This window comes from Chrysoperla carnea, chromosome 2 (assembly GCF_905475395.1).
Source record: "Chrysoperla carnea chromosome 2, inChrCarn1.1, whole genome shotgun sequence".
NCBI classification, from domain to species: Eukaryota; Metazoa; Arthropoda; class Insecta; order Neuroptera; family Chrysopidae; genus Chrysoperla; species Chrysoperla carnea.
This window is the reverse complement of record NC_058338.1, coordinates 52,199,520-52,271,608: the sequence shown is the minus strand read 5'-3', so window position 1 is coordinate 52,271,608 and position 72,089 is coordinate 52,199,520. Positions and strand designations below refer to the sequence as shown.

At 28.9% G+C, this 72,089-nt stretch overlaps 1 protein-coding gene across 1 annotated transcript; it reads right to left on the bottom strand.

Annotated features, from left to right (window-relative positions):
• Positions 1–49,238: 49,238 nt before the first annotated feature.
• Positions 49,239–51,974, bottom strand: LOC123292757 (UDP-glycosyltransferase UGT4-like). Its single transcript, XM_044873470.1, has 4 exons — positions 51,074–51,974; positions 50,792–51,014; positions 50,251–50,721; positions 49,239–49,309 (listed from the first exon to the last, which is right to left on the bottom strand). The coding sequence occupies exons 1-4, from the start codon at positions 51,920–51,922 to the stop codon at positions 49,239–49,241; spliced, it is 1,614 nt and encodes a 537-aa protein (XP_044729405.1). The 5' UTR covers positions 51,923–51,974.
• Between the last annotated feature and the right edge of the window lie 20,115 nt (positions 51,975–72,089).

Genomic DNA, 72,089 nt, shown 5'->3' with positions numbered 1-72,089 from the left:
TTCATACTTTTTAGTCAGTTTAGGTATTACCTTATGTACGAAAGATAAGCATAACCGTACCTTATGTACGTCTTAAAAAAAGATACACACATTAGTCCATTTAAAAAAAAATACTGAACCGATTTTTATGAAAAAATTACGAGACCGCCTGGACAGTATAACCTTTCAGATAATAAATACAACTGGGGACCAGTTTTATTCGAAAAATCGGTCTACAATTGGGTTTTTGATTACAAAATAATCATCAATTTTTGTATTTTATTTCAATTTTTTTAATAATTTTGAACTTCACCAAGACAAGTTTTTTAAAAGTTATGTATAATGAAATGTAAGTTACAATTCACAGATTACAAACGTTATCGAGGCATATAGAATTTTGCGTGGCATAGAAATGTTAAAATACAAAAGCCTTTGTATAAATATATACATACATAAATTATTACGTCACACAATGATTTACAAAATTTTGTCTGCGGGCGTTTTCGTTTCTCTATTGAAGAGTTGTTTAAAACTTTAATTTACTGAAAATTTTCCATTTTGATAAAAAAAATTTTGTTCAACAACAAAAATTTTCTTGTTTTTGGGCTCACGGTTTACATACAACCCAAAAAAAAAAAGATTTTGGAAAATAGAAAAAAATTCTAAAGTTAATTCTAATTTTATGACACTTGGTATATGGTAGGTTATTGTACATGCACTTATTTATATTTGTTAATTATTTATTTATATAAAACGAGATTTTCTTGCCCATGGCTTGTACAAATAGATTTTTTTTTATTTGAAATATTTACATCTACAAAATATGTAACATTATAATTTTAATACCATATACTAGGCGAGTACGATTCATTTTTCTCCGTCAGAAAATTGAAATGGCTGGTTTATTTCCTATCAAAAACAAACCAAAACTGTATACGATGGTGGCAAAATTGTAAAAGCTTCCAGTATAAAAATTATGTTTTAGCCGCATTTTTCATTCTTTTGACGTGTTCCGCTCCTTATATAAAAACAAATCTTTTTAATTTAGGCTAGATTTGGTTATATGGACTGTCCACGAAGGACACACTTAGGCTATAGTGCCCATTGTGGTACCATATATGTGGTACCACCTTTCCGCTGATAATTTCACTTATCAGCTCGTCAATTTCAGAGGCTGAGTGCACCCCCTTTATGCATGTACCATGCACTACACCAGCCCATCACAACTATTAAATGAATTATGTTGCGACGGCGATAATCGAACCCGTTACCCTAAGCATACCGCGAACGGAATTGGTTACGACTTAACCAACTGAGCTTATAGGGCGACTTTTTACTTTAAGTGTATATAAATTCCATTAGTAAATAATGTAAAAGTATTATCACAATATCATTATTTATAGAATATATTTCCATAAATAAAGTAACGGTATTGTTTGAATCAAGGTATCCAATAAACCAGTGCATTTATGGAAATCAAAATTACTTTAATGAGAATCTGAATATAAAAAATCCGTTTGACCATTTACATCTACTCAACAACATCACCATCCAACATGCTAAATTAATTGTAATTTTCAATTTGTATAAAATAAATTTTAAAATAAATCGTGATTTCTTAAATCCAAGTACGCCAGTGGCTAGTCGCGAGTATTCTTAGCCCAAAATAAAGCCGATTTATTACCTACAAAAATTCGGTACAGAAATTCTAATTCAACACGACTAAAACAAAAAAAAAAGAGCTAAATTAAACAAATACAAAATAGTGATATGTAAACACTTTAATAAATCTACTACAAATATATTATATGGATAGCTAAATTACGTATCTGTGGGCGCTTCTGCAACAGCACTAGATGAGATAAATATACCATACATATAGATATTTATTTACTGCATTTTAAAATACGAATTGTTTTATAAATTTTTTAAAACCCATTGTTTTTGTTGTTTTTGTATTGCATTGTATTGTATTCTACTAATGGGAAAAAATATTACTGTAGTAGCACCTGGAGTTTGTTAGGAAAATAGTAAATATAGCATCTATCTTTTGTATATGTATACAACCCATCTGTCTATGCAACACTCCTTACAAACTTACTGCATTCTGCATTCTGGTAGGTGGATGGACTTGCAAACACAATTATAAATGAATATAGAGCAAATAGTAGTTTAGAAATTAACTATCACTTTACAATGATATGTTTACATTTTTATGTTATTTATTATTTTTAATAATTAATTACCTATGGATTTTTGTTTTATTTTAATGTAGCATTGTCTTATAGAGGGTGATCTGAGATATAACAGTAGGACTTCAAATGATAGATAGCTTTAAAATAGTGACAATTTCTACATACGCTTGTAGCCAGGAAGGCTTCTTTTTCTAAGATAGAGAGTTTTAAGAAAAATTGGAAAATTTGGCACGCATTTTCCCAAGTCAAGAACATGCATAGAATGATTTTATTTGTAATATGCGATCTTTTTCTATAACGGGGTGATAATACACTCATATTTCTACCGCTGTTTTCGAACCATAAGCGTTAAGTCATTGTTAATCTTTATCAAACTTATATGGTGCATTCTGATATTGTATCATGAAACATTGTACCATGTCCCATATTTCACACGTTTTAATCCATTTTTGTTTTTTATTTTAAGTGTATTGTGTTGAGAAATAACAGTGCTATAAACAGATTGCAAACTTTTTGCACAAATTTGCAACTTACCGATAACAAGCACATATTTATAAAATATTTTCCAATTAGAGATTTTAAACTTTAACAACGCAAAGCAGCAAAATCGATGAAGTTTAGAGCAAATTTTACAGAAACATTGGAGCGATAAGCAAGGCACTTAAAATTTAAACTTTACTTTTTTATAATTTCATATTTTGAGGTAAGTGAATACATGCAGATTAAAGTCCATCCATATTGACCTGATCCACAAATCCATATTGATGATAACCCATTTTTCAACGACATGTGCAACAGCAAATCTCTTCATTTGGTGCCATGTATTTGCCAATAATATAATAGATGGCTCTGAGCTTTTCATAAACAAACAATGTCATCAATAACAGACACATACCATTCATGTGCTCGTATAATTGAAAATTGAACAAAGAGAGAATTATTTAAATAAATTGGCAACAAAATTTTATTTTTTCACTTCGAGCATACATTATCTTCTCTAGATGCTTTGTTAAGTTTCTTTTTTTTTTTTAAATAGTTTCATCTTTTACAAATTTTATCTATTATATATATTTCGAGTGTGTAAATGTAAGTGACTGTACTCCTACTAAACGGGCGGACCGATTTTGATGAAATATTTTGTGTGTGAAAATTAAATTTTTTTAATTGGTGGGAGCGCATATAAGTCATATTAACCATATATATCACATTATATTACAACATACTATGTACTACGTATTCTTAATAGTATTGAGGTATTATTTATCATTATTCAGGTATTTTGAATAGTGGGCTATGTGGGATAGATTTAGTTGGATGGGCTTAGCGGGCAAGCTAAGCTTAGCATAGGTATTAATGAATTGGAGTTACGTCTCCACAGGACAACGTCTGTCGGTTCCGCGAGTATATATATTTTCCTGTTAAAAAACCATAATATGAGTCAATATAATAAACTATGCAAATTACTTACAAAAATAAAAATTGTATTAAATTAAATTATCGATTAAAGCAAAAATGTGATATTATAATGTGTTTTAGTGTTTGAAACCAACACACGACACATAGCACATAGTGTGAATGTTATTTATTTAAATGATAATGCCCCCATCATTGGTTGCGGCATATGTGTTGTGACTTTTAAAACATTACAATTAAAAATGTAAATATATTCCACATACCGTTTGGTTTGCTGCTGCTAGTATAGTAAAACGAACGTTCCATTTACGTGAGAGGTGAGAGAAATGTACAGGGTACAGTGTTGTACCAAAAATAATCCTGTAGTTTTTTGTACAGGTACAGCTATCTATGAGCTAGCAGACACAGCAACTACAAGGTATAAAATGCATGGCATTTAATACAATGCTGGTGTGGTATAGTTAGGTCCGTAGCTATGGCGTTATTTACAATATTGTAAATAACGCCGAAGTTATGGTTCTTACTTGCTTCTACTGTTTATTAAATTCATAAATACTAGACTTATTAAGACCGTTATCTCCCAACGGTAATAATACGAATTTTTTATTTTCAACACCATTTAACTCCGTCTATTAATATTATTTTTCTGGGATCAAATTCTTCTCGGATCTGTAGGTAATAATATGAACCTAAAAATATCATCACATGATCTTAAAATTTTTGAAAATTCTACACGTTGTACAAAAAAGTTAGAGTAGTTTGTACTACTTTTCTTAAGCATTTTATACAATTTTTGTAAATTACGTTAATCTAGGTGTAAAAATTACTAACTAATTTTAATGAAAGATATATATGAATAAACAAACACAATAGGACATGCAACGGACTGATAAGATATAGTTTCTTGTTGAGCTTAAAAATTGTTTCTCTCGAAAAACTAATATTTAATTAAACAAAGAATTAAGCAAATTTAGAAATAAAAATATTTTCTAATCGATAAAGAAACAGTAAAAAAGGGGATATGGCCGAACATTATACGACTTGAAGAAAGTAGTTTGTTTGTCTATGGTGTATCATACTTTGTGCATTAATTGGCATGCCTATGGAAGTTAAGCTTGGATGCGCTTTCAATTGTCATTATTTGAACTTTTTATTTTTGAACTGTTTATTTGGGTTTCCATTTTGCATAAAAATAAGAATATTAAAAGTGGTACTTGTACCGCCTGGAGCTAAGAGATTGAGTTGACTGTGGAGTTTTGTATTTTAAAATATATTTTTTATGCCATCCATAAACTTTAAGTAAAGAGATAACTCAATTAACCCCAAATAAATCCGATATGCAGTTGAAATTGTTCTCAGAGCACTGAGAGAAATGCATGCCTTTAAGTAAAATTTGTAGGGTAAAATTTAATGTTTTGATCATATACGCGCGAAATGTTTTTCTAAGATATGTTAGTATACAGTTATTGGTGTATTATGAACTCGTACCATGTAGTTTTCATCTATAGCTTATACAAGGTATACTAAGTTTAGTCCCAAGTTTGATGCTACCAACAAAATTTGTATAGGTTTTCATAAAATCACCTAAGGCTATTTTCGGTTGTTCGTCCATCAATCTGCCAGCCTATCAACACGATAACTCAAAAACGAACGAGACATATCTAGCTGAAATTTTTACAGCATACTAACGACAAAAAAGTGAGTTCGAGTTCGTAAATGAGAAACATAGGTCAATTGGGTCTTGGGTCCGTAAGACCCATCTTGTAAACCGTTAGAGATGGAATATCACTGTTTACTCGCGAGGGCGCAAATTGTATAGTATGTATTATATGGGAATATATAGCAGTTATGTATGTGTGACATGTATGTATGTGTGATGTGATAGTCATCAACACTGTCTGTACATGGTATTTCAACAATTTACTCAGTCAATTGTTTTATTTCACTTGTTATCTGACAAAAGTTAAATATCAATTATCTGCAAAAAAAGTGAATAGTGATATTGATGCTAAAAAACGACTCATAATAAGAACTTATTTGTATGAACTTAATAAACGTAAATTGTGGTCTGAGGTACGACAATCTTCCACATATTTATATATTTGCATAAAAACAAAACAATAATTTTAGGTAGTATTATCCCGCATAATGTTATTTACATCGATATTATGATAAGCTTTTAGGTGTTTTTCGACAAAATGTGTGTGAAAAATTGGCATATGTAAATATGTGAAAAAATTATTTTCAGTTTAATTAATACAGTGTTTGATAGAAGCGTCGTTTCAATAACAGAAAAAAAAATAAAAATCAAAACCCGACTGAAATTAAATAATGCGCTTAAAAGACTGAAACAAGATTGAGAATAAATATCCGCATTAAGTAACAGGCCGAATCCATTAATTTGATTTCGGTTTATAATGTGTGTTTGGGTCCCACCTGCAACTGCACATTCATTGCATAAAATATTCAAATTTAATTTAATTTATATTTTCAGAAATGTATGCAATGCTTTTTCGGCGAAGAAAAACTCCTTCCTCAATACACGCAAGTATCGAGAGTACAAGTATAGAAATCGATTGGAATTTGATTATTTGAGTACCAAGCCGTTGGTCTCACTTTGTACATATTTCTGACCTGTTTTGGGTTATGTAGCTATGTGCGCGATTCCTTTTTCTAAGGCAATTTGAACTATGATACGCTTGTTTTGAAAATGGCCGCGTAAGTTCCACAGAAATATAATAAAGTCATTTGATTTTTCCAGTATGAATTATGAATTCTCCTCTAAATACTTGTTAATATGGAATTTAAACTTTTTGTACCTACTTCTACCACTAGCTCTTAGTGGCCAACTAGTGACAACCACTAGTAACCAACACTAGGACCAACTATTGTTGCAAATTTCAGGGAAATATTCTAACAAAATTTATACCATATGTAATACTACATGTAAAAAATAAAAATAATTTTTAATGTACCATGTTTTTATAACGGACTAAAAAGTATTTAATAATAAATAGCTATTAAAATACTTGTAAGAAGCGAAACGAAAAACATGAGGCGGGGCGCATGCAGCAGATATACACTCTTAATTATGGTATGTATTGCAGTCGCCCCATGTTTTTCGTTTCCCAGCTATCGTTTAAAAGCTATTGAGTAATTTAATAGCTTTTTATTATTTTATACTTTTTAGTCCGTTATAAAAACATGGTACATTAAAATTTATTTTTATTTTTATTTGTTTTCTGCTTTTAAGGTGTGAATTTGTTTTATCTGTGTTTCTGCAATGTGAATGCATTGCTATCCACTTCTGAGCTATGGTCCAAATTTTAAGTCTCTAGCTCATCGGGAAGTAAGTTTAAAATCTATTAAAAAATTCCACCAGGGCATAAAAAGCGGGCTAATACGAAAATGTTAAAATATGCAAAATAACACTCATGTTTTATTAAGTACTGAAATCTTTCTGTTTCTGTTTGTTTTAATGTTAAAATTAACATGGCAACTTATTCTTTATCAACAGCATTAGCTACGCAACGCTCATAGTACCACCTTTACCTTGCATAATTCGTAATACACATATAACAAACTACTCTTTGCTAATATCAATATAATTAGCTGGGTTTGGTACTAATAATCTTTGATGTTTAACAATAGTAATAATTAACTGTAAACAGTCCATTGTCGGTGTTGTAATTAATTACATATTATAGATATATTGTTTGCTTTATACTCACTGCGTTATATAATGTAGATAGATTTACTATTACGTTATAGATTGAATAAACCTTTATTGTATTACATTATCATTATACAGCTATTGAATGTAAACAACGAAATCAATCGATACCGATTTAATATTATTTATACTTTATTTCATGTCAATTTCAGATTTCGTTGTGTATATGTCTAGATCCATTATGCAAAACAGCCGATCAACGTTCATCTGGATGGCTTTTTTGCGCTACGTTTTACAAAAGTGCCTTTCAAGTTAAGGCGTAAAGCAGAAAAGGCGTAAAGCACATTAAGCCACTTAATGCAGGGCAACCATATTGAATTTAAAAATGTGTAAATAATAATTACTCATTTGAACTATTAATAAATATGGCTGTTTGCCTATGTAATGTATCGATTAATTTTTCGAGTTTTTCAATTTTCCAAAATTTTTTTTTTACATGATATTTTTCTGTTTTATTTTAGTATTATTTTGCATTTACATAATGGAGATGAGTAGCATGAGGCTGCAAAATTTTTAACTCGCATATAGTCTGTTATTTCGGCCATGTCTTTCACTGGATCGAACTAGCACTGGTTTGGTGGTTTCTTGGGCCATGCGTTAAGCCCATGATTTAACCTGGGCAAACTAGATCCCATTAAAGGCAGAGTTAATATCTTGGTATTTCAACCGCCGAGGTAACAGAAGCGGCAAAAACCTTTTTCTTAAATGACCGATAATAAAATATCATTTAAAAATTTTCTACACTGTAAGAAATGTTTAGTGGGTATCACTGTGTCAGTATCTAACGGAGTAGAACTGACTTACTTGCGCTTGATATGCAGTTTAAGTAAGGGTACACCGCTTTTCCTGGATAGCAATGCAATTTGATTTAGAATTTGCTTTTAGTACCTTAAAAGCCTTTAATAAAGCGAACCATAAGAATTTTAAAATTTGCTGCAAAATTCTTGCTTAGGAATAGTAATTTACATAATATATCTAGTACTTCCTATTAATATATTACATAAAATGTGTCGGATATATGAATTTTAAAACAATAATAGCTATTTTGGCATGTACATGATAAATTTCCGAGATTATAGAAATATCAATTTCAAAATCGTATACACACATATTGAAATCATCAATTGATTTCCGATATTTAACTCAAAAAAAAAAACACACAACTGTAATGTATATTTGAATAAAAAATATTTTCATTTTGTCAAGTGTCAGCAAATAAATTCTATGCTGTATATACTGTCAATATAATTTTCATAGTAAATATTATTAACATGAAAATGTTATTCCTGTTGTGTACTAGATAATGTTGTCACGTATATTTGAAAATTTGTATGTGACTTTCCTATTTCTGGTGCTATAAAACTCAGTCACTTGTATATTCATATACATATAGTTTAGTATGATATAGCGATCAAACATTGAAAAGTATTCCATGATAACTTATTTGAATTATTGAATTCTGAATAAAATACTACACTTTTAGAAATAATACATTTCTCCACAGATTAAACTTCCAATCTTTGCATTTCAAGGCTAATAAATTAAGTCTCGCTTGGTCAACTCTCCAAAGTAACTCTCGGGTGGCGATTAAAACCTTAATTATCTATATAACCAAAGTTACATTTAATAAAAATGTAAAAAAAACTTTATTTTGGTATTAATTTTGGTTTGACGTTAGAAATAGTCTTTTCAAACATAAGAAAATTATTTTTTAAGCATCTAAAAAAATATAAAATCTCAATTACTGATGTTTTCTAGATTTATGATTTACAATGATATATAACAACTAGTTACCGCTATTCACGGCTTTCTCATTGGTGATTCCAATTTTTTTCAGAATTATGATTAAGACTGATTATATGTATAGTATATTATACACAAGCTTGACCCATGGTACCTTTACCCTCTTAATATATACACACATCGAAAAAAAAATTCCACTTCTTCACCCTCTTACACCCTTGTTTTCTTTATATTTTCCTTATATATTTATTCGATCTTATTTTCTAACAAGGTCTTTGCTCTTGAAAAGTGTTAATGATAATTGAATCCAACAAAGCAATTATATGAATAATTGAAAATCATTTTAAATAAATAAAAACGAATAATTTCTTTAATATTGAGCTATTCGCCCATTTGACGCGCACATACTTAATGCAAATTTAAGACTTATATGGTTTTCTCATTGATGCCATTGTCAAAACTGGACGAAATAAAATGGGACTACACGGAAAGCACCAGATTTCAAATAAAAAAGAATCATCAGTTCAAAGGTTCATCCAGTCGAAAGTTTTGAGGTAACAAACATTATCTCGAAACATACTCGAATTGAGAACCGTCTCCTTTTTTGAAGTCGGTTAAAATACAGTCGAATTGAGAACCTACTCCTTTTTTGAAGTCGGTTAAAAAAAACTCACACAAATGGCTATAAAATCCAGTGACAGGCTTCTTCTAAACAAATTCAATCTCAGGTATGGGAATACAATGAAAATTTTATGAGCTTATGAATAGCTTTTAATTTTTTTAAATTTAAATATCAGTGACTTCGTGTAGACTTACCTTAAAAAATCACTCTGAAATTGATTAGTGAATCTTTTAAGCTGTTTTTCAGTATGCTCGCACTTATTCAAAACCTTATACTATTTATAATTTTACGAAGATCATTTCATATGTACCAGTACCAATTTATACTAGATTTTATTAGAATAGATTTTATAAAGTGCAATATTTATAATATGAATGACACATGCATTCAATGGAGTATCTATCTATTAACTGTAGTGTTAACTAATGAATATATACAGACAGTTTTCAAAATATTCATGTTTCTGTAGTGGTAACGGAAATATCGAGAAATAATATCAAATTAAAATAAGATGGTGCCTGATTTGCTCTAAACTAAATTAGAAATTGATACATTCGAGTAAATTTGACACTTATTAAAAAACTTTCAACTTAGTTGGTAAACTAGCTGTAATCTGACGGCTTCGTTGAAAAGTTTTAGTTATTATGACGCAAAATTTCGGTCCCAAAACTAGAGAAAATTCCACAATAACATAAGATCAAAATCTTTGGCTAAATTCCAGCCTCAACTACATAAAAATAATTTTTTACTTCTCTCATAATTTTCCATTTCAGAATTCATAAAACTTTTAGTAAAAACGATTTTAAAAGTATCTAAAAGGTTAAATGTAGATAATTGCAAAAAAAAAAACTTTTTTTATACTGAGTTTTTCGATGATTATTTTTAATCTTAAAGCATTTAATTACTTTTTAGCTTTTACATACTTTTGAAATGAATTTTTCTAAATTATATTTGGTTTTTGTTATCCTAATTTTTACCTAACTTAAAGTTTTGAAACCAAATTTTCGACCAAAATATACCAAAAGAAGGAGGCTGGCAGCTTGATACTTCTAATCTACTACCTTCTCTCATTGCCGATGGCTAGTTAATTAGCCATATTTAGAAATGATATTGCTTTATTTATTCTTATCCTGCATTTTACGTGATCTTTGTAGCCCGGGTACCTCAAATTTTTACAAAGACTTTTATGATTCTATGTTAAAATATCTCAAGGGAATAATTTTATTTTTACATGTTGAATAAAAGCTTTAAAAAGTATTTTATACCGACATTTATATTGAAAACTAAAATTTGATGACGTGAAGGGAAGAAACAAGCACATTTGTTTTATAAATCTCAAAAAATTAAACTTACTTACTGGTTTCTAATTTTTAAACAACTGTAGTAAAAAAGCCAAAAAGACATAAATTTATTAATGTATCCTAACGTAGGCTCCAGAAATATTTCCTTAGGCGTTAATGATAGGAAAAACTGAGGATCGCCTTAAGGCTGATCGACATAAAGGCAATATTTGAATACAAATCTGAATTTTTGATACGTTATTTATTGCTAACTCATACGTAAAAAAATTTATTCAACAAATCTGACAGAGGGTTTTTGTATAATTAAATATTGAAAAACGCACTTTTAATATGAAATCTATTTTAAATCTCAACTAAAAACATATATTTTAAAAATCTCTCTGAACCGTCTATAAACACAAAAAACTTTTTTTTATAAATCAGTTTTCGTATATTAAGTTTTAAAAACTGAGATGGATAGAATTATAATTTAAAAAAGAATATATTTACAATGAACAGCAGGCAACAGTCAGCTAGCGATATCGATTAGAGAGATTCAGCATTAGTAAATAAGAAAGTAAGCAAGAGGGTAAATTACAGTCGTATCCGATTTATCTTAAAAGTGGTCGATTTCACATTTTAGCTTTACAAAACTATAAAATGACTTACAATGTAAACATGCTGTATACAGACTGTCTTGCCTGTATTTATGAGTAGTATTCTATAACAACTATTAGTTTGCTGTATCATCATTTCTATTTTTGATGTCTACAATCAATGATATCGATAAAATAAACAAAATTAGAACAACCTCATTGATATTATTAAGTGATATTTATTTTATTTCAATAGTGTTGTTAACATGTTTTAAGTACAATGAAAAGCACCTCAATGTGTAATATGTTTTATAATTTTTTATTTACAAATATAGATATCAACACGTATAAGTTAGACGATTTGCATTTTGCATTTACGCTCCAGAGTAATTCAATTGTTCATTTTCAAAATTTGGACGTGGATTTATTGCATCAACAGAAGTAAAAAATGCATAAGTATATTGTGGCCAAAATTCAATTCTTCAATATAAAGTGTGCTATGAAAAACTGTTCTTAAATTTTTCGTTTTCGAGATACAGTGTGATAAGATACAGAGGATTGAAATACCTTTCTTTAAATATGTTTTATCTTACAAATGAAAAGCCTTTGACTATATGTTTATATTACCTAATTTTGTTATTTTTAAATAATGAATTTTTCTTTTTCTCAAAAAAATAAATTACGTATTGTTATTATATTTTCTCTATAAAACTTTATCACTCTGTATCTCGAAAATGAAAAGTTCAAGAACACATTTTCATGTGAACTTTGGTTCTTATGATAGTACCCATGCTCGACGTTGGACAGTGTTCATGGCTAATTTTAATTAAATTCTAAATCATTATTTTCGTAATGGTTATCACTTATCAGGTGGAAGAAAATAATCAGATGGATGAAGATCGACCTTATACCGCCTCTTAGACTATCATCTGTTTTTCCCTAATTTATACGCAATTTGATAAATGGAAAATATAATTATTTGATAAACAGTTTTATATCGAATATTTTTCAATATATTTTCAATTTCAATTTTTAATACCAATAGTATAATAAAATTAATTCTGGTGTAAGTAATCATACGACCGCCACATTCATATACAATGTTTGTATAGAAGCTTATCTCTTTTCTATATTGCTTTGATTTGTACTCGTAATATAATTTAACCTCTTATAACTATTAAAATTGTTAACAACGTTAGAAATTGGTTTCTTAGTTCGAGATATAGATTTGTCACTCATTAATTGAGTATTTTCGTTTGATATTAGGTAGGATATTAGTAAACCTTGTAGGTTTAGTGTAATTAGTTAATTTTAATTGTTTTTTTCTTGTCGATACTTTTGGCGTTTCTGTGCGTTAGTAATTTTAGATTTAATTAGTTTTTTTTCATTTTTTCAAGTATGAATTTAAGAAGTCAAATACTTGTTTTAAAGAATTAAATATTATGGCTACTTTAATTATATACTTTATGAATTAATTGTATTATTAGTTTAAACAAGTGAAAACAAACAATTGACTAAGTTAATTGTTGAAATACCATGTATTGAGAGTGTTGAATACTCTGTCACATTACACATACATGTCACACACATATAAGGGATATACCCATATAATACTACAATTTGCGCATAATATGCGATCTCACGGCTAAACAGTGATGTTTAGTAAAAGGATTTCAAACAAAAAGTTGTTCAAACAAATAACTTTTTATAAGGAACATTTTTTACATTTAAACTTTTGTTCCATCTCTAACGGTTTACAAGATGGATCCTACGTACCCAAGACCCAATTGACTTACGTTGCTCATTTACGAACTTGACCTCACTTTTTACGTTCTCAGCACGCTATAAAAATTTCTACTTAATATCCCTTTTCGTTTCTGAGTAATCGTGATGACAGACGGGCAGACGACAGAAGACAGACAGACAAATGGACTAATTAGGTGATTTTATGAACACCTATACCAAAATTTTGTTAATAGCATCAATATTTTTAAGCGTTACAAACTTGGGACTAAACTTAGTATACCTTGGTATATTTCAAAGACATACATTTGATTTAGTAGTCAATCCAATACGTGGGTACATTACCCACAATTTAATTGATCAGGATATTTAATATAACATAAAATTTCCTTGCGTTTACTTTAAATTATCTTTTTTATGTTTAACTTCTGATAAACCCATAAATCATTTTTTTGAATGAAAAAACATAAATTTTGGAAAAACAATACAAATTGACAGATTGTAAAATGTTTTTACATATTCTCAAAATTCATCGCGAGCTGAATCGATTAGAAAAGTTTTAAGTTCCCAGATAACCTACATGTCGGATTCTGGAGTCTTTTGCATCTGTTGTGGGTTTTCCTCCCAAACAACAAACAAATCATAGCAAGCGATAAGGAACATCGTTCCTATAACAGTAGGAAAGGAAACCACTTCTCGTAATATTGCAATACAAGGTTTTAGACAAAATTTCTATTACGATTATTTTGCCATTCGCTTCCACTATCTGTGTGTATATAGATGAAAAACTAATATAGAAATATTAAAAACAGTATTAAATATTACCGTTGTGGGGTTGGTTGATACGTCTACAATAGTTCACACATGAATGAAGGAATAGCAATATTATTGTTATTTATGTTAGGTTTGTGATATGAACCATTGTGAACTATTCTCTGGTAGTATTCGGGACACTTGCCAAATAGAATAGTGAGTTTCTATATCTTTTCTATAACGGTGTCTGTATCAGAATGTTTTATAATATACATGGGTATGTATTTGTATGTTGAGGATGATTTTTAAAAAATTTACCATTCTTACATTTTTAAAATGGAGTGGAAAATCATAACACGAAAGTAGTAGCACAGAAATTTTTTCACAGGAATATCTTCATAGACAAACAATGGTTTACTTTGTGTTTTTCAGAAGAACTGCATATTTTTGCATCTGAAAAAATACTTTTGCAGAACAGTCGATTGAAATTTTTTTCCCCACGTTTGAAGTTTCAGTATCTGATTATTCGGGTTATTAAAGCATAGGAAAAGAATATCGCGGAGAAATGTTACTTGTTTTTCGACAAAAACTAAGAACTCTGTAAAAAAGATGAATATTTGAAGAATTTGCTGGTTAAAAGTTTTTTGGTAGGAAATTTTATACCTACATACCTGAAATCAGGTGATGAAAAGTGGAGCCTAATGGACAATTTTTCTAGTAAGAAGTTACCTATTTGCGTCCAAGAACAAGGATCTGCTATAAAAATTTTTCATATAAAAAAAAACATAGTTGACCTGTTTTTGACCTTGAAAATAAATACTTTACTTTCATTCAAAAAAAAAAAAGTTATATATATTTCTTTCCATAACGAAATAAAAGGATGGAAAATTTTTCTGAATCACGCTTTATGTATGTAGAGGTATCGGAAACATTTTATGCCAAACAAATAACAAAATAGTTTTCATTATTTTCTAGAAAATGGAGATTTTCCACTTTATATACGTATAAAGTTTATTTATGCACTGTGATTTATAATTTATTTTTCATTTTGATCAGTTTAGGGTATTTATGGTTTGAAAAAGGTTGTATTTTCCTCAATTAATGTCTCACTTTGTCAATTTTCGAAATTTGTTGTTTTTATGTAAGAAATACGATTACACCCGGTCAATTCTCAATTTACATTAATATTTGGTACAAAGGCTACGTTAAATTGCAGCGGCCACCCGATGATAAATCTACCAATTGGTCCACTAAAATATCAAAATTCTTATCCCTGGTTCACAGCCCCTAAAGCTTGAAACGGTAAGGATCCTTTGAGAATCAATTTTTCATACCAAGAGTTGTGGTTATGATGCCATAATTATGAATAATTAGACAAAAAATTTTTATACCATGTATATATGAAATATACATAGTATATTAAGTTTAGTCCCAAGTTTGTAACGCTTAAAAATAATGATACTAGGAAAAAAATTTTGCCATAGGTGTTCATAAAATCACCTAATTAGCCCATTTCCGGTTGTTCGTCCGTCCGTCCGTCCGTCCGTCTGTGGACACGATAACTCAAAAACGAAAAAATATATCGGGCTGAAATTTTTACAGCGTACTCAGGACGTAAAAAGTGAGGTCAAGTTCGTAAATGAGCATTATAGGTCAATTGGGTCTTGGGTCCGTAAGACCCATCTTGTAAACCGTTAGAGATAGAGTTAGCATGATATTTCAACAATTAACTCAGTCAATTGTTTGTTTTCACTTGTTTATTTAAACAAATAGAAAGAATCAAAGCGGGGTTCGCCTTTGAGTTTTCTGTATTTCATGAAAGTAACCAACTCCATCACTTCTGTCCTATCTAATAATTCCATTGGCTAACAAATACAGACTTAGATTGAAAATACATCACCATATTTTTAATTCAAAATCCTAAATAAATTTTTCTATTCAAAATGAAGTATATTGTCGTGTGCCGAAAAGGTCTTTACTGCCACCACAAAAAAAAAAAGAAGCCGATATTTAAAAAAAAAAAAATAACCCGATATTTTCATTTTGATAAGAGTTTAAATGACTCTCTAAGACCACTGATTTCGAAGATAAAGCCCTGAAACGACTTTTGACATATTCTTATATTACTACCTAAAGATGTATGTTTACTGCAATAATTTTTTTTGAGAGATTATAGGTACTTGAGAATATGAAGTCCTAATGCTTGAAAAGATACAATTCATATGTTTTCGAAATATAGTATAAACATAAGTAAGTATAAACATAAGCGCTGAAATAAACTGAGATTTTATCTTAAAAATACAAAAAAAAAAGATGAGCATATAAATAAATATAATATATCTAATATACATAAAGCATATATGTACAAATTTTACGGACAGAAAAAACGGAACACGTAAATGAAATTCTTACTTAAAGTTTCTAATTATCATGAAGTCTCCTAAAAAAATGTAATTTTAAATTTTGTTTTTAGCGTTTCGATTTTGGTTTTATTTCATTCGCTGTCCATAAAAGCATAGGACTTGATACCTATACTAAAGCTATAATGAATTAATTTATTTCGCCACTATCCAATAACCTATTAAAGTATCCCCAAATGTTGGGATCTCATTATATCACTGCATTATAAATTGGGCTTGAAACCAATTTGTTTAAGTAAAAAGCAAAACAAATACAATAATATGAAAATAGGATCGAATTCCGTGACTTAAGAGGTTTTGGTCACTTAATGAAGTAAGTAATCACTGTTAAATTATTATCATTACTTTAATGGTAATCGAAATATTGCAGAAGAAATGTAAAATATATTCCCCTTGAAAAGGAAAAAGAATAAAACAATAAAATAGGATAGCAATAACACTTGATTATGGTAAAATAGTATTGATGTAATTTTTTTTTATAAATATCCCAACCTAATGATAAAAGTTGCATTTATTTACTGTAATAATAGAATGCATAAATTGCAAATTGTTGCCAATAATGATGGAGACTCATTTAAATTTCCTAATGGAATACAATTAATTTAATATTTATATTCCTTACTAGCTTGATACTCGCCCGCTTTGCTGGACTTAAAATTATAGACCACCGTGTTACTGCCTCCACCTCTCTTGCGCTCACCCTTCCGTAAGTAAGGATTGCTTTACAGGTGAAATATATGTAAAAATTTCAATTAAAAAAAAAATATTATATAGTCTTCATTTAGTGTATCTCAACCGGTGGTCATGACTTGTTCACCATTTTTACAGAAATCTTAAATTATTCAATTTGATGATCATAGACGGCAAAGTGAAATGTCATGGTCTGAATTTAATTTTTTTTTAAATATATCTTTGTAAATTATAATTTATTACTCTAATGTATGAGTTCTATTATTGTATAGTTTCAATCTGAAATCAGGTTTCAAAATTTTCTGGCAAAAAAAAGTTACAGATTTTCCAATAGAATTCATTATTTCTGTTTTCCAATTTTTCCAGATACCATTTGTGTGTCTTGAAAATGGTAAAGATTTACATAATATATTTAAAATTTACTCTGCATGCATTCAAAATGAAGTTGTATTTTTATTTTCATAATAGCACTGAATCATGAAAATTCTATTAGAATAAAAACAAGTACTAAAAACAATTGAACAAATAAATCTACAGTATTGTTCAAAAATCCATTGTTGCACAACAATATTGTTGTTGTGGATAGAGGACAACTAAAGGATAATAATATGTACATATAGGAGGATATGAAATCACAACCGGATTATTACACAACCAATAATATATAATATATATTTCATCATTAAATAAATGAGTATAGTTTCAAAACTGCTGCAATGGCGTCATTATATGAAAATAAACGTCTGGAATGTTTCTGTATTGGAGGAACCTGTGTTTTGTATGCATAATATAAAATACATTACTCATACTATAGTATGATAATTTTAACAATGGGATTCAATCCTTAATATATAGTACCTGATTTCAGATTGTAAATTGAGTCTAATGTGCAGTTTTTAATTATTATAAACATATATTTACACCAATACAAGCACTTATACATGGATATTAACAACACAACGTGGTATAAAACATTTTCCTTTTTATTACTTTTTGTTTTTGTTTACTTTTAAGCATGTATACGATATTTATTTCCATCATCGTCTCTCGACTATAATTGATGATTTTTGATATGATACATAAAGTGTAAACTAAATATCGACAAAAACCTTGTCGAGTAATCTTAATCAAAGAGAATTGAAAAAAATACACTCAAACCCGAACTTCTTGGATTCATGTCAAGCGCCCTACCAATTAGCAGCGTCAGCGTCTAGTAGCAAAAATAGCATTCAAAGTTTTTTTATGAATCCGCTTGCTTCAAAGTCGCCAAAATTATTTTGACGAATAGGGTATTCTACTATGTTGGAAAAAGTGCTTGATATTCCCAATAAAAGTCACAAAAATATATATTTCTGGCTATAAAATTAAATTATATTAAATTATAAACCTGTTAAATTCTCGCAAAAACGCTGTCAGACATTTTGGTGACGTAATTTTGGTAAAAACAACAGTCATGTATGTAGTAATTATTATACGAATAAATACAGTTTATGGTAACATAGCCTACAATTACTATGAAAGCCATCTACAAATTAGTAATTATTGCATATTATTTTTGTCTATATGATGTCAAATCATTTCGGCTCGTGATCAAGGTCACGTACCTACTATACAGATTAGAAATTACTTTTAATTTTAATATAATAAAATAATAATGTGCTTTTATGACTCAACATTAGAATAATTGAGTATATTTCTACATAAATTTTAATTTTTATCAAATTTCAAAATTTGAATTTGATACGACCCAATTAAAAATATAAATGTAAACAAACTGTGAAAAACTATCCAACATAAGATATGTTTTCTAAGCCAAAATCTCGATTCCGTTATCAATAGTCTAAAATACCAAGTTGTCAATATAGAATTGAGTTCGTACTGCTTATTTTCTAACTTTGTGGTGCTTCGGATAGAAAATTGAACGTTTAAAAACACAAATTTTTAAATAAATTAACCCTTTGTTCTCATAACCCAAGAATCATCAAAATCTTGCTAACGTAATTAATGAATGGCCCCTATAGACATCTATATAAGATCCATATTTTGTATGGCTTCTATAGTAAATTGGCTCGCTGTATGCAAATATATATACACATAGGATACACATTTATATGATTACACATGGTAGTTTGTTGTTATATTTGTATTCTACTGTATAGCATACCTACCTACTAAAATTTTAGTGAATTAAAATATTGTATACTTGTATTTTGGCATTATGTAATCGTAATATGATTTATTTACATGAATATTACAATTAAATGTGATTCTATTAAATAGATACTTTACATTATAACCAATACTGTAGAAATCTGTTGAAAAATTTATGGTACCCAAAACGCATTCAATGGTTTATTGGTTCAGCTATTTATCACTTCATTTAATCAAGTGTTTACTTATCGTGACATGAAAACGCCTTAGAAGATAGAACATTTGTAGCAAAACTGACATTTAACACATTTTACACACCTAGGGAGCAAAAGTAAAGAATGCTCAGATCTCATGTCTATTGCCGCCAGAGGCGAAGCCAAGAGTGCAAACATGAGATCAGAAACATTCTTTACTTGCTCCCGTGGTGTGTTTACTATTTGTATCCCCGGCGGAGGCGAAAAGTGAAAACTTTGTTTTACACAGAGGGCAGAAAGTTAACACTGTCTGCACGAAGGTTGGACAAATTTATTTTGGTGATAAAGTAGTAAATTAGTTTTTAAAGACTTCTTTCTAGTGGCAATCTTAATTATCTCTGACTTAAGTTTTGTATGTAATATTAAACAAACAACAAACTCACTTCAGTGTCAACTGCAAAGAAATTGCCGTTAAATTGCTTCTGGATAGTACAATATTCTTAAGAATACGTACTTTTCACCTTTCTTTCGCTTTTTATACAGCTTAGAGTAGTTAAAAATTGTTTCTGTATAGTATTTATAATATTATAAAATATACAAATCAAACCATTTCAATGTCGACTTGAAAAAACTTGACAGTAGTTAAATCGGCAAAATCAACAAAGACACTAAATTTTCCTTTCTGGGTAGGAATCACTCCTCTGTAGAGGTGATACCTAATATGAAAATTATTATTTGGACTCATAGAACATTCAAACAACTATACTATATTGGTGAGAAGGTTTTGAATAGTGTACTATTCTCATATAAATTGACAAACTGTTTATTAATTAATTTGAAATAGGTACTCTACCTATCTATATGCTCATAATATATTTTATATGTAATGACCATTCGAGTCCTAATGCTTAGTCAGTATTGATTTTATTTAATATATACGAGTTAATCTAATTCCTAAATCGCCTTCAATTTACATATATACAGGGGCTTTTCGTTCACATTATATTTTATTGTCTCACTTTATGTTAATAATACTCCTTTAGTGTGCTTCAATTTGAGTGAAAGTACCACTTTTGATTTCATACTGTCTTGAATTTGTTATGTCGAACAAGTTTTATAAAAGTTTACGATTTACTACCAACATTTCTATCCAATTACATCCTCTTGTAGAGTTATTACAATTTTTTGCTTTATAAACAAATCATATTATAGTAATTTCGTTAAAATAATACTTCCTTTAATTTAATTGAAATTGAAAACTTGTTGGCGTGCGCACTTTTTGTTTTACTAGCTTATAACGACACCAAAAGAGTTTTCTTGTCTGCAAACATGGGTAGAATGTTTAAGCAACTCATTCTCTAACGGTAGATATAACGTTAATATATTCTACATCTCATTACTTCTATCAGTGAATTTCTTGGTAAACAATTATTTGTTGAAGTCGACGTCAACCGTATCTTTTGCTTAGTATTTACGAATTCACGTCCTGTTCAAAAAGTAATTGCTTATAAGGAAATTATTTGAAGTGATTATCTTCAAATTATTTTTTACTTTTTGAACCTTCATTTTTCTTTAAGCAGTGCGGCAATTTTAAAGTTCGTTTTCTATTTCTGTACACTATAACTATAGAGAAATGGAAATCAAACTAAAGAACTTAATATCTACTGCAAGAAATTTTGTTTTTTCATTTTATTTTATTTTTCTACAATATAATAATTTTAACACGAAATAATTTATGAAACAGACGGTTGAGCACATGTTTATTGACACGAACATAAGTTTGTGCTTTAAAAACATTGGATTTTACTTTGTTTTTTATTTTTTTGTTAAATTTTAAATGAAGATTTCGAACTAAATATGTTCTGATTTGCTAAATACTCATGCAACTTGTATATATGTCATTAATTGAAGGATTCTTTGACTTTCTGGTAAGTATCTATTTGTTCAATATATCTGATCGCAGAGATAATCAATCAAATTCTATTCATTACTGCCAAAATCGATTATCAGTTAAAAGAACCAACCGTACAATAAGGTCGTAATATCGACAATATATACACCACACACGTTATCTAAAAATATAGATATTAACTATAGATTTTTGAAAACAAACTATTAGCAAGAATATAATCAATGAGTTTTATCTATTTTATTAATTTAAAATTGAAATTTAACACTTAACTAACCTTAAAAAGTAAGTTCTCCGTTTTCTCCTATGTTAAATGTAGGTAGGTAATCTCCATTATCATTTTTAGATTCAAGTTTTATTTTTCAATTATGAAATTAGCTCCTTCTGTGAAGGTTTCTAGGTTTGCGACGCGTACAAAAGGAGATTAATTTAAATTTAATTTATAAAAACGAGGCTTTATAGACAGTTGCGTTATGTCCCTGAATGTTTGGGTGTTGTAAAGACCTCTTCCTTCAGAGGAAGTAGCACATTTCCTGAGTGATCAGTCAAAGTTTCAAACAAAAACTTTTAACATATTAAAAAATTTAAGAAAAATTTGAACACTTGTTTTCAATAATTTAGTATTTATTTTGAATAGCTAGTTTTTGTACCTTAATTTGTTACATAGGTAAAGATACTTAATTGTGTCGTCTAATCTTCTTTGCAACAAAAAAATAAATAAATAACATTACAGCAATAAGATATTTGGAAATTTCTTATAAATCTCGAATAATTATGCCATTATAATTGTAGTTTGGAAAGGTTAAAGCATACTTTACACAAGCTTAGTTCCGCTGATTAGTATCGACCGCCGATTAGTAACAATTACATAGTTAGTAAATATGGGTACCGACAATTAGTGATAATAATAGTTAAAAAACCACGAGTGACTACGAATAATGATAATTAGTGACAATTAAATAGTAAGTAACTACGGTATGAACGTTTCAAATTGCTACTTAATGTAGCTGGTTAGATGATGAACAACTGAGTACTTCTTAATAAATTTTAGACTCTTCGACTTGTAGCTAAATAAATAGGATTGTCTCAAATTTTCAAAACAGAATGGTTTGGAATTTATTAGTTCAAATCTAACTTGCTTCAAACTGACTATTTCTCTTTCGTTGTTAAAGTTGTACACGAAAGTTAGAATTTTATATATCTATATGGAAATTAACTAGTTAATTTATTATTAAAATGATATATTCTCATGCTTTAACATTGTTCACATGCAAATCTAGCATTAAAATTTTAAATAAATAATATTATTGAAAACAAAATTTATACTACAATTTACAAAGACATTTATAATAGGTAAAAAAAACCATCTTTTTAATCTTTTTATGTTTATAAAGTCAACTTAGGAATATTTAAAAATAAAATTAACACAAACAGAAAAAATATTTTTCGCAAAACGGTATCTGGACTGAATGTATTTCAATTGCCAACCAATAAATTAATAGATGCGAAATTTTACAGCAATAAACATAAATATATAAAGTGGTAACTTTCCTGAGATTCATACAAGTAGGTATTAGTTTTTCTTTTTGTATCGTAAGCCAAGTAAATCCACATTTACACGATCATTGCTCTTCGAAACAAAATTAAATTGAAATTACAAAATATTTTTTTAATGAAAATTAACATAATCATTGATTTATATTTGTAAGAAAATAGTATCAAATTATCAGTGTATACCATATATTTAAACCAGAGACTTATATATCCGCCCATACAATACGCCCTACTCTGAGTGGTGTAGCTATTCTAGACCCTTGTTTTTAAGGTTCAAGCTTACTGTATTGTCTGCTGGACGCTAGTGAATGACTTTCAGTGGTTATATTGAAAAAAACATATTATTATAATGCATACAGTTTAGTTTATATTTTCACTACTAGATGGCCTACTGAAAATGGTAAATATCTTACGAAAAATAATGGATTTTATTATTTTTCTATGTAGGTACCTACTTGATATTAATTTTTTTTCTATTATGACAGTGTTAAGCCCTATTCTGATGTAAGACTTTCGTTCATTGATTCAATAATATAAACTCACAAAAAGGACAATTTAGCTAGTTTTTCTAGTATCTTTTTCTAGTATATATTTACTATTAAAGTATAAACATTTTGAAGCTTAATTTATAAGGAAATAACCAGGTACAAAAATACGATTTTGCAGTTTTTCTGCGAGCTTTGATTAAACGAAAATAAGTTTTTGAAAGGAAATCTATGCACGACACGGATAATGCCGGGTGAAAAACAAAATAATTATTACAAATTTCTTGCTTCGAAAACCATTTACCAGCCTTTTACATTTTTCAATCGCAGATTTAAATGCGGTTATCTTGAAAACACTTTAATTTCGAGATTAAAGAGAATTTCGTTAAAAATTTTTGATTGCAAACTGAAATAAACAATTGGTTTTCAATATCGCAAAATTAAAATATGAACCTAGAAACTAATTGGTAATTTTTTCGTTCACCATAACAAAAGTATAATTTACAAAAGCTAAAAAAACGAAAAATGCAATTTACCCTCTCTCTCAAAACTGAATCGATTTTCTTAAACATGGCTAAAAACTCTACCTAATAAATTACCTTTCAAAAATAACCAAAAAATAAAATCGGTTCATTTTTTAAATAGCTACGATGCCATTGACAAGCACACTTAGAGGTTAAATTGATAAGACAAAACTTGGTGGATGATAAGTTTTAATAATTATTGGTGTTTTCAAAAAACGAAAAGGAAAATTTAAATACTCCAGGTTTTTGTATGTTTATTTCTAGCTCATCCAATTCCATCGATAAACAACAACAGTATGTCTAAAATTTGCAACAAAAAAAACCTCATATTAAATTCACAAATGAACCACATGATCTAATATATACCCACAAATTAAATAATAGTAACAATAATAATGATAATACCAACAATAATAATAAAAAAATATATAATATTATATTAATTTGATATTCAATGAACTGTACATATATTTATTTAATCGATTTTATTAATAAATTATTATTAATTCATTATATTTAATAATATAATGTGAGGTAGACTGAATATACTAGCTCTATAGTCTATATGTATACCAAACCTATACCATTTTATCAATAGACACAGTTTTATATTTTAACGTTCTGAAAGAAAGCCATTGGCTTTAACAACGAAATTCGAATCAGCTATCCACAAACTAACGCAAAACCATAAACATTTTTATACCATGTATATATGAAATATATCAGAGTATATTAAGTTTAGTCCCAAGTTTGTAACGCTTAAAAATATTCATGCTACGAATAAAATTTTGGTATAGGTGTTCATAAAATCACCTAGTTAGTCCTTTTCTGGTTGTCTGTCTATCCGTTTGTGTACACGATAACTCGACTTGTGTTCACGAAAAAAGATATCAAGCTGAAATTTACAGCATGCTCAGGACATAAAAAGTGAAGAAAAATTCGTAAATGGGCAACGTAGGTCAATTGGGTCTGTTGTAAACTGTTAGAGATAGAACAAAAGGTTAAATGCAAAAAATGGTCCCTATAAAAAATAAACAACTTTTGTTTGAAACATTTTTTTATCCATCATCACTTAACATCACTGTTTATCCACGAGGGCGCAAATTATGCACAAATTTTATAGTATGTATTATATGGGAAAATCAGTTATGCATGTGAGTGGATATCTTTCTTTACTGATACCATACATGGTATTTCAACAATTAACTCAGTCAATTGTTTGTTTTCACTTGTTCTTATTTAATTTTAATAACTTATTAGTATCATCAGCTTTTCGTTAAGTATACTATTTCCAGACATATTTACGGTTCTTACGTTCTCTTGCTACTGGCTAATTTTGGAACATTTCAAATTTAGATAATGTTCAAAACAGTTGGTTACTGTAAATGCTCGTTAATTATCGAGTTTCTTATTTAAAAAAGTCGAACCTTAAAATACAAAATTCACTCTCTTCAAATGTGATAGAATCTCTTTCAAATTCGAAAATCATCCTCAAGTATCCTGAAAGTATCCTGCTAATTTTCAATTTTTTTTTCACTGTGCCTTAGGATTGAATTGAGTGAAGAAATCGAAATAATCTAATTTTCTAATCACAACTCTCTCAGAATTGGAAAACTTCCTAAACTACCTTTTTGGAATAAAACGCGACCAGCAATTCAGTACTTGCAGCTAGGAGATCAAGAAAAATGAAATACAACTACGCCTAGAATTTTGTCTGCCCTCGGCTTCGTCTACGCTGTTATACCATATAAGTCGGGAAATCTTGTTTTTGACCTACGGGCGAAATATACTATAATATTTTTGACTAATAAATTTTCCTGACAATTCTCGATGCATGCGGTAAAGATCCTATGAATTAAGTAAACTACATAAAAGCTTGATTTTTGAAATTGTTTTAGAACAACCAAATTAATTTGCGTCTGAGAAAGTTGTGGCTTTGACCTCTAAACTCCGCAATCACTACGACTTGTTTTGTGTGGTATTAATGTATTATATGGACAATGACTGTAGTAAGGTGTATGTGTGGGGTTAACCACATGTAAGGGGTAAAATTATTGTATTGGCACGATTATTATCATATATTCTCGTTAATATTCATTTTGTTTAATATTTGATATTTTTCGATATCCTTTATTTAATATGAAACGATCAACCTTAATACGAATCGATTATTTTGAATACAAAATAATTAAAAATTAGATTCCTCCAATTTTGTGTCTCCCTTATGTATTCAATACGTATATATTAATAAACATTATTGGAAATATGGCAACAATTTAGATATTTAGATTTAATGTCGAATGTCGAATTTTCATTGATTTGGATTTTACCATACATCTATACTGAAATTAACTGCATAAAATATACTTACACTGGGAGGGAAAAAGTTCACTCGTTTGACAGATTCCATCCTCAAAACTTATCCCACAGGCTTTTCGTATTCTTGAGAGCTTAAATTAGGAATTAGAAATCATTTGCATATATATAACATCTGGATAAAACTAATTTTTTTGAGGCCATCATGTAAAAAAAAGATTCATTATTTCACAAAAAAGTTCGCAATTTAATTTTCATTCAATTGAAATGGATCTTCCTAAATCTCAAATTAGTTGAGCCTGCCGCGTGATTTTTGCATCCTTGCTGAAACTATATCTTTAACTAATCTATCGATATAGAAAAACGAACTAAAACTGAAAAATTTTTTGAGTATATTCTCGAAATGTTTTTAATCAAGTGATTGATTACACAATTATGAGTATCATTTTACTTGTTTCTTTAACTCTTTACAAAACTTCATGTGCAGCCAAAAACCCTGAAATTGAAGAACACAAACTCAATTTTCGAAAGTTTAACTTGAAAATTTTAAAGACGAAAATATTTTTTTTCAAATCCTTCTCCTTTCAGAGATTTTCGAGTGTCTGAAACCACGCATTAATTTATTCTTCCATTAGTGGTTACAGAGTAGTCGGTAATTAAAGGCAAACTTGCTGGAGATAATGGGCTCGATGCCTAATTAATTTTACACATTGTCGCGCTCAACAGTTTAGAGCTTAATTTAGACTTAAGTTTCCATTTTTTACTTTCTGATAATTCTGATATTTCGGTTAATATAACCAAAAAAAAATTTTTTTTCCTATCAAATCCAGCATAAATTTTATTTAATTTTTTAAATGTCAATGTTTCCGATGGAATATTGAAAAATATTTAAAAAAAAAAAAAATATTCTATCGATTTCCTTAAAATTATACTTATTTTTGAATGTTGAAATTGATTGTAAATGTTGACAAACACATCATCAATTTATATTATTACCTTAACGAAAAAAATTATATTCGCTAAACAATAATTGAAAATTATGGTGGCAAAAAAATGAATGGATCGTTACTTTACAGGGAAAAAAAATTATATGATAATAAAACTTCACAACGCACCTTCGAAAATAAAACTTTTTAATAAAAAGAACCAATATTGTTATATTTTGTTGGTGAAAAGTTTTTTTCTTCCCATTGAGAACACAAAAATAAAAAAATATATTGGCGTACAATTTGATCACTTTTAAAGGTGTATGAGTAGACGTTTATGGTATGGTATATGTATGTAATTTAACTGGTAAAAAGTTTTTTTTTTCTCTTTACCTTGAGGGTAATTTTTCGTTATAGGCTGCTTGTGTTTATTATTAAGTTATATAGTAAAAGGTAACGAAATTCTTGTATGTTCAAAGTTTTTCATATAGAAAACTTTGATGTACGTGCATTTTCTTATTTTATTGAAATATAATAATAGATGAAATCGGTTGGGTGGTGTGTAGTGTAATACAACTTGATATGAAACTTATTTCTTAGAATTTCTTAAAATTTCGTTTCGTATTTATCGTATACGCTTGGACAAATGTACCTTTTGAACAGTAATCATAACTTTATTAATTTTTTTTTTAAATTCCGCATCCAAAGAAAAAAACGGTCTGGAGCGTTAAAAACTATTAACAGCAGCTAGACCGAGATTTCCATAAAGAAAAAACTTCAAAATATGCCATTAAAACAAAGTAAAACTTTTCTAATTTTCAAGCAGAAAGGCGGTGGTAAGTTTGAAAAGGCGGTAGTAAGTGGGATTTATTCTTCGGCGGATTCCTATATGTTTCAATTATACTTCAATATATTCTAGAAGGATACGAATTTTTCCATAAGGAACAACAATATCCTGACACTCATACTGCATTGACTGGTCCGCCATAACTATTGATAATGTTACTATTACCTCAATACCGTACACAGTATGGCGTCCGCACCGATATTGACATAGTGATATCCACAAAAAAGTACATATAAGGTAAGATCGATGGACTATTGATTAATTTCCTGATGAAATACCCTTAATAACAGAACTGATTATCATATGATAATTTGAATACATTTAGGTATTTTATTTGTATATGTGGAAAGTCGAAAATGGACTCCATGGTAAAACGATCCCCTGCCATGTGGAATGAAAATTCTTAAACGTGTGGTCCTGAAGAAAAAAGTCTCTTAACAGAAAATCTAAAACAGAAAATAGCAGCGTGTACTGAAATATTTAAAAGTCTTACACCTTTTCATTATATTATTAATATGAGCAATTAAACAAAAATTTCATCATTTATTTAATTGTCTCTATTTTTCAATAAATAATTTCATTAAAATATATGCAATATTATAACATAGTTGACTAAACAAATCATGCACGCAACGAATAATTACCATGCTTATAGAGGCTGAATTCTCTAAATATAAACATTTTTGCTTATAAATAAATGTTTATTTAAATAAAAAATACATATTATATATTTTTGATAAAGCAAAGTGGCACACTTTTATATTGCATATACATTTGTATTTGCTTTATAAATACAAGGTGGATCTAAAAACTTGAAACAACGTTCTACTATTTATAGTAAAGCTCAAAGCAGTCTTTTTATTCAAACGTAGATTAGTACAAGGTTGCTCCTTTTTGAGGCGTAGGAGGCTTTTCACATAAAAGTTTTAATTGATTTTTTTACATTTGATGCGAGAAACTATGCGATTTTACTTAAACCATGTATGGAGACACTGTTTTATGGGGCACCAAAAGCCTGAAAAGAAATTATTCAGGTGAAGAATGTAGCGGTCTTGTTACCAAAGGTTATTTACTGTAATAAAAATTCTTATGACACATTTACTCGAATTCATATTTGGAAATGATGGAATACTAGTAAAAGAAGATAAACGTGGAAGGGAGGCACTGAAAGTGCAGGTATATATTAGAAGATTAAGTTCATGAAAATTTCACACAAGAGTCAACAAGTCAATTTTAATCAACAGCACCTTTTGTTGTAAACAACTCACTTAATTAAATACTATACCTTATTTTTATTGACGTAGAAATTTGGGGGTGTTAACAGTTAAACTCTTTTCGTCTCTTGCGAATGAACAGGCAAAAAATATTAATCTTTGAATTTGGTATAAAAATTTTGAGACCGATATGAAAGTGCTTAGCTACCAAATGGAGGAACTTTGTTCTAAGACAAATATCAAAATCGAACTTTAAGCTGTACATTACCACGAAGATCGTATAGGATAGATGGACCATTAAGAGACAACCTGTATATACTTTAACAAGCTCAAAGTACAACAACAACTAAAATATATAACGAAATATAAATAGAATATATATATTAGAAATGTGAACAACATACGGTTCTCAAAGATATTGTTGCTGCAAACGACATTTTAGTAGTCCGTTATATGTGTGTTATATTGTATATCAAAGTATTGAATAGCGAACACAAGTAATATTAAGTGTATTGTGTTATTTGAATATAATATAGTGCACGAACCCGTATAACAAGGACGTAAAACTATCTGGGCGAGGTCTAGTCCTCGGTCGTTGCGTACTTTGTTTTGCGCATCAGGTTGTCTTTTGTTTTCAACTAATTAAAAGTGATTGAAAACAATTTCATTGTTTCAATTCTGTACTCATCGCTTTCTCTCTTGTTCGAGAGAAAGACGGCTTGATGCACAGTAGAAAGTATTCAACGACCGATGACTAGACCCCGTCCAGTAAATTCAGCCACGGGCGCTTATAGCTCGTTATATGAGTTTCACGTCCTTGTTATATGGGTTCAAGATACAGTGTGTAATAAAAACTAAAGTGGATCTGTTTCAATAATATTATATGATGAGGCATGGGGGCTTCAGGGTCTTTTTTTTATATGTTTATAAATAAAGGCTTGGATCTGTTTTTTGGTTCTATTTTTCCCTTGTCTATTTTTGTACGCTTTCCTCAAACTAAACTCTGGCATATCATTTTTCTTAATGTTTTTATTTTCTAAATTTATTTTCTAAATTTTATTAAACATTTTTCGATGTGACTCTAGCGATATAACACCATTTTTCCATTAAAAAAGTGTCGGTCGAATTTTATTCCTAAGTTATAGTTTATTTTCTTCATGTAACCCAACAAAATCTATTTTAATTCTAAAATTTTTTTATAGATACAAAAAAGAAACACTATTGTTACCAACGGCCGGAATATCGTTTATATATCATACTATTTGAATATTCATTTTTCTAAATTTCCTGTACAAAATTAAATTTTTTTGTTGAAAAAAAAGTTTTATAAAATACAAATAAGATCAAAAAAGTAATCAAACCTTCTACTGTATCATATGTATACATATTTTTTTATGTTTTCATCATGCAGGAGAATTTCGCAAATAAAATTATAGAGATCCAAACATTTAAAATTCAATGCATATGTCAATTTTGATAAAAAAAACAAAGAGAGTCAGTCATGAGAACTGTCGTCGAAAGTGAAAACTTAAAACTTTGGAAACACTTTTTTCTTTTATAAATTTTTTATTAGTTATTCGCTATAGTATAAATCACCCATCCTAGAACTAGGTGTGATCAATGTTTTTTAACTTCAGTGATCGGTTTAGGATCATTGTTTTTAATGTGGTATGTGTGGACGATGACGCGAGTTCCATGATTTTTGTTCCCTCAAAAAGTGCCTAAGTGCTAAAAGAAGTTTTCATTTCATAAATTGTGATGACGTGCTAATCTATCTATAAAAAAATATTAGATTTAATTAATAAAATCAAAAATCAAATTACGTTATTTTAGTACAGCAGCAATTCATATTCTCTTTACTGTCCATTTTGTGACTTGCAGCCCTTTACAACTAACTACATGCATACGGCCCACCGTTATTTCGTTATTTCCTCCCTTACATCATACCCCCAACTATGTAAAACTAATTAATATATTATATCTAACATTTTGAGATGACTTAATTGTATAAAATAAAGAAAGGTAACCTTCATGAGACTTTCCGAGTATCAATTGAGAATGCTATGCGTAAGTAAAAGTCGGCCAAGTCTACGTTTAGATCAGTCACTCTTGTACTATTGGTAACTATTATTCGAGTTGACTTCACTTTATTGGCAGGTTGAATAAATTTGAATATAAATAAGCGAGATATTTACCAGCCAAAAAATAATATATTATTAAATAAGTGATTATCAAACTATAAAATCGGCCAAGTACGTGTGGACTCACTAGGAGAGGGTTCCGCCTTGAACAATCTGATAATAACCTTTGTTATAGTCTGTACACTGTAAAGCAAGTATATTGTCCATTGTTGGATATTGTCTGTATAGAGAGCATATAGTCTTTTGTTGGATTTTGCCTTCTCATATTTGCATGTATGAGTAGACCAAGCCTGAGTGATAGAAATTTTTCAAATTAGAAACTTTTTATACGAATAAAATATAAATAATATATTTTATATTTTATATAAAATGTTTTCAATAAATTTCTATGATATCTGATACATAACTTGTTTATTTAATTTTGAAGTTCGGGCACCATTAATAGAAACCTTTTATCATAATTTTGTTTTTTCGTTATACTAGCAAAACATTTTCACGATTTTTCTATTTCCTTAAAATTTGAAGACTTTAATTAGTGGTTTTCATGTGTCATTTTTATTCTAGTTTTTTTTTGTTGAATTTTAACTCCCGAAAATAGCCATCGACTGTTTACATTTTATGTTAATGGCTAATCATTAAACTCGAAGTACTTTAAAATTTCATCTCTTTTCGTCAAATATACTCGGAGACAAATAGGCTGTGACAGCCGGGTGTGTAGATAGGCAGTCCTATATAAAAGTGATCGATTGTATACGGATTCCTTTTTCATCGAACGACGGAACCCTAATAAGCAATACCACTCATCCCGTGATTATTTCATGTGAATAAATAATAACCTAAATGACATTTTTAAATGATATTTAAAATGTTTTTTTTTTTTTTTTTTTTTTTTTTTTAATAATAAATAGATTTTTTTGCCAACGAATAATTTTGTTCATATCAAATTTAAATATTTCGTCCATTCACTAATATACTATTTATTTTCATTGTACAGCTTTGAAGAAAAAAAAAAACAGAAAAATTACGATTTATTTATTCTTTCTGTAGTAATTGTATTATTTATTTTTTAAAATTAATATAATATAAATATTTTTGAACTTTTTCATTACTTCCGTCGTGACTAATATTCTATGTTATTGTTTCTAGTGATATTGTCTAATTTCAATCGATCGTACTAGACAAACCATTAGGCACCATTATACATTTTTATCGATTACGTTTTTTCACTATCAATTGTAGGAAATGGAATCCGGCATTAGAAAAATATACCATCCTCTATCAATTGATGAAAATAGCTATACCTTTTATAATAATGAACAGCGATATCAATTATAATAAGGTTTATAGTGTAATATTTTATGGTATGATATTTTTGATATTTTGAAAATTTGAAAAAACAAAAAGCCATTAAATCTAGAGGCATATTTATAATTAATAAAGCAAGAAATTTTAGTCAATTATGTCAAGATTTCATCCCCAAACGTAAGACTGTTTCCAAACTCTGAAGTTATTTCTAAAGAGTGTAATCCTCAAACCAGCGGTTGATGAAAATTTTTTAACTTCCTGTTACTAATGCGCATAAACAGATATAAAATACATATAGAAAATTTTTTCTGCTATAATTAAAAAACTTTTTGGAATTTTCAGTTAATATTTTACAAACTATGTTCTTTTTTAAAACCACTGTTTCTTTTCTGAAAATTCATAAATTTCCTGGAAAATACATACAAAGTTTTGAATGTTTATCTTGACACTTCTTCGTTAAACCTTCAAGTTTGTATCCGCATTTTATTCTCTAAACTTTCACGGGCACTTAAACACGGGCAAATCTCACACATAAAATTAACTGGAGTCACGTGATTTTGTGTATCAAATAAAATTATAAATATAATATAACTTTAAATATTTATATGGGTTCTATAAATATATTTATTTCTTATCTCATAATATACGAAAAATATATATATTTAATTTTCAATTTCTCATCCTACAAACCAAACAAGAAAAAATAAACTTTAGTGAACATGACTCTTAACGACCCTACCAATATATTCTTACAGTGTAGACTTTTTAAAACACCAACTTTAAAGAGAAATCGGGTCATTTTTAACTTGGATCAATTTTAGTTTCTAGAAATATATTGCAATCATTGAGATAGCAATTAAAACCACCACTTCATACAATTTCTTTCTAAATAAAGATTTTACGTGTAAGAAATAGTGAGTTGAAGCTGATATTTCTGTAGTATGTGTTTCATCGAAAACTTGGATAATATGTGTTTGGCTTGATTGATGAGTGTGCGTCTTGACTGTGATTAAAAAAATATATAGCCTCTCTTATTCATTTTCTTTGAAGCATTTCCAATTTTAAGCAAAGTTGAATATTTTCTTCTATGTCTATTTGCTGTAACTGTATCAGCCTAATATCATACATTTTTGGAGCGCTGGTTGTCCAATACCGAACACTTGATGCTCTATAGATTTTTCGGTCAAATTTATAACACCACTCTTTTTGTGTTGAGGGTCAAAAATAAAAACATTGCAGACACCTAGTAACATTATATTATTATGAAACTTGTTTCGAATTTTGAGGTGGCTTAAATTATTTTCCATTAAAAAATTTAAAACTTACCAATGTTATTTCATTGCTATTATTATTTGTCGACGAATTATATTTGATGACGAAAGAAATAAATAAACCATTGGACTGGGAATAAGCAGAAATAACAATACAGAATAAACACACAAAAAATAGAACCAATACGATAAAAAAATATATATATAAAAAAGGGATACAAATTTTTGGGTGAAAAAAACATTATTTTAGATTTGATTATGAATTATTCAACAAGTTTATTATTAGCAATATGAAATTGTTGGGACTAACAAACATATATTTAGGGGTAGTTTATCTGTATGGATGTAAGGGAGGAAATGGGTGTATATGTGAATGTATGTTTATTTAAAAGAAACCCCGATAGGCAATTGAATGTAAATTGAATTTTTGATCTTTCATTATCATCGAAAAAAAATCTTTTGATAACTTCAAGTAAGAAATAAAAAAACATTCGATTATGTAAAAGGATAAATTATGAATTTTTAAAATTTTGACGCACCCACGACCGTATTGTTCGTTACATTTACATAAAAAAACAAGTATTTTATAATTTTTTATGAACAAATTCTTTTAATAAATTTGAATTTAGATGTTAATTTTTTTAGTTTAATTTTCCATTTTTTAAATTATGTTTTAGGTTAAAATAATAGGGAATATTCATGTACTTTTTTTATATTTTTAATTCATTGTTTACACCGTTATAACAAAGTAAAAAATATAAATACAGAAACTAAAATAATGGTTTAGTTGAAATGTCCGGCCAATAAAATTACGGAAAAAAAATATTACCAAATTTAAATTTCATGAATATTCCCTATTTATTTTAAATAGTCTTTTGTCCCGCTACTGGGATACCTGCAACTCTCCGGTTCTTAGCAGAAAAGCGTACTATACGATGATCAAAAATATAAGAAGCTGCTTGGTTTCTTTTGCAGCTGAAAGAAAGATATTTATAATCGCTTTGCGGAATATTGATTTAAATTATAGAGAGTGTCTATATTTAGTTTTAATTCTTAAGTTAATTCCTTAATTCTTAAGAATGCGGCAATGGTTAACGAAACTCCCAAGCTCTTTGCCAAGTTTAGAAATCATATTGACCAACATATGCATTTTATGGCATTGCTTTTCTGAACATATAGGAAGATGTTGTCTATAATTGTTTATTTGTATTATTTTTATTCGACGACTAGAAGTTATGCGAATTATATAACAATAGCTCTTTACAAATAAACATCGTTCGCGTAATTTCAGAAAAAATACTTTAACTGCTGTTTGCTATCATTAGGATCGACATATGCTGGAAAGGGTTTCTAAATAATAAATGTTATGAAACACTTTTCGAAAGTGACAAAAAAATTGTCAAATTTAGTAAAAAAGCATTGTTATTTTCATTTAAGCCTATGCCACTTTTTTAAATATGAATTTACAATTTCTTCTTTAACTTGGGACTGAGTTATAACTCGCAAAAAAAAGGAAGCGTAAGAAGCATACAGTGATTTAATTTGAAAAGCCTTAGATAATCCAAAATATTCTACATTAAATGAGAGCTTTGGTCTTCCTCAAAATTTTTTGTTTGTTTCAATTTTTTGGGTCGTTTAATTTTAATTAATTTAAACATTGATTTTATTCTAGTTAAACGCAACCCTATAAATAGGGTTACAAAAAGTGCCTTTTCAGAACAATAATGACAACTACTACATTAAATAGCTAAATTCAGGCGAATATAATTTATTTTGAATAGTTTTATTACATACAGTCTATTACAATAGGAAATTTGGTGAAAAATTTTACAGTTTTTGCGAACTTGTTGCTCCAAAAAATTATCCAAATGTCATGTAATTTAGCAAGTGTAATTTTCAAATGAAAAAGGTCCGATTGACTAACTAGAAAGGTATACTAAAAAAATAAAACAACAAAAAAATTAAATTTTAATTTTGAAATTTTTGAGGGGTACTCCGATATTCAATTCGAGCGTTTTTACTGTGCCTTCCCAATTTTATTGCATTTAGACACGATAAAATTGCATGAAGTTTAATTCAAGATGTTAATTATTTTAATCACATTTATGAATGCTCTTTTCGAGAACACGGATATTATTTTACTTTTTTTTGTTAAAAAATCGAGCCTCGCGCAACTGAAAGAATGCAATGATTTTTCATTGTGTTGAAATCAGCTGGATAAAGCGGCAGGAAGAATTGGTTTATATACTACGATGCAAAGCTCGTAGGTATACACTATACATACAAACAATCGTTCCTAAAATTTTTACTCTACAATTTTTATTTGGTATTCGAGAAATAAAAAAGTGATAAAACAAAACAGAAAATTTATTATTCTCATTCATGAAAATGTCTTTCAAAGGAAATATCATTCATAAAGTAAAGCTCTCTTTGATTAAATACTTTTCATAAGAATTAGCAAAAATATTTAATGATATTACCACAATTAATCTAAGTACAAATATTTACAACCTACACAAAGATTTTTCTTATTTAAAAAGATATTATTTATAAATATTTCATTTTGACTTAAAGATAAATAAATACTTAAATACACCTGTTTTCCCCGTGCGAATGAAATGTTTTAAATATCCATTATTTAAGATTTAAAATAATAATTACACTAAAGATTTATAATTTTGTAAAGTTTATGTATGCTGAACGGCAGAGAAAGTTAAACAGACTAGTGCTTTTGAATCCGTATAGAAAATAAATTTTTTTTTTTAAATTTCAAAACAAATTTCAAAAACTATTTTCTTATTAAACAAGTCAAAATAAACAATTGACTGAGTAAATTGTTGAAATGTAAAGACAGTTTTAATGACCCAATCGTTTGTTTTTTTTAACATCATGTTAATAAATAAAGATATGCACTATTAGACAGCCAGACACAAGTAACTGATATTCCCATATAATACATACTAAAATATTTGCACCTAATTCTCGAGGATAACAGTAACGTTTACGAAAAAACGTTTCAAACAAAAGTTGCTTATTCTTATATAAGAAACTTTTTTCACATTTAAACTTTTGTTCTATCTCTAACGGTTTTCAAGATGGGTCCTACGGACTCAAGACTCAATTGACCTATGTTACTTATTTACGAACTCAACCTTAATTTTCACGTTCTAAGCACGCTATAAAAATTTTAACTTGGTATCTCTCTTCGTTTTTGAGTAATCGTTTTGACAGACAGACAGACGGGCAGACAGGCGGACAGACAACCGAAATCGGACTAATTAGGTGATTTTATGAACACCTGTACCAAAATTTTGTTGGTAGCATCAATATTTTCAAGTGTTACAAACTTGGGACTAAACTTAATATACTATGATGTATTTTATATTAACGGTATAAAAATACTAGATATGTCACACAGGTGATTCTTTAAAAAAGTTGAATCTATTTCTTTTAAAGCGGATTAGAATATCAAGAAATAAGTTAATCTTCTTATTTTCAAAGGGAATGAAATAGCATGTCTAGTTTTATTGAATGAAACTACCCATTTCTTTGTAGCAGATTCTGATTCCATTCCTCAAAAAAATCAACTTTTATTTGAAATTTGTTTCAATAGACTTTTGTTTCCGTTTCCCAATTTTATAGTTTATAAAGACTAAAAACTGTAGGAATAGTAAAGTTAAAAAAAGTAATTTCTTATTCTTGGTGGAAACTTTTTAATCTGAAAATGCTTGAAATCGGATAACCAAAATTGAGATCTAGGAAAAATATTTTCAACCAGTGTTACTTTTTTGATGTAAAAAAACGAATAATAAATAAAAATAAACTACTAATAATAATTTTAAATTATGATTTTATACCAATTAATCAAACAGCACTGTTAGACAGAAAGTAAAGGTACTATTTTCACTTATGCACTTATGGACAAGTTTAGTACTTAAAATATTTGTCCTTAAAATAATAAATTTATTATTTGATATCCAAAACTTTACTACAAATTTATTTATAAATATTTTATTTTAAAATAAATAAAGGATAAATTGTTAAAATGAACTTTCAAGACCCAACACAGGCATTATTTAGCTGGAAAACAAACGTCAGACAATTGCAAAAATCCAACGATGACGTTAAAAATAAAGGCATGAGCAAAAACCTACCTTACTAATTTTTTTTAATTCTTAGAAATATTTTTACTTCTTCAGCACTTAAACAATGAGTTTCTGATTAGACTGTTCTCAAAAACAGTGAATTTTATATTCATACTTACAAAATTTTGTCTGTTGCTGCGCCACAAATTATTTCAGAACTTTATTTTAAGTGTTTGAGTATTCTATGTCTCTCAACAAAAATCTATCTTCGGTTATATAATTTGGTATCTCAGTAGGTACTTTATCTAAATAATTTAAGTATTATAAATTACTTATAATATTTGTCAATGTTTCTAAGTAATTTATTACATGTATAAGCTTTATCAAAAACAAAATAATGAATATATAAATCAAACCATAAAGTGAGTCTTATGACATTATTATTATTGTTTTCCCAAAAATTACCTATGTTATTAATAGATTTTCCGATACATAAATAAAATATATATTATATAAACTTTACACACATATATATATATATATATTTATATGTTACATAATAAATAAATGGTTAGGTATCGTTAGGTACCCCTGGTACCTGTTTTTATAATCCTTTAATACTGTGTCATTCAGTAGCATAAAATAGTTGTAACGTGTCATAAATATTTATGGACAGGACCAAAATAGTTATAAGGTACTTCTATGAATGTTTGAAATTCGTAAAATACAGTCACCAGGCATAGGCGAGTTATTTTTAGTCAAAGCCCCCAATGTTTTACCTTTATTGGGTGCCATAAACTTTATTGTATGCCCCTTTATCCAAGACAGCATTGCTCATAGAGGAGGAAGCGAGATAGGTATACGACTCGTCTTCCTATCTCAGTTTCTCTTACAGTAATGAGATAGGTAGAAAAAAAAAGTTGTCTCTCTGTCTTACTCGTATTTTTGAATGTCACTGGTTAGGTTGTCACCGTCTTACTCGTATTTTAGATAAGAAGTATGAGTGTCTTCTCTAAGCCACGTTTACTCATGCACGACCTACTATAATAGTGCTCTTCAGCTATACCAAATTAATGTTTCTGTTCTATAAAAATGTCCTAAGATATACCAAAACAAATTCCAAAAATCGTCAACTCAAACAAATATTTTTTTTCAGAAGCCAAGTTCCTTAACGCGGCTTGCCATGATGAGTAAACTGGCAAAATTTATCACGTAACAGTGTGACATGTGCTTTGTGTGTGTGTGTGTGGCATATCCATGACAACCATGTTCACCTACTTTATATTAATTTTATTCATTATAATAGTACATGGATTATGTGATTTGGTTACTTTTTACATCCAAAACTAGTTATGTGACTATGTATATTTATATGCAAAACTAGTTTTGGATGTCAATAGTACAAAAATGACAAAATTGATGTACTATAATTATATGTGTCCAAATTAATTACTATTCTGTTAGCTGTCAAACGAACATCAACTTATTTTGAATCCATTATAATAACTTTCCTATGTTGGAAAATTTATAAATAAGGCAAATTTGAAATTATCTCTACCGAATCTAAGAGTTCATTTCAAATATAGTAAATGCAAAATTATTGTCCTTTTATTTTGTAAATATTAAATTCGAGTTTTTAACTTAGAATTCAAAAATTCTAAACAGAACATGCTTCAAGAAGTACGCAATTTAAGGTTTCCTGAACCATTTTCCGAAACTCCAATAAATATAACGTAGTTTTCACTTTTATATTGCTGTTTAATTGATCCTTTTTTCATGGAAACCTTATTTTATAATATTAACGGGAAACGGAAAAAAAGATGTAAAATTAAGCCCTTTTAAGCAAAAACGATTTTTACGGGAAGACAATGATCATATCAATACCATCTCGATGTTTTATTTCAATTTCAATCCTCCAGTTTTTAACTCTTCAAGAAAATTATTGAAAAATATCCTTTTTCAAGATCCAATTGGCTAATATCAACGGAGCTACAAGGAGAACTACAAAAGTTTTTATGTGTATAATATTTTTTGTGCGCACGTTGTTCTGTCTTTTATACACAAAAGAGAAGAATGAAATAAAAGGTTTTGTTTCCACTCTGAATAGTAAAGGGAAAACTTGGAAAATGTTCACTACGACACCATTCAATTTTAGATTCTTTCAAAACCTGCTCTACTAGATTAGGAATGCTATTTATTTGGTATCTGGCAACCGATTCTTTGATGTTTTAGTACACTCTGTACTTCATATTTATATTATAATTTATATTTAACAGTCGTATAAACAACTGACAATATAATATAAAATAAATAAATTGTTTCGGTTTCGTGACCAAAATCAACAAAAAAAGAAAAATAGAAAGGAAAAAAACCAGAAAAAATACAATAAAATAAAACGAAATACATGTTTTTGTCATGCTAAAAACTTATGGTCATAAAATTGGTAAACTTATTTCAAGTTTTTAACGGCTTATCATGTATGGTTCCATTATATTATGTGAATTGTTTTGAAGCATCTTTTTATAAAAGTTATGATGTAAAAAATATAAAAATTACATCAGGAAGAAAAAAAAAAACCCTATAAAATTTTTGTGTCAAAGAACTTGTCGATATAGTTTTACTAAATGGTTTAAAATTTGAAAAAAATTAAAATTTTTTTACACTTTGTTTATTTGTTTCGATCATAAAATTCTTTTTATCACACTTTTGTGCTCTTTCGTTTTGTTTTTTTAAACGAAATGTTTTTTTATCTTTTATTAAGTAGTAACTTGTATTGTATCGATAATGGATTTTCTGAATTTCCATGAATCTAAAAAAAAAATTACTTCAACTGAAGGTGTTTTTTTTCATCAACGTGGGAAGTATTTGCATCGAATTTTAACCTCTAAGTACATATTAATATGCAGGTAATTTTATACATTTTAATCGAATCTTTGTATTGTTAGGCTCCTGGATTCCATAATGACTTTTGTTTCTTTCTTATGTTACAAAATTTTTCCCATTCGAAAACAGTTAGGTCATTTAAACTACCCACATAAATTACAAGTAAGTTATCAATACATGTATTTTTATGCAAATAAAATGCTTTCCCTAATCGGTTGGACTTAGTCTGCAAAATTCTGAATCTGTAAAATTTTTAATTTTTCAAAATTTTCTCGAAAACCCTTTTGAAAGTATCTCTTACAATTTAATTTTTAATAACTTTTTATTTTTTTAAATAAAGATGCATCAATTATTACGTTATCAATAAAATATCCGATTACGCAAGTATGCGAAATGAAATTTTTAGGGATATTTTTGGAAGAATATATTAAATGAAATCGGCATGCTGAAATACTGTGTAAAAAGTTAAGCATGTCTTACTTTTATATCAAAAAATTAAAACAAACTCATAACTCTGAAGCTTTATTGGCTGTGCATTATGCATTTGTATTTGCTACCATGCAGTGTTATGTAATATTATGGGGACAATGTTCAGATTGTTCGGTTTATGTTTCATCTTGGTCGTTTTATCGCTTTAGTCGGTTTAATTTATTGCTTTAGTCGGTTTAATCTTGTTAGTCGGCTCATGTTTAATCTTGGACATCGAGAATCATGTGTTAGCCATTTTAAGCGGAATAATTTACTAACATTTATGGCATATATGAGCTATTTATATTCATTAAAAAAAATTATCAAAAACTACAACTAAGAAATGAAATTCATGATTATAACACTCAGCAAAATAATGATTTGCATATTGCAAACTATAGATTGCAAAAATTCAAAAACTTTACGGAAATTATTGGAAGTGAATTGTATAATCATTTTCCTGGAGCGTTAAAAAACATAGAGTGCATGCCAAAATTTAAACGTGAACTGAAAATGTATATTGTCATGAATTACCCATGTGATTCTACTATTAACGGATTTCTATTTACGAGTCGAATAGTTTTAGATGGAAAGTTTGTTTAAGCTTTCTTTTTGAGAAAGCCGAGTAAAAAAGTTGTTTAATCTAAAAATTTTATGATTTTCCATTTGTTTAATTAAAAATAGAAAATGTGTAAAAAACCACATTTTGTACAAACCCATAAATTTCATACGTATTCCGAACCAATATTTTATTATTGATATTATGCCTCATATTAATTTACAAAATGGCTTTACATAACTCATAAAATAACAACAATAACATTATCAGGAAGCGTAAAAACAATAACATTTTTTAGTTAAACTACACAAAAACTATTTTAAAATAAATTAATGTCATAATAGAATATGATATATTGCACATTAAAAATGTCTGAAGTTAATACCACACAACCTCTATATTCTATGGCAGCTTCACATCAAATTTTGTGGGCTTGTACGTAATTTTACTACACTTAGACGTGCGACTTGATTTTAAAAAAATTAGTAAAATACTTTTAGTTCCAATCCAAGAGTCTTAGACAAAACGGCGATACGCTGATATGGTTAGGTGACTCGTGACCTTTTTTGTATTGTTGACTTCATCTGCTAGTTCTTCAGTCAACCATTTGATAATTCACTATATCATTTTATTAACTAAGGTAACGTTTAGAGCCTAACCGACGGTTTATAATTAAACCAGTGAGTCAGGTCATAATTTGGAGTCGCGAATATTTAGTCAAGAATCGTATGGCGTTCTTTCTAATGTATTAATATCGTTTAGGTATCTTAGTCTTATTTCAGTATTTTTATAATTTTAAATCAAGGGCCACGTAGTTTAGTGACATGGTTATGAGGTAAAATTAAACATGACTATGCTAATAAAAAGCCCACGGTCTTAAAAAGTATTTATTTAATCAACAAATTGTTATTTTTTAACTTGCTTGTTAGTAAATTGCTTTCAAATTCAATATCTCGATTGCAACGAAATCACTGAGTGTCCGTCCGTTTATTAATTTTATAAAATTCACGGTAGAAATTTGTACAAGAAACAAGTGAAAACAAACAATTGACTGTGAAATAGCATGTATAGGTAGTGTTGATTACGCATTCGTCGTTTGGTTTTTTTACGTCATGTAAGTAAAGAAAGATAAAAAAAGAAACACATATATGTATAGGTACTACCTGTTTGTTATATAGGTATCTGTATTTAGTATACCACTAGTTCGATTGGCATCTAGGCATATAAATAATACGAGTATGACCAAATACATGCGTTAAGCAATGCATCTATGTGAGAGGTATTATATACATGTGTGGACCCCCACTCTCTGCAGGCATACAACAGAAGAACTGTTGTATAGCATAAAAGACATCGAAGCCACAATACAAGTCACTTTTGCAATTTCATATAACATCTGAATACCTCTTTAAGAAATACTTACTTAAATGCATTGCTCAACGCATGTAACGCGAACTAGTGGTATAATGTTTTTAAGCTAAGTTGTACTCTTACGGGTAAACAATGATTATTACAAAAATTTCAAAATATCTTTTAATGTAAACTATTGGAATCGTTTGCTCATGTATAAAAATTGATAAAACCTATGAAAGCCAGAGAGTTAGAGTAGTAGAGACTAGGAAAAAGGAAAAGTTTAAAATATATATGTTGTGAAATAATTATCGGTAAAAAAGTATATGTATATTGAGGTACAATTACGAATATACCAATTAAAATGATTATTACGAATTAATTGATTAAAATATATTTTATGATAATAATTTATGAATAAAATATAATATTTTAAAACAATGCATTGTATTAAAGTTACTATTTATAATATTTGTTTGTATGAATATAAAATGTCAATTTATTATATAAATTGATGGTACATAAAATTATAATTATTTAAATATTATTATAATAATAATTATAACTAGTAATATTTAATTTTAATAACATTATAGTATATACGTATATACATAATATATCTTAATATATATATTTCTTGTGTGCGTGTGTATGTGACTGAACTCCTCCTAGACGGCTGGACCGATTTCGATGAAATTTTTTGTGTGAGTTCAAGGGGATTGGAGAATGGTTCAGATTTACAATTTGGTCCAGTACAACTGTTTTTGAGGGCTCCGTACCAAAAAAATGAAATTTCATTAAATGGTGGGAGCGCATATAAATCATATCACATTATGTATACTATGTGTACTATGTATTTTTAATAGTATTCAGGTATTGTCAATAGGCATTTATTAGAGCCATATGCGAGCGCAGCGAGCTCTACTATCAAAGGTCAGGCCAAAGGTCGAAGGTCAGGCCACTCCAATAAATAGGAGTTAAATTGGGGTTTAGCGGGATGGGTTTAGCGGACAGGCTAAACGTAGTATAGGTATTCATGAATTGGAGTTACGTTTTTACGGGACAACGTCCGTCGGGGCCGCTAGTATATATATAGAGTAAGGTTGTAGTAGCTTCTACAAAACAATGTACGAATGGATAAATTTTATATATACATAATTGTTGTTATATTTATATGAAACTACTGATTCTGTTTGTAGGTACGTACATAAAATGGCAATAATTATAACGAAAAACTTATAGTATGATTATTAAGTTTTCATATTTTGAAGAATGCATCGACACCTTGATGTTGACGCAATTCCACATTAATTTTTGGGACTCATTTAAAAATTATTCTTAATCTACACCGGCAAATTTCAGTTACATTTGCTTCGAAACGTGGATTTAACTGTTTATACAAACAATAAAAAAAATTTAAAACTGACAAACGGTAACCTAAAAAATTAATTTACAATTATCTCGAGTTAAATCTAAGTACAAAATAAACGTGATATTACCTCAATTGTACGCGTTTTTATCACATTTGCAAATGTACATCTCGAGCCCATAAGTGAATTAAGAGTCAACACAACACAAGTCAACCAATTCATAGATATTTTAATAACCAAGCAAAACCGTTTGTCAAACTTAGATGCTTGGCTAGAACGACAATTTGTACTATTAAAAGTTGTATTTTGCATTTCCAACCCTTTAAAAACTACTCAAAAAAAATTTGTGGGTAGCTAAGCTACATCAATTGGGTTAAATTTTCTTCATATTTCTTATTTTTATATTTTCTAGCTGTTTTAACTCTCTTCAATTATGCGCAATGGCTGTAAAGGTGCGTAAAGTCCTAAAAACTGCGAAACATGAAAAGAAAGAAGGAGGTTGGACAAAAAAAGGTGGAAATCTACTGTCCCAAAATGCAACTTTGTTACACTAGCCCAATTCACAAAGAAATTTGGGATAACCTCAAAAAATATAAAAAATAGGCACAAATAAAATAATTTGACGGATAAATTGACACCCCTAAGCCGCCTAAAACTCCCAAAAAGGTTCTTATCTTTTGAAATCCCTTCTTATCTAATTTAATTGGTATTTACCCCCAAAACTCCATAAGTCTGTTTATTGGATATACGTAACGAATATATAGCTCCTTAACCCTCGATGCAGTACTTGATTCTACATTGCCAAGGAAAATATGACTTAATGTATTTCTGAGAAAATATAATGAATTATAAATAACAATATATCACTAACAATGAAAGCGTAAAGTACTTTCCACATGTTGCTACGAATGAAGCACATATTAACAATAAATTCGTCAAAAGCGCTCCCTATAAATATTGTGTAGCCTATAAAAGAGCCTCCACACACACATGCCATGCACAATGAATTAAAACAACAACAATATTCGTTAAAATAAACAATAACTATTATACGACTATAATAGAGCTTATATTATAATCATAGAATGAGGTAATTGTCGTTGGTTACCTTTACATCCACAACTACTATATGACTATACCTTGTATAGTTCATGTCTAATAGCTTACACATATCTAACCTACAATAATAAATATTCAAGGAGCCATTATCAGCTCTTTTTTAGATAACCAGGTGATTGTCCGAGACTCCATGGTTTATTTTCTTCTTTTTGCTTGACTATAAAACGGTTACAAAAATTATAAAAACTTTTTCATCTTATACCTCGAAAAGTCTTTGACCATTCCTTTATAGCAAGTTTTTAATCAAAATCAGGTGAAAGGGTGTAATTGATTTTTTCATTAATGTATTTGTTAATTTAAGAAAATGTTCCAAAATAGCAGAAAAACTGTAATTGTAAAGTTGAGTGGCTTATACCAATCCTAGGAACACCTTAAGGTCTAGCTTTGTGCTCAGTTTAATCGAAATCGGTAGAACCGTTTTTGAGAAAACCCTAAAAATCCTGTTTTGGGTTAAAGGGAAGTACCCTTGAAAAAAGACTTAGGGAAAAAATAAAGAATCTTCTGGAATTATGACCAAAATGAACCTATGTAGCGAGTTTGAGAAAAAACGGTTAGAAAATGGAAGGCTCCAGCTTGGTTACAGACATACCGACATACCGACGGACCCTCAAAACATGTATTTCCGTTGAAACCCCGATATAAATTTTTTTTTTCGATCGCAATACTTTATTATATTTATAATTTAATAAAGTAAAAATGTATTTTGTTGAATGTCTTTGCTTTCTACTACTGCCCTCCATAACTAGCTTAGACTTTTACAAAACTTTGATTAACTTCTACATAGTTAGCATAGTTAACATTTTTGAAAAGCGTATGTAATAATAATGTAATAATAATATATAAATTAAAGCAGTTGTGTTTGAAAACTAATTTTCGTTTTTGACATACAAAATTTTTATTCGAATCACTAATGGATTATTTCATTCCATAATTTACTTACACCGTCTATAAATCCAGTTTGTAAATTGATAACAATACGTAAAAATATATAAAATCGGATACAAAATATAGTCTGGCGCCTGGATTTTGTATAATCTATGTGAGTGAACTAACAAACCTATATACTAACGAACCATATAAAATATCTTTTTGAACCTATTGTTTTATTGATAAAATGATGGTACAACTTGGTGCTGAATGTTTTATTATTATTATGATTATTATTGTTTAGTTTTTCATGCGACATTTGTTTTATACTATGAGTTTTTCCAATACACGATATACATAGTAAAAAGAAAATTCATAGATTATTGAAGGTGAGAAAGTAACTCATAGTACCCTGTACTAACAAAGTACCTTCTTGAATCTTTCTCCAAAGATGTTTTGAACATACGTTATATATATGTTATTGCGTTGTACGCATGTACAAAAAACATGTAACAAAAAACAAAAAATAAATAAATACAAGTAAAAACAAACAATTAACTGAGTTAAATGTTTAAATACCATGTATAGACAGTGTTGATTATTCTGTCACATTATACATACATACATGTCACACATATATACCTGATATACCCATATAACATACTTTATAATTTGCGCTCTCAAGGGTAAACAGTGACGTTTATGAAAAAATTGTTTCAAACAAAAGTTGTTTAATTTTTTATAAGGAACACTTTTTTACATTTAAACCTTTGTTGCTCATTTATGAACTAGATCTCACTTTTTACGCCCTCAGCACGCTATAAAAATTTCAGCTTGATACCTCTTTTCGTTTTTGAGTAATCGTGATGACAGACGGACAGGCAGACAGACGACAGACGATAGACAGACAGACAACCATAAATGGACTAATAAGGAGATTTTATGAACACCTATATCAAAATTTTGTTCATAGCATCAATATATTTAAGCGTTACCTAAAAACTTGGGCTAAACTTAGCATACCTTGATATATTTCATATACATGGTATAAACAGTTTCTGTATGATCGTTCACTAAATAATTAAAATAGTAGTAATTTTGCATAACCTAACTGAAAATGAAGGAAGCACTTTTCCCCTTACTACAAATATGCTTTTCACTTTTGTATTAATTCACTTATGAACAGCATGTCATTTATGAGTTGTCACGTTTACAGGCAAAAGGACGATCGGATTTCGGAAAAGTATTCCAAACCACTTCAATAAAGTTGCTCCCCTCTAATTTAAAAGTGATGACTGCCATCTTGAATTTTAGAAAATATCTAAGGAAGAAAGTCTCTAGTCAACACATTTTCACAGAGTTGTTCAATAAACTATTTCCACTTTAATGGTAGAACAATGTTCAGGTCAAAGTTTAAAGGGAGATCATACTCGTTGACCAAAATTATGACAAAATTTAAGTGGAAGGACGTTATAAGAATATAATATAATGGAAAATATAAATTATACAAATATTAAGTTATATTGTCATGTGCCTGGGTTGGTCCAGGGGAAGATGCTGCCACCAAAGGTCTTTGTATTTAGAAAGGAGAGACCTTATGAATCCTTTGTAGAATGAAAATGACTTTTTGTAATTTATTTAATATCACTTTATTGATCACAGTATATTGTTACTAAGTATTTATAATTTGTATCGATGTTATTAACGTTTAAACTCTAAGTTGTATGTATAATCACTGTATCATTCTAATCAATTTCCAATGTCTTAAATACAAACTTTCTAGGTCAGAATATTAAATATTCTGACGTAAAAATGAAAATATTAAATATTGATTTTGCTGACAAGTAAAAAGTCATCCATGTTGCCATCACACATTAGAACTCAATTCAATATAAGGTACAATATAAATTTGCTGACTTAATAATCGAAACTATGCCAATATTTTAAATAAGGTTATCATTAAATATTATTACTTAATAATAATAATTTGATTGATTTAATGTGTTAGAACCACGTTTGTAAGGATAACGCCGTCCAGGGCCTAACAATATATATTACACTTAAGTTTCTATATTTAATGAAATATTACCCTAATATTGCACACTTCCTCAATAATTGATAACATATTTTTATACATTCTTATCTTACGGTTTTGGTACCATTTTGTTGAGCAAAAGTCTCAATTTATGGCGCAACGTCATATTATACAACTCTGTACACAATACAATAATTAGTTCCAACAAGATTTACCTTTTTAAGATAATTAATTAATTAAGATTTAACCTATGGCTATTTGATATGGATAAATTGCTTCTAACTTTTTTTTTTCCTTAAATTTAGATTTGAAAGTATCGAAAGCGATTTAAATTATTAATTCTAATTTATCAGAGAACAGACGTTTTTTAAAGGTAATTTTCTTTATCAATGTTTTAAAAACTCCCTGTATATCACCGTCGTGTATTTATTAAAATATAAAAATAAAAATACCACAACAAATTTAAATACTAAATACTATTAAACCTCTTCATGTCATTCATGTTAACTGCCTACGTGAATTACACTTCAACATTGGGCGTTGTTTATCATGATTGGTGGTACCCTTCTCTATTATTGGAATTTTTTAATTTATTATTTATTTCATATTATTATTTTAATAAAAGCATTTTATTTTAAAAATTATTTACTTAAATCATTTTTCTATTATTTATAAAAAATTTGCATATCGTATTAAAGCTATTTTCATCTATGAGTACAATATGAACAAAGACACAGAAATATTTTTAATGCACTATCCCAGAGATGGCGAACCAATGGCACGCGCCAAAAAATTCTGGGCATACCACCGACCACGAAGATCGTTATGAAGTATTATATTAGAAAAAACGCGAGTGATCTTACGAACGCGTGTTTTGTTTGTTATTTTAGTAATATCGTGGACTTCAATTGGTATTTTGAAGCAAATATCAAATCCGATAATCAAAAAAGCGAACCATAGTAAAAGAAATTAAGTACAAGTTCAGTGAAGACAGAAATAAACAGTCGACGTACTTATATGACCAACTTATATGACCAACAATAAAATAATTTTTTTTTACACTGTGAAGGGTAGATTGAAAAAAAGTAGATATACAAATCATACTTATAAAGAAATTTTTAACTCTTTATCAGTTGATAAGACCAATATTATAATTTATGTTTTCAAATATTGTACGCAATTAACTCAAAAATAATGCAATTTTTATAAGATCACAATTTACTTTAAATAATTAATTGGTTTTGATAAAGGTCAAGTATGATATCAGTGAATCAATTTAATTTATTTTATAGCAAAGTTATCTTTAACTAATAATTTAAAACATGATTCAGGCGTTGTAGTGGATTAATTTCAACCGGAAAATAATTTATTATCTTCTTTATTATCTTCCCTATCCCGAAAAATGTAGATATTTTTAAATGTTTGTCTTAAAAGCAAAAAATTCTTCTATTCAATTTTAATTCGTTTTGCTTCAGTACCAATTATTCATTTTTGTGTTTAATTTTGGTCGCAAAAATAATTCTTAGTAATAATTTTAATGAAATTGCTATAATCGTTAAACCGAAAATTGCTACACCTAAAATAAAACCAAGAATATCCAATAATAAATATTTGTGCCAAGGTAAATCAGCTGCGGGAGAACGTAAATGTTTGGCTCCACCATGACGAATAACATATTCGACCCACCAAACAGCACGATCTAATGGTTTTGTAGGTTGATCCCATAAAATGTTTGCAAATTTTGTAACACTTTTCTTATATTTTGGGTTTGTGGCTACATCAGTTACGGCATCCAAAAGTGTTTGTTCAGTAATATCGTTAAACGGCAACGATCGACCAATTTCTAATTCATCAATTCGGCGTGCATTAAATTGTTGATCACCGCCAAAAGGCACACAAACAAATGGCACAGCACTTCGAATGGCTTCTTCCATGGACTGTATACCGCCTTGAGTAACAAACGCTTTCAAATTGGGATGATCTGAAAAGGGGAGGATTTTAAATCATTGGGAGAAAAGTATACGAATAAGTTAATTATAAACCAAAATTACCTAATACATCTTGTTGTGGCAACCAAGTTTTCGTTAAGACATTCCCTGGTTTATCAGGCAAAGAATCGCTTTCCCATTTCCATAAGACATTGTAAGGCAACTGTCGGAGAACATTCAGAATCGTTGTTCTTTTATCGGCGGGCAAACTTTTACTTCTGACATTTGAACCCAAACTAATATAAATGACACCCTGTTTTGATTCATCCAAAAATTGTTTCAGATCCTAAAAAAATTAGTTGGTGTAGTAGTTACAGTAAAAGTTCTAAAATTAGCTTATCATACTTCGGGTAAAGGTTTTCGTTCACGCCAATGCATTCCCCCAATATCAATATGATTTGGTACTTTCGGTCTAGGAATATGAAATACTGGATTTGTATTTGTCATTATTAAATCAACAGATTTCTCCAAGTCCCATGCAGTTTTATTAGTTATATTAAAGTGTTTGATAATCATAGCATCGGAAATTGGCAAATACTGGTAATGATAAAAATATCGAAAATCAATATGATGCCAGAATAACTGTAAACGTTCCCAAAAATTCAAATTTGCACCAGAAAACTCCGTTAACCAGCTACCATAATAATTGGGATCCGGAGGATTTCCAATTGCATCCATTCCATTAATAGTCGTCTCCAAAGAAGCCAATCCTATAAGAGGACACTGAAATCGTTCCGCAAATGCAAAGAAATGAGCATTATAGAATAACATTTCTACAATCACCAAATCAAAATGTTCATTGGAATTGTGAATTAATTCTTGAACTTGAGATGCACTCAAGACTTGATCGGCTGTTTTTGCGAAATCTGGTAAAAAATAGCGCAATTGCTGTATTCCTGAAAGTTTTTTATATTGAGCAACTTCTAGCCATTTTTGAGCATGAAACACACCGTATGTTTCTTTATTAATACTGATTTCGGTTAGATTTGTTAATTTTACATCATCTATCGGATCGGGAGTAATCGAGACAATATCATGTCCTTGCAATGATAGCTCTTTTATTAAACGCTGATAGAATAAATGATGGCTTAACGATGGAGCCATCATAACGAAAAGTATTCGCGAACTTAAAACATGATTCACTAAACACAGACACAAGAATAGCACAACAATAAAATTTATTTTAAGATACATTTTTCAGTAGTAATTGTTAACTAATGGTCCAATTAATCAACACTCTCATTTAGAAAAGTTCTGAGTATTTTTCACTATTTAATCTGTGATCTGTATAAGTGTGTATGGCATTGAAAATTTTGTCATGTCATTATTATCTATACAAATTTTTCTTTATCATTAGTAACCCTTGATATTTTAAAACAACTTATGTTACTTTTTATTTTTAACAGAGTCATTGACAGACACATTAAATCGAGGTCAAAACCTTGCACCTAGAATTAACAACAAACAAGTGAAAACAAACAATTGACTGAGTTAATTGTTGAAATACCATGCATAGACAGTGTTGATTACTCCATCACAATACACACACATACATATCACACATACATACATTACGAATAATTTGCGCTCTCACGAATAAACAGTGATGTTATTCGTGAGAGCGCAAAAATGTTATTACGAAAAAATGTTTTCGTACATGAGTTGTTTATTTTTTGATAAGGAACATTTTTCATATTTAAACTTTTGTTCTATCTCTAACGGTTTACAAGATGGGTCCTACGGACCTAAGACTCAATTGTCCTATGTTGCTCATTTACGAACTCGACCTCACTTTTTACGTCCTGAGTACGCTGGAAATTTCAGCATGATATCTTTTTTCGTTTTTGAGTTATCGTGCCCACAGACGGACGGACGGACGGACAACCGTAAATGGACTAATTAGGTGATTTTATGAACACCACCAAAATTTGTTTCGTAGCATCAATATTTTTAAGCGTTACAAACTTGGGACTAAACTTAGTATACCTTGCACATTACACATATGCATGGTATAAAAAATCTTAAAAGAAAATGGTTTATTTTGGAAATGTATAAATTTAAGTTATTCTTTAAAAATAATAAAAAACCTTTGTTAGAAACTTTTTTTTGGAATATCTAAAAATAATAGAAGTTGCATGCAAAAATTTTGCTTGACTTGGTTATATTTGGTTCTAACTGGCTTTCGAAACGAATGATTTGATAAAAAAACTATCAGTTTTTTCCATCTGCTGAATACATGGAAAAAACTGCTGAATAGATGGAAAAAACTGATAGTTTTTTACCAAATCATTCTTTTCGAACGCCCATTAGAGCCACATATATGTAGTGCATTTTTGTTAATAACATCTCTCTAGCTATTATGAAATTTTTTTTGTAATATTTTGTATTATAAAAGTAATTTATTTCATTAAAAATTTATTGATTTTTTCCAATAATCCTTATAACAATACTAATGGCTCTTTATAATTATGGTTATTATGATCATTTTTGCATAATTAATTTACCAATAATAAACTTTTAAAATTGTTAACAATAATTTATTTAGTAATAATGTCTTTCAATTCACTTTCATAATTTATTATCAATTATATGGATACATTATTGCCAAATACCGACTGTCACTAATCAAATTCAGTAATAATGTAAAATAATTGGACAATATATTATTATTGGAAATGTTCAGCAAATAGTAATACTGCATTTGAGACATTGCATCAAATTTTGTTAGAATGCAACAATTTCCGAAAAACTAAGAAGTAAACTATGTTTTTTTTAAACAACAAATATTGTATCAGGTATTTTGATTCTTGGCATCAAAACATTACAATCGGTTAACTTGAACATGGATCCGAAAACGGTTCACTTCGGAGCTATGGATGTCAAAAATTTCCTCCATCAGTTGTTAGAAGAAAAGTTTTTTTCAACGGCCTTTGCATAATTCTGAAATGATTACTTGTTCGTGAAAAAAAAAGTATTTCTCAGTCAATTGTTATGATTCAATGTCCTATAAAAGAGGATAGTTTTCATGTCTTAGCGGTTGCGACCAAAGTTACCCTATGTGACTACCTAGGGGATCACACCTTTGTTATTGTTACACCATTTTATAATCACCCTAAACAATACATTCCACTTGGTTAATTTAATAGCCTGATATTTATCCCAATTTTTAGTATACATTTTTTTGTTTAAATATCATCCCCTTCGAATCCACCCAATGATAACAGTCTATAAAATGAATATTTTACTTGCGGAATGGGTTCTAGACGACTCTTTTAGTCGCTGGTCACGAAACGGGGATCTAAATTCAACAATACCATACGCTTGGATGGGATGTCTGTCATGTTTGGCCAAAAGACTCACTTTTTCCAGTATGGGATTCATGCTTTTTTTCAGTATACTACTTAATATATTCGTGCATATTTTAGAGTATATTGTAAAGTGTAGTATTGCGAGAATATATTATCAAATATAAGACACTTCGTGTATTATAAAAATAATACATTTAAGCGTCTGTAATATAACGTGGAAGTTTTATAACGATAACGCGTAACTGTTCATTAGTTAATTGCATAATTTAATGTCAATATACATCTCAAACATAGCGCAACAACTGCTGAAATATTTATTAGTCCGACGAACTGTTAACTTATTACCTGAATTAATATTGAAAATGAATTAAGTTCAATAATTGTAATATAAGCTGTCAAAGAATAATGCACACAACGCCATTTATTAGCCATAAATTGGATGTTGGATTACATATATTTGAAAATATGTATATTTAAAATTTCGTCCAAAAGAGTGAGTATTTTGGCCGAAAATGGCATGAATCTCGTTTGGATGTAAGATCACCGAGGAGTAATTCACGCAGCAAAATGTTTACATTTAAATTTTCACCTGCAAAGTGAATTTTTAGCTAAAACTTTGGAATCCCGTACACTCCGGAACGAGATTGGCCACATAAAAAAATGTAAATCAATTTTCGTAAAAACAGATAATTTGAGGAAAAAATGGCATAAATTACGTACCCCAGGTTGGTATTTTTAAATTTAGGTTCCAGATTTCAGATTCGTGATCAGAAACAAAAACAGATCCGATTCGACTGTTTTTAATGCTTGTTGCCTCAGAACTTTGGATTGAGTGAACCGATTTTGATAATTTTTTTTTATTTGAAAGCTGGTGTTTCTCGTGTGGTCCCCTTTCAAATTGGTTCAGTTATGACAATGGCATTCATGGGAAAACCATATAAGTCTTAAATTTGCATTAAGTATGCTCGCGACAAATGAACGAATAACTCAATATCACGCCAACCGATTTCTATTAATCTTTTTATACCATGTATATATGAAATATACATAGTATATTAAATTTGGTCCCAAGTTTGTAACGCTTAAAGTATTGATGCTACGAAAAAAATTTTGATATAGGTGTTCATACATTCACCTAATTAGTCCATTTCCGGTTTTCTGTCCATCTGTCTGTCTGTCAACACGATAACTCAAGAACGAAAAAAAATATCCAGCTGAAATTTTTATAGCGTGCTTAGGACTTAAAAAATGAGGTCGAGTTCGTAAATGAGCAACATGGGTCAGCTGGGTCATCTTGTAAACGGCTAGAGATAGAACAAAAGTTTAAATGTCAAAAATGTTTCTTATAAAAAAATAAACAACTTTTGTTTGAAATATTTTTTCGTAAACATCACTGTTTACCCGCGAGGGCGCAAAATAGGCGCAAATTGTATAGCAGATATGTATTATATGGTAATATCAGTTATGTATGTGTGACATGTATGTATGTGTAATGTGACAGTGTAATCACCACAGTCTATACATGGTATTTCAACAATTAAGTCAGTGAATTGTTTGGTTTCACTTGTTTTATTGACAAATTAGTTAGTGAATTTAAAAAAAGAATATTTGTAATAATGTCAGACAAGTTTTCAACATTTTACAGTACTATTCACCTTATTTAATCGATTAATACATTCCTATTTATCATTCGTTTTTTTGTTTCAGGTAAATATTATCAAATTATAAGATTCTATATATATTCGAAATTTAAACAAGACAACAAATGTGAGTATTTTAATTTGTTGTTATTTATAAGCATAATAGCAAGGTTAAGGGTCTAGCATGACTCGCTTTGCTTCTAATTGGAAATGTTTTGTTATTCCACTGTAAATGGACTTGCGTGATAAAATAAAATCGGATAAAAACTATTAATAAATTAAAACTAGATAGCATAAAAGTCAAGCATTTATTAATTTCTTAATTGTCAATTTGTTAATTTCAAGGGGGATTCCATTAGGACTTGGAAACGTTTAGACGCATTAGGCGATGATTTTCTGAACAAAAAGCAATTCAAATGAAATTATTCTTTGAAGCACTACATTTTACACTGTACTATTCTTTTTTTGTAGTTTTCTAAAATATCCAGTCCTACTGGAATCCCCCTTGAAATTAACGAATTGATAATGGTAGAATTGAAAATAACACGATAAGTAGAACAATATGTGTATACATTTTCTATTTTAAAATAACTTTTAAGTTATTTTCTATTTTAAAATAAGTTATTCGACCTCAAGTTAAGAAGTAAAAAATTAAAAAATTTGTTTACTTATAGGATTTACTTATAAACGTAAATTCTACACCGAGCAGATCTCCGTAGATGTCTAAAATTCCAATTATACGATTTATTCGAACTTTTTAATTTGTTAAAAATTGACATTGAAATTATGGGTGGTAAATACATACAGTTTTTTTAAATTATGGAAAATTAGTTATATAATATTATATTCACATACAATATTTATTTTGTTTATGTACTATAAATTATAAACAAATCACTTTTGCAAACAATCAGCCATTCACCCGCTCTCATTATGTTCTAAAGGGTTTATCATTGAGTGAGTCCGAGCTTTGAACTTCCAAAAGTTATAGAAGGTGATACGTTTGAAATTGTATTTGATATAGTGTTTCATGGAAATTAAGAGAGATACCAACCAAATGTCGACCGCAACCTTTCATAGATCAGGTTCGATACCATCAATGGAATTTTTTTAAATTGAATGTTGCATGATTATTTTTTCAAAATTGATTGTTGCGTGGTTATTATATAAACAAAATCGGGTTGGAGCTCCGTTTATAATTGTTGAAAAAAATAACTTTTGTTTGACTCTATTTTTGTCTAGGCTTTGTTTGGCACCTGATTTTTGGTATTTCAAGTTTCAAAGTTATAGCTATATATATATTAGATTCAATTTTATTGAAAATCAAATAACTAAAATGCGAAAAAATTTTTCTTGAACATACTATTCGTCTAGTTTTTAGCCTTCAACAAACTATAAAACTAAAAAGTGAGGTCTAAGCAAGAATTATTTTTAATCTAAATTACAAAAAAATATAGTTCCATTTAAAAAAACAAAGATAATCCCTGATTTATCATGAAGACATCCCCGAAAAAAAACTGAATATTTTATTTTCATTCCATCTAAAAATGAGCTTATCAGTGTTTGCGCGTTTTTTGGTTTTCTAATTCTTTTTCAAAATAAAAGATTGGAAACTTAAAAAATCATCACACAAAAATTCCATGAAAAACTCTTTCCAATCAGAAAAATTTTTAACAGATAACTGGCATGCAACTTTGCTTAAGTTATAACGCGGACACACTGAATGGAAACTCCTTTATTATGTTTTCAAATATTAAATGATATTTTCACATTGAACCGAAGTGCTATTCACACAAACATACAGGTAATGAGGTATATATTTCTCTAATTAACCGACAAGTGGAGTGTTTTGGGGCTGTGTTTTAATGATATAAATGTTGTTTTAAACTATAGATACACTATTATGATTATTATAATTATTATTATTTCATTGTGTATAAATGCCAAAATGTTGTATGCCTCCTTTTAATACCGTGTGTATATGAAATATACATAGTATATTCAGTTTAGTCCCAAGTTTGTAACGCTTAAAAATATTGAAGCTACGAAAAAAATTTTGGTATAGGTGTTCATAGAATTATTTAATTAGTTCATTGTCGGTTGTCAGCCCGTCTATGAACATGATAACTCAAAAACGAAAATAGATAACAAGCAGAAATTTTACAGCGCATTTAGGACACAAAAAATGAGGTCGAGTTCGTAAATGAGCAACATATGTCAATAGGGTCTTGGTTCCGTAGGACCCATCTTGTAAACTGTTAGAGATAGAAGAATGTTCCTTATTAAAAAATTAACAACTTTTGTTTGAAACATTTTTTTGGAAACATTACTGTTTACTCACGATGACACACATTAGATGCAAATTATAGTATGTATTACTATGGGATTATCAGATATGTGTGACATGTATAAGTAGGTATGTGTAATCAACACAGTCTATACATGGTATTTTAACAATTAACTAAGTCAATTCTTTGTTTTCATTTGTTTTAATAGTAATTATGCATATTTTTTCAATAAACTATCTTAACTATGAAATAAAATACACTGCAAAATTATGACTAATATTATAAATGCAAAAGTAACTCCCTCTGTCTGTCCGTGTTACGCAATTATGCCTAAACTAATGAACTGATTTAAATAAAAATGTGAAAAGGGGGTATATTAGTTCATCTTACCACACAAACCAGAGACCTACCACACAAAAAGACAGGCAGGCAGAGTTATTTTCGCATTTATAATATTAGTAAAGATTTATTTATTACATATTATATTAAATCCGTAAAGAGTATCCCCTTCACCCCGTTTTATGAAATTTCAAAACAAAAATAAATTTTTCCTTTTTTTCCTCTTTAGTCAAGACTTAGTCGTTCGCCCACTTCAATTTTCACTTCTTAGGTGACTTAAATTATATTGGAAAAAAGGCAGACATATTACATGTCACAAGCAGCCCCTGCATCAGGGGTTTTATTCGCTATCACCAAAAAAGGTTTCCCCCTCACCCCCTTTACGTAATTACAAGCACTTTGGAAAGACTACAGACCACGAGCAAAACTCGGCTCTTTTTCTTCGTCCAATTGTAATCTTAATGCGTTTAGTCTAAAATGAGCGTTATTAAATGTGGATTTTACTTTACTGCTTTTTGAATTTTGAATGTAAATTTTATAGACGAAGAAGCAAAGGATTAAAGTCCGAAAAATTTGAGCAGTTAGTCGGATTTGAATGCGCTCTTCGGCATTCGATTCGTTAGAGTGTCAGGAAATTTTGTAACCTAAGCTGATTTATAAGAAATAAAAAAAATCCAATTAGCATAATTAATATGCCCTTTGTTATTTGCATTTTAAATTGACCAAAACCCCCGAGTAACGAATTTGGACTGACTATATAACGAATATCTCGAAAACTTCAGGAGGCGACGGGAATACTGTTGCAACAGGTACCAGTGATACCAATTTCATCACAATAATCGTGTTCAGCGACCTCAAAAACCTTTGCGTAACAAGTTTGAAATCATTTTCATCACTATTTACCGAGTTGCGAAATTAATATTAACGGTCAATTTAAAATGCAATTCTAAAATGCATATTAATTATGCTTATTGCAGATTTTTAATTTCTTATAAATCAGACTAGGCCACAAAATTTCCTGACGCTCTAATGAATTGAATGCCGAAAACCGCATTCAAATCCTACTTACTGCTCAAATTTTGCGAAGTTTGGTCATTTTTTGTGCTTCGTTTCTTCGTCTATTAATAATAAATATAAATTTTTCATCTATATATGCGTATATACGTAGGTAGGATAACAATTATACCAATATTAACAACAAGTTCTGTAAACATTTAAAAACATGTTTGCCATGCATGGCATTTAGTATTTTTATTGTTGTATAAAGTAAGCCATCTATACTTAGATTTAATACTCAATGTACAACAATGTTAAACATTTAGTGCCTATCATGTTGACAGGGAATGAGTTTGGAACGATACTTTAACTGTATCAATGATTAATGATTGTCATGATAACCAGAGTGTTATAATTTATTATATCAACGCAGGTAACCTTTTATACAGTGTGTTTATTGAATATTTGTGTAATTCCGAAACCAGTTTTAGAATTAATAAAACAGTGTAAACAAATAACAAAGTCCTATTTGTTGCGAAAATAAAATTTTTATTTAATAAATGGTAGCTATTACCAAAAACTAGTTAGCGCCAAATAGTATGATTTAAAAAAAACATGATATATCAAAAAATTGCTCTTGAAATGCTCCTTCAGAATATACAATTGCTCCACTTATGTAATTAATAGTTAATTAGAGTTATTCATTATTAAAAAATTTGAATTGTCAATTAACTCAATTTAAATTTACATTGTTAATATTAAAAAAAAATTATGGATCAAAAAATTGCTCCTGAAATCCTCCTTCTATATATATTGTTTCAGTTAAATAATTATGTATATGTAATTGTTAATAAAGACAAACGTTAATTAAAAATTATTAATTATGAATAACTAACTATTAATTATTTAAGTGAAGCAATTGTATATTCTGAAGGATCATTTCAAAAGCAAGTTTTTGTACAAAATTTTTTTTTTTAATTATTAATATTTGGCGCTAACTAATTATTGGTGAAGCTGCTGGTTGAATTTTATTTTACACCAAAACTTTGCTTTATTTTATATAAATCATATTTCTAAATAAAATATAGGGCTATTTGAGACCGGTGAGATACTTCTTTGAATTCCTATTTCAAATTTATGATTATTTTCTACGTGACTATTAACTATATACTTTTTCGATCTTCGTACCATCTGGTATTACCTACTCTAAGAATTACAATCCTATTTAAACATGCCGGTGGCTACTACTGTATTAGAAAGATGAGTGTTTTACACTTTTCGGCTTATTAAGTTTATTTAGAATATTCATTAGAAAAATTTTGATTGTACCCAAAAGAAATATTTACTAATATAGTAGTAAAAACTTACAATATTTGTTCAATAACAGCATTTTATTTTCACCTTAAGGAGGATCCCTCACCAGTAATAGAAAAAAATAAATTAGTAGAAAATGATCCAAATTGTTAGTATGTTGTAGTTAACGATACATATTATTAAATCAAAAAAAAATTTGGGTATCATATCGATCAATTAAGAGAATAATTAATTAATTAAAAATACACTAAATAACATAATCATCCTCATATCATGCTATGTTATTTAGTGTATTTTTAATTGATTAATTACTCTCTTAATTGATCGATAAGATACCCAAATTTTTTTTTGATTTAATAATATGTATCGTTAACTACAACATACTAAAAATTTGGATCATTTTCTACTAATTTATTTTTTTCTATTACTGGTGAGGGATCCTCCTTAATTTATTTATATATTTACCATCATGGGTCAACTTTGAAATATATTTTGCCTGTTAATTTTATATCATTAGTGTTTTAGTTTATTCATTGAAAATTACAATGAGAATTAATAATAATAATATTAATACGCAATTTTGGACTTTTATTGACTTGCTTTTCTTAAAAACATCTAAACTTAACTTTCTCATTCTGTTTATAATTAATTTTAATATAATTGAAGAGATATTTTATAAGTCTAAATATTAATTGAATTGAAACCTCCGTGATTTACACAATCATGTTGGTAAAATTACAAAACAATACAAGATTTACAAATACTACTTTTACAAACGGGCCTTAAGTTTCTTAACGATATACGAACTACATTAATTAAAAAAATACAAAAATTTAATTCACTATGATTCTAAGTTTATAGAAATAGTTTAGCCATATAGTAATTAGCACCCCTGTAAATAATTTTTAAATATTATTAGGAAACTTAAAAAAAAAACAAAACAAAATTACACATATAAACCCTAAATCATTCTTTGAAAATTATCAACTCGTTTAATTTAAAAATTACTTCGTGTGTTTGTTTATTTTTATGCTTCCGACGTATTTTTTACAGGTCATGTCACAAAGGTGTATTATTTTATCCTCTTATGTCCGTCTGATTACTGTTTGTTTTTTAATCATGAAATACATGGAATAATAATATTTTCATTACAGATTATAATCTTTTTCCAATTTTTTTTTTTTTTTTTTTGTAAACATAATTATTTTTAACAAAATAGTTTTACCTGCTACACAAACCTATCATAATGTTAAATCTATTAATATAATTATATTCTGTTTATGAAGAACATGATTTCATGACCTTAGCTAATTTTATTTTATAAAGGAATAGAAAGAAATTGTATTAAATTATACAGGGTGTTCTATTATTGGCTGCAGAACTATATTGCTTCCTATAAAAACTGAGAAAAAGAAGAAGAAAATATTCTTTACCGAATTTTTATATGAAACTTAATTTACGAGATAATTATCCTACTCTTATTATAATCAATTAATAAAAAATACATTCCACAAAATCAAATTCATTCAATAAAACACTACTTAAACAGCGGATGTGTTTTATCATTGTGGAAGGCGTCTCTAAATGCAATATTACTCATTATTTATTATTATAAAAAAACTAATCCATCAAAACCAAGTGTTATTACACTCCCTTTCTTTGTAAATTAAGTATTGTACGCAAACTATCGTGCGAATATCACATACCTTAAGCATGTATTTCATTAAAACGAACCATTGTCCATAACGGACCATTCATAAATTTTTCTATTTTTCTCTTAGCCACATCCCCAGAATCAGGCCTCAGATCGAAATTTGGTAACGAGCTTTTCCATTTGTCTTGATAAGCTTAATTTACAGGTATAATGTTCTGCAATCAATAACAGAACATCCCGTGTATATAAACAATAGGGTAAAGTTTAGTACCCTGGAAACTATTCACCTTGATTCATCCAATATGTTCTTCGACAAATATTGTTTTAATAGTGCCTCGAAAGATATTGTTATAACAGTACATCGACAGATATTTTTTTATTACTAAACCCTTATGTAAAGAACCTATTTTGTAAATAATTCCATTACTTACAATTCCTATAACATCGTGGCAGCGGGAGAATAAAAAAAACCTTCTTCGCTGGGTATATTGATCGTTGATATTTCGCAATGTCAACATGATGTTGAGGAGATTTTTAACACAATATTTTCTGAAATCTTAGCAATTAGCGGAGTATGCCAGAAATATAAACTTCTTTAGGTTTAATATACGAGAACGTAGTGCCAGTGAAACAACCTTAATAACACAGACTTTGGTATTATGTCCAGACCGTCATTTTATTGTAGTTTTTTCTTTTTTTTTAATGATGAGTTTATTATTATAGCGTATTTCCTATTTTTCTAATAAAATCATTCGGTATAATTTAACTGTGAGTCATAAAGCTGATTATCTGTAATATTGTAAGAATACAATTTTTTATCTGATTTATAAATTTGTGGTCTTCGTACGTCTTGTCTGACTCTACCCCGACCCTTGATTCGTGGTACCCTAGACCTGGAACACTGTACAACAAAAATCATATTAGAGAAGAGCTTATTTGAAAAATTAGCTTTAAATATTTTAAAAACGTTTGTTTGAAATTATTTCTTAAGATTATTGATACTGTAAGTGATCCGGTGGTCTTAATTGGAAATACTGAAAAAGCGGCCACTTCCTGTTTCATAGTACACATTCTTATCGCCAGTTGGCGAAATTTATCTTATTTGAATTTGAATATTTTTATTGGCCTTAAAAAATGGTAAGTGCAAGTATTGCCATCTGGTAGTCGAAATTGTTACTACAAGATTCGGGTCTTCTTCTGATTTTATTTTTAAGTACGAATTATTATCGCCAGTTGGCGAGTTGCACTTTCCAGTTATCGATAAAAGAAAATAATTTTAATATTTTACAAGGAAAGATCTAAACTATCTTAAACTATTTGTTGAATATTTTGTTTTTAAAATCTCAACAACACTTTATTGTTTCACTTTATCCCTCCTATCCTTACATCAGTTATCCACCAATTTTACAAATAATTTTCATTTGCTCTCCAAAAGATGCCTGGAAGAATATAGCATCATAAAAACCTACCACTTTATTAAATAAATTTATTGTGCAATTTTAAACGTTGTAGTAGGCAATTAATATTTTATTTTTTAATTACAATTTCTCATGTAATGATCAGTAATGCTTGTTTTTTTTTCTTTTTTGCAATCCCACATTCAATTAATTACACACCTGTTAATCTGTTTACTTAAAACAGTGTTAGATTAAATTTTAATAAGTATGTGACCTAAATACAACACCTATATCAAGCGGTAATCACTTTATTAAAAATATGAATAATACAGAAAATATATAGAAAATTGAGTAAAAACATAAAATAAATACTAAAAAAAAAAAAGTTGTAGGTAAAAAAAAAAAAAATTTAATTACATGTAAACAACGTTTAGGTTCGCTCATTTTTTTTAATGTCAATTAGGTAAACATGAACACAGTGGATATTATCATATACGTAGTATTTTAACATTAGCTAGGCAGCGGTACTATCAACCAGGATATATTACTTTGACAAGCGTACATTAATGTACATTCTTGATAAAAAATAATTGAATCCATTTGAGCATGAAATAATCAAAAGCAAATGTTTTATTTTGTTCCACTTGGCTCAGTTTTTCATCAATATATAGGAGAAGATCAGGCACGGAGAAATACAAGTTCAGTCGTATTATTTGTTTTAGCGTTCAGAACCGTACGAAAATTATCGTACATACGTGATCACTGGGAACGTACGATGTACGATAGTCTACTTTCATCGTACATCGCATAAATTTGAAATATTGCCGCCTTGTTGATTTTGAAGTGGAAAAGTTATTATTCTCGGGGTCTGAATGACTCTCAAAAAGAAAATGACCATTTTTTTGCAAATTAATATTTTAGTGACGTATAAGTGGGGGTTTTGGGGTCGCTAATCTCGAATTTTTAGTCAAAATTTTTAATTTGCCCCCTCCTCCGTCTTTTAGCTCAGAAAAAAAGGCCTCCGAAATAAATAATACAATTTTTTTGAAAATCAAACCGTTTTAAGGCATGTAAGGGGATTTTAAAGTTGCTGGTCTTGAATTTAAGATCAAATTGATTCGATTTTCACCCCCTCCCTCTTTTAGTTTACATAAGTGGACCCCAAAATAAAAAATACATACCATGTTTATGCAAATTAATACTTTTAATGACATATAAGGGAGTTTTTAAGGTCACTGATCTCGAATTTTCAGTCAAAATGTTTAACCTGTTACTCCTCCATCTCTTCTAGCGCCAGAATTATATGCGCGCATGCCATCAACTTAGTATACAGTGACTATTTTTCAGTTGCAGAAAGGGAATGTTATTGTTGTGTAAATATTATTTTATGCAAAATATAGGCACGATTTTAAATTTTCCCCGTTTTTATTGAGGATAATTTCGTTGCGGTTCATGTTCCTATTTTTTTCATAATTTATGTCTGTTTTTCGTAGTTTTTGACAGCGTATGTCGGTATCTAAAAAATGATATCCTAAAAATTTCCAAAACTTGAAATAAAGCGCAAGAAAGCATAACAATGCTTTGGTTTTCATTGGGGAAATTTATCGATATTCGAGAAGCAGTTACTTTAGATCATACAGACAAGACTTTGAAATACGCAGCTAGTTTTTCTGACCTGGTCTTTTAACTCCTCAATAAACGATACTGGCTCTTCGACATCTTTTTACTTTCCACTTTACTCCCCCGTTTGCAGGTGTTCCTGGAGTGAACTATTAATTCTTATCATTAATGGTTTTGTTAATAGTTTGACGATTGAATCAACTTTTGATGCCTACACGTGTACATTATATACACAAAAATAAATATAATGATAACGTTGTACTTACACCTCTTTGATAAAATAATGTTATGAATGTCATAAAATGTGTGATGCTTGTTATCCTACCTATACCTACCTACTACCTACCTATTGGGACGTACGTAGTTTTTGAATCACCATCGCCATCATCATCATCAGCAGCTATACCCAGAGCTATATATTCAAACCTAGCTCAATGCTGGTTCTATTACACATACACTGCTGGTGTTTTATGCAAAATGACCGGAAATGTTCGAGGTTATCAGTGGTAGTGTTATGCTCATGAGTATCTATGTTCAATGTATGTCCATATACATATAGCGATATATATTTTATATATTGGTACATTAAATTCATTACAAATATAGGGGTGATTATTTAATGAATTAATTAATAATCACGAAATTTTGTTGTAATATCGAATAGGATCTCCACAAAAAATGATCGAATATGAGTCATTCACAGTTTTTTTAAAACCCAGTTACTCCACCATTTCAAAAAATTTTTGACCAATTTCGTTACTGAGCCAAATCTTAAACCATTTGGCGAATAATTATTACTGTTTGATTGAGAGTTTGGCTATTATTCTACTCAAATCACTCAAAGTTATTTATTGTTTCGAATCATTTTGATCGTGTGTGGAGAATGTGGCAAGAAAACTTGAAAATAAAATCTTGAGAAGAAAAACTTTATGTACCTTCCAACAATTCCAGTTCTTATCTTAAAAACATAAAGTTAATGATTTTGAAGGCAATATGTCAGAAGGTTAGTATTAATCTGTTAAGCATCTGTTAATTATATAAAATATCGAAGTCACCGGTAAAAAAAAAACCTTTTACAAAGAGAAATTTTCGGTTTATTTACTAATTTTAGGTTTAGTTTCTTTGAAGAACAACACCGAAATGGTTTTGGTCCGATTAATTTGAACGAGACTTCTTTCAAAATAAATTTGTTTTGGTTTTTTTTGACCCAACAGCTAGTAAAGAATTTGAAAAAATTATCTATAATTCTAATAATGCCAAATCAGGGTGGAAGCTGGTGTCATCTTTCTAAATCATTCTATATTTTCAAACCATACTACTAAATAAATACGATGACGTATCATTACCAAACGTAAATATCATTTTAACATCAGTATATATATATATATTGCTGTCTCACTTCTAGTAACTACCTAAATCGGTAGTTAGTTAGTTTGTACCTATCATGTTATGATGATATTATCACAATTTAACCCAAAACATTTTACATTCAACAGAGTGAATTACGTTTTTATGATTACCCACCATAAAGTTACAACAAAACTAAACCTATTATTATTTACATTATGGTTGGCGAAAAAATTTACTGTAAATACTTTGCTCTCGCAATATGAAAATATTACTTCAGTGTTTTTGGGTAGTGAAAAAATGAAACGTTTAAATATACTGCTGTGATCATTTTATGTGCATACCCATATTTGTTGTATATAATAAAATCCAGAATGTGTAAGACAAAAGCTGTAGCCTAGACTTGGAATACGCTTCCACGTCTCCACGTCCACAAGAAAATTGTTTCATGTTACCACTTTTGTAAGATTTGATAATTCGATAATTTTTTATTACTCCTTTCTTAAGGAGTAATAAAGTTATATGCATATAAGTTGTATGCATAAAAAGCACTGGATAATTAAAAAATTTGTATTAATATAGCGTAAATTAATTTGCGCCTTAAATCTATGGGTAATACTGGTAGATATATGTTTACGCACGCCGAGAGCGTATGCGAGGGGTTGCCTTGAAGGAAAATACACAGAAAAATTTTAAAATTCATTGTCCTCCTCTACTCTTTTCCACTTCAGTCCCAAAATTCACACCTCACAAACAACAAAAAAATTCATGCCTCACCATTAATTAACCGCACAGAAATACGCTCAATTCGTCAATAAAACCACATCTGCGCAGCTTCCGGAAGTTTTTCTGTTCTATTAGTCATAGCCCACGATTTTCATTCAACGTTTTTTTGCTAGTAACGACCTGAATTAATTAAAAACTACCTTTGCCACACACGCCTCTGGATCTTGTGTGCACATCTATAGTCTTCAACTATAAGAGCTCCAAAGTATACAAATTGCAAACTCGATTTTTTTTAAATATTTTAAAAATACATTTTTAAAATCGTATTTTCTAAGTTAATTATGAAAAACTTCCAAAATTGGTAGGCTTTGAACCTTGGTTACGAATATCTTTTAAGCACTCACAGCATTCTAATACACAAAATAGACCATTCTAGTAAATCTTTTAAATTTTCTTCAAAAATATTTATTACCCTTTTAATTAGTTTTATTTATCGGTGAGTTATAAAATTAAGAAAACAAGTTGTTTTTCAGTCCTTGAAATTTTGTCCTTCAATATCTTTTAAGCGGCTAAAAGTGTCAGACACCTCTATTGTAGAAAGTTTAACTGCCCACCAAAATATGATTTGAGATTTGCTCAAATCTATATTTTAATAAATATAAGATATGAATTTTTTCATAATGGGTTGAGGTAAAAATGAAAATTTTGATAAGGAAGGACTTTTTATTAGTATTAATTACTCATAATTTTCGTGGGCATAATGTTCTAGAGGTGCATAGCAATCATTTTTTCGGTATCGAAAGTAAAAGAAAATAGTCGTATATTTTGACACGCCCAAGCATAGATGCAGTTGAAACAAACCCCCCCTCCCTGAATGTAGTCCTGGCGGCGCTCATGCATGTTTTTTTCATATAGATAAACGATTAAAAAAATTGGGTGTGTGATATCTAGATATCACAAAATTCAAAACACAATCAATCATTTTTATATGTAGTTTTAAACCGAGTGGAAAGCTTTACATGTACAGTAAGTGTTCTGTGCAAATCAGTTTCTCCTGTAATTTAATCGCTCAATGCCTGTACATGGATTATGCCTTCTAGTATTCATAGAGTTTTCAGGTGGAAAATGTTATGCATTAACGGCTCGATATAACTAATGAAATTCAATAGTTAAAAATGATGAACAAAATTTTTTCACAGTTTAATAAAGCTAAGTACTTTGTAAGTTTAAAGTTGTCATTTTTTCAACCAGTCTCTTACCATTTTCTCAAAATGAATTCAAATTTGTGTAATTTACTAATGGAAGTACTAAAAAAATTTGCCTCTGGTTTTCACCCAATACTTAAAAATTTTTAAAAATGGATTCCAAGAGATCGGTTTTTTCAATGAAAAGCTATTTTTTTTAAAGCTTTCAAATTCATAGGTCAAGGTCGGTCAAGATCACAATATCTCTATGACTATTTTTCAAAAAGAAATTGTACAGCATTTTATCATAATCTTAGGGGGATATAAATTCTGGCTCCTTAAAAAAATCAGTCAATTGAAACCGTCACGGCGGACACTCTCCCTGTTCTCTCGCGCACTCTATTTTTATAAAATCTATATTTGGATAATGAGAAATATCTGTTTTTTGTAAGAAATATGGGAATCTCACATATTCTTAGAATGCATATTTTTATTTGTTTATATTGTCTATGGGGTCTGTCCCGTATAGCGGTAAATGATTTCAGTGTAAATCAGAATGTCAAAGACCCTCGATTATCTTATCTTCCCTTCGAAAGAGTAACATGGTCTTACGAAGTTACCAAATTAGAATTCGCACTTATAGGGTCACCACCATGGTTATAGAAAATTATTTTAAGATTTGTATATATATATTCTACAACTCATGCTGAAATCGTTCGGGTAAAATAAACCACCAGGAATCATGTTGTAAAAGATGCTCCTTTAAGTAAAAGTAAGTTAGGTGAAAATTTTGCGCGGTACAAGTAAAGTACAGGTAAAAATATGAAAGTCATACTTCTTGGTATCTACCCCTGCACCATAACATATGTACGGCGTTGCTGGATATTAATTCTGCATAAGTATTCGTAGAATATTACATACATGCCGTACAGAAATAAATCACCTAGGGCTTCGGAAATTGACGGGAGATCAAAAAGTTTTTTTAACTTTCCGTTTACCAGATTAATTTTTGTACGGAATTTATGTAATTTTCTTCAAATTCTTATGCTTTGCTAGTATCCACCAACGCCGTTCATTTTTGATGGTGCAGGGATAAGAAACTAAAGGGACACTCATATTCTCACCTGTACCGCGCAAAACTGACGCTATGGTCCTTAAACTTCTTTTTACATATAGGAACATCTTTAACTGCAAGAATCCTTAATAGCTAAAATCGTAAGAACCTGTGCAAATGTTACACTTCACTTGAGCAAGGAAGATGGGATAATCTTAGGTCTTTACATTATGTTTTACATTGAAATTGTTTATCCCAATACGTTAGATAATTTATTACCATAATGAAACCAAATAAAAGTATGCATATCGAGAATATGATTCCCGAGATTCCCATGTTTCCCATTGTAATTATAAATTATACCCAAATTTTAAATTAAAAGGAAATCTCCCTTTGTTTTTGAGAATAAATAAATAAAAAGTGAATTTGAACTTTCATAAGAAATAAATAATATTTTTTATGATGCATTTTAATAAACCATTACGTAACAAGTAAAAGATATTAAATATAGTTAACCCTATACAGTATAATGATGTCTCTTGTGGAACATTATTAAAGATGCGTTATATTATTATGTTATATCATATATATTCAGAGTGTTTCATAAATGCAGGGCACTATCTAAGGTGTACGTTCTTAAGCTCAACATAGGAGAAGAAAGTTCATATGAACTATTAGTAACGGAAACGAAGCACTGAAGTTCGAAAATTTGAACAGTGAGAGGAAGTTGACTGCGGTTTACTGCAATCGATTCGTTAGAATGTCAGAAAATTTTGTGACCTAAATTGATTTATAAAAAATTTAAAATATGGAATTTGCGTAAATAAAATGCATTTTATAAAGGCATTTTAAATTGACTGTAAATATAATAAATTCACAATTCGATCAAGAGTGATTATGATATTGCATATTCGTGGTCAGAAAAATATCGCAAGTTCCTGAGTAACGAGTTTGGGCCGATTATATAAAGAATTTTCCAAAAACTTCAGGAGACGATGTAGAAATCGTTTTCCCTGAGGTACTTCGGAGACCAATTCTGACTCAATAGAAAACGCTCCTGACGCTTTTACGAAATGGAGGAAACGGCATTCAAATCAGTCTTACGGTTCCATTTGTTTTAACTTTTACTGTTTTAAGTGTTTCGTTTGTTCGACTATATTAGAATACTATTTATTTAAAGCTTGATTAACTCATTTGAGTTCATCAATAAAGATTCATTATTATTATGGGTAAGACAAAAAATTAAAATTGGATAACACCCGTAATGCTAACGAGTCATAGAACTAAACATTTACTACTCAGAAATTTGTAAAGAAATCAAGAGAGCTAACACAAAACGTTATCACAACACCCTTTTAAATTATAAATGCTGATAAATCATCAGCAATATGGAAAATAATAAATCAACAAAATTCTTGTAATACTCAAATAAGCACAAAAGACCTCGCACAAATTAGACGTTACTCGCAAATCGGTCAAACTTTTTTTCAAATTTTGGGAAATGATAGTTTAAGTCATTCTGAATAAAAGTTTCATTCTATGGTCAAAAGTCATGAAAATGACAGGATTTCAAGTTATCGCTAAATTAAAGTTGGAAAATGTACTCATTTGTATAAAAAAATTATTGTTATTGGTTGTCAAAAATCATATACGTATATATGTAGATGAAAATATTGGTCTTAACACTTCATATTATTGATCCACTGAACATTTAACATGTTTCTTCTTTGAATTTCGTAACATATTCTTCAAAAAAACTAGAATTATAAAAACATACGTATGCATGAAGCTATACATATCTGTATATGTATTTGCCTATATACATGCATATAGACATATATCATACAAATGAGTACATTTTCCAACTTTAATTTAGCTAAAACATGAAATCCTGTCATTTTCATGACTTGTGACTATGGGGACGTTTCTTTAGAATGACTTAAACTATCATTTCCCAAAATTTAAAAAAAGTGGGCCGAAATGCAAATTACATCAAATTTGTGCGCGTTCTTTTCTCACAGACATTTAAAATTAACCAAGAAATTGTAAAAGATTTTAATACGGTTGAGAATATGGCCATTACGTATATTTACACCTAAAATAGTGCCATACAATTTTGAAACACCATATATCGTACTTTAGTTATATTACTTTCAATGTAACGACATTATATTAATAAATTTTAAAGGGGTTCTTAACTTCATATCATATGAAATGGATGTTTAATGTTAATAAATATGTATCTTATTTAACACCACTACCAATCTGACTTACATGAATATTATCTGCTGGTATCTTATAATGGTTCTTTGAAGTATTGAGATGATTGGATTCATGAATATCTTATTTACAAAAGGATATCTTAATAAGGACCAATTGAAATTAACAGTTAACGTCATTTGTAAAATTTTTAAACTCTTAGTGTCTGATTTCATGACTCTTATGAAGTCTACACAAATGAAATTTTGTAAAAAACAAAAATAGAAAAGAAAAC

Coding starts and splice junctions, on each gene's coding strand:
- LOC123292757 (XM_044873470.1), bottom strand. CDS start 51,922: ATGTATCTTAAAATAAATTTTATTGTTGTGCTATTCTTGTGTCTGTGT. Junction 50,722..50,791: donor GCCACAACAAGATGTATTAG/GTAATTTTGGTT, acceptor TCCCCTTTTCAG/ATCATCCCAATTTGAAAGCG. Junction 49,310..50,250: donor ATTACTAAGAATTATTTTTG/CGACCAAAATTA, acceptor TTCCAATAATAG/AGAAGGGTACCACCAATCAT.